Genomic DNA, 62,057 nt, shown 5'->3' on the forward strand with positions numbered 1-62,057 from the left:
CAGTCCGGTCCTAATAACTAGGGTTTAAACTCCCGTCTCGACTGGGGTTCGAAGCCTGGGGGGAGTTTTATTTAGTAACAGTATATGTAGCATGTAGCAACCATCAAATTGAAAGGAGTACAATGATTCAACATGATTTTTGCATTACAAATGTTGTGACCAAGTCAGGTCATAGTTTGTAATCGCAAAATAATGAAAAGAACAACTAGAGGTTTCTGTGTCCTTTCAATGTTTATACTAGGTCATCCAAGTGACTACATCCCCTATTGCTTCACCCAATTTATAAGTTGGATCTCTCAACCAACAGTGAATCATCTTTTGATTTCAATACGGTAATGGTCTTCCATAAACTGTTCTATACCAATTCTAAATCATCAATCGTTTCCAGATTAATCTACTCAAGTTGCAAATGAGCTCAGATACCTTCCACATCCATCAATTTAAATGACAATAACAAGATATTACTAACAGTCCTCCATGCAAATCAAGTGCTAGAGGAAATGTCCAACATGAAACTTATGGATACCATGTGCAAGATGGAATGTAAGTTGTTTGGAAAATACTCCATTCAGACACAAAAAAGTTCACATTTTGGACATGGACAAGGTCTCCAAACACAATATTGACTACTATCTCTGTTTGCTCTGTATGTTCATAACCTAATAAACAGAAATATTTCTACCCAATATTTCACGCGCACACATTTCATATAGCCAATGTAAACACACATGAAGGTGTAGTCGTAGTAAAAATATTTAAACTGGTTTCAGAGTTCTACAAACTGGTTTCTTTTCGATTACTACACTTTTTTGTGACCCTAACTTTTGTTTTATGGATGCAGCAAACAAGTTAGGTGTCTCGGGAAGTATTTAAGCATCAGTTTTATTTGGAACTGCTTTAAATGGTTCTTCAGTGGTGTTGGAGATTCTTGTGGTTTCGATAAATTCCCTTCTTTGGGACTTGAAGCATTTAAGAATACGTAAGTTTGCTGTGACTGTTTTTGATATTCCATTAAAGTTCATGAGTAAAGGCTTGACTGCTAGATCTGATCTAATGACATGAAAGTACACATGGAATATCATTGGTACATCCTCCAGAAAAACTTAAAATTCCACTCTCTGTAGGTTTTATTTTGACTTCAGTCCAACCTACATTGGATGCGGTCTTATTTGTCCACACATTGTTAACTGCTCTACACTTCTTGGTGCCATCATATCGTGGGGTTTCCTTTGGCCATATATATCAACAAAAGCTGGGGACTGGTATCCAGCTAACCTAGGAAGCAATGACTTCAAAGGACTTTATGGATACAAGGTGTGGTGATTGAAAGTTTTATTTGTTACATGCCATTGGTTAATGCTTCTTTCCATACTTCATTTTGACGGTCAACTAGTAATCTTCTTTATTCAATTGTTCTAGAGGCAATGAATCACAAGGCATGAATGATAAAAGGAAATATTTTTTCTTCTCTCCATGCTTATAAACCTTAAAATCTAAAAGAAATTTTGGCTGCTGATGTGATCCTAGAGTAATCAATGTTTCATTGGTGGACATAGTGTTGGTGAGAACCGTGAAATTTGGTTCAAGACTGATAACTCAGTGCTGAAAGCATAGAGTGTCTAGTTGGCCTTACATCTTAATTGTATTTGTTATGCATTTATATAGTGAAATAACTTATGGATAGCATATCTAGCTCATTTAGTTCCTAGAGAATTTTTGGTTTACATGGTGATCACTGATCAGTCTTCACAACTTTAGTTCACCAACATTAAGCTGTATTTCTTCCCTGTGTTCCAGGTTTTTATATCTGTATCTGTGATACTTGGGGATGGTCTCTATAATCTCATCAAGATCATTTATGCTACTATCAAGGAAATAATGAATGCACGGGCGAAGCAAGGAAGACTTCCACTTGGCCGGGTTCAGGATGGTAATGTGATTTTCCTATGTTATGCTTCTTACATATCCATCAATATAGCAGGATCTTATGCTTCATTCTTGAACAGATGATGAAGGTTCTAAATTATCAGCTGAAGAAAAGTTTCTGAATGAGACATTCATAAAGGACAGTATCCCTCCCTGGTTGGCAGGATCTGGTTATGTTGGCCTTGCAGCAATATCAACTGCAACTGTCCCAATGATCTTCCCACAGATCAAGTGGTACCTTGTCCTCTCAGCATACGTTGTTGCTCCCCTACTCGCTTTCTGCAACTCGTATGGCACTGGTCTAACAGACTGGAACCTTGCATCAACATATGGAAAGATTGGCCTCTTTATTTTTGCTTCATGGGTTGGTCAGAATGGTGGGGTGATTGCTGGCTTAGCTGCCTGCGGTGTTATGATGTCCATCGTTTCCACAGCAGCTGATCTCATGCAGGACTTCAAGACTGGGTACCTTACACTCTCTTCACCTAGGTCCATGTTTGTGTCACAGTTGATCGGGACCGCTCTTGGCTGTGTCATTGCTCCACTCACGTTTTGGCTTTACTGGTCGGCTTTTGATATTGGCAACCCTGATGGTCCCTTCAAAGCTCCATATGCTGTGATCTTCCGTGAGATGTCGATTCTTGGCGTCGAAGGGTTCTCTGCGCTGCCCCAACACTGCCTAGCAATCTGCTCATTTTTCTTCATCGCGTCCCTAGTGATCAACCTCCTCCGGGATGTAACACCAAAGAATGTGTCCAGATTCATTCCCATCCCGATGGCCATGGCCATTCCCTTCTACATTGGCGCGTACTTCGCCATCGACATGTTTGTTGGGACGGTCATCCTTTTCGTCTGGGAGAGGATGAACCGCAAGGAGTGTGAAGATTTTGCCGGTGCAGTTGCTTCAGGCTTGATCTGTGGTGATGGGATCTGGACCGTTCCTTCTGCGATTCTGTCAATCCTTCGGATCGACCCACCAATCTGCATGTACTTCAAGCCATCCCTTGCCAGCTAATATTAGAACTATTGTGGTCCTTTATTTGGGTATCGTCATGGGACATCCACCTGTGTATATATGTTCTTTGTAAATTACAGTGCGAAGAAACTGCAGTAGCCATATTCAATGTGTCGATATGTCATTCTGCTTTTGCTTTAGTGCTTTGGCCGTGCTTATGATAATTCAGCGTTCTGTTTTTGGTTGTGTTTGCTGAGGGGGTTGAGAATTCGATCAGATCGGCACAAAATTTACCGTACATAACTCACAAATATTCTTGTGGGGTGGCAGCTTTGACAAGAATTCTCAGTAACTCTTATTTTCAAAATAAAGGTGAGAGTTAAAATAAAAACAGGAGTATTCCTTTTATGCGCTCAACAAGCGTCTACTGCATTCGTTGCCACTAAACAAATTACCAATTATCAAGTATGATGCATTTGTAGAAAATGGTTTCATTTATGGTCGTGTGATAATATGGTGACTGTAGGAACATTTTAAGCATGATGATTTATTTAGTATAAAATGTAAAGTTATTCACAGTATTTGTTTCATAAATTAAACTTAATATATATCTAAATAAAATATCAAATATTCCTGGTATAAGGGAAAATAGTAATAAAACACAGACCAATATGAGAAAAGCAAATTACTGTTACCTAGCCAGAGGGATAATCATTTTGGAACTAGGGTAGATAGTGGTTCCTAGGCATGCGTGCATGTTCATTCCAAGCATCAAAGCAAGCAAAAATATGGATGACAATAATTTTGTCGCCATATCATGAAAATGACTGAACGGAAAACATAATTACAAACAAGAAATTAAAATGGTAAACCGGCCATTTGGTGTCTAAGTTGGATATTTCTGTGACTTGAGATAGCTTATTTTGTACGACATGTTGTGGCCAGCAACAATAAATCCACCAAAGTCCTTGCGAGTATATGTGAGAATAGCTGACAGGGTAACACTCCTGCTCCTATTTGTCTTTCTGTGTCCAATTGATATATGTGCTAGGCATCCCTCCTAATTTGATTGTTGTTATGTACTGAAGCTAATTTTAGTAAAATATTGGTAGCCTAGCATTTAGTATTGCTAAGAGAGTACTTTCAAATGTCATAAGTTTGTGTCTGTTGAGAACTGTCACTCTTCTATCCATGTCACTCTTTTGTTGCCGCATTTGCTGCACTGTGGCTAACGATGACCCCAGGACCACTCTTTTGGTGACCTAGCATGTATACTTTCTTGTTGTTAATAATGTGGATCTTGCATTACATCCATTTTTAAGTAACAAAGGTCTGATGCCCTGGTATTGCAATATTTGATTGGTCTTTCCTCACGATTCCTTTTCTTTGTGATGGAATTGATTTCAGATGTGCATGGCCTAATCGTGTGAAAAATACATCCAAACAATCAAGTTCACCAGCGTGATTACTTTTCTTATTACCACAATTTAGGTAGTTGTATAGTACAGTATCATATATGAATAAATATTTGTGGTAGTTGTACAGAACAATATCATAGATGAATAAACATTTGTGAAGATGCTCTGAGAAAAAAATAGATCTTTGCTTTTCTTTCCTATCTTATGGATTAAATATGCTTTCTCTCCTATCTCAGGTGCTTAGTGAACTCCATCTTTTGTTGCTCTCATGGTAGCTGTTTGTTACCATGTTAATCAGGTGGGAGAGTGGATTTTGTTCTACACAGCCTGAAGCTACACAATTGAAGTTTGGCACCTTCAAGCTGTTGATATTCAGGCTATATTGGTATGTGCACTAATGACTGGCTTCTATTTTGTTAAGCTTGTCATTTTTCATGATCTTTCTATTATTTGAATTATTACATATTATCAGTTGTTGTCTTAGTGTATTAAATGTAGTTTGCTATTTTTTTGAGGTAAATTACAGAGAGGTAAATAAATATCATCTGCTGGTTTATCATCTGTAACTCAACAGCATGTTTTCTAGAGAGAATTTTTTTGTTAGTATTGGCCTGCGAACTGATTTTTATTTTTCTTTTCATGAAAATGGCAGGATTAGATGTGCTTCTTTTTTACTATATTGATATTTCACCTCTTTTGTATATTCTGTTAACATTGTTAGTGCTGCAGCAAAGACATGCCGAATTATGTAAAGCAACAGGCTGTCATCATCAGTCACTTTAGGTGACATTATAATGTATGGAGGCAGCTGATTTCAGTTACATGAGTTTCTTAATTACAGTTCTCTGAACTTGGCACGCGCATCACCTCTATTACTTCTGCGTTTGGAGATGACTACTTAAGCGCGCAGAAGCACTAGCTGCTTTGATATTTGTCAGGTAATCACCAACCATGTTTTCAGTGCCATGATGATCGATTGTTTAACCATTCATTTCACACTGGTCATGTTGACTAAATGTATTTATCATATTGTTCGTTCTACTGTCAGCTCTACAAGAACAATGAGAAATCTAGAGCTGTTCTTGTTGGATATATAAGCACTTTTAGTTTTAACTTGATCCAGAAATAAATCATGAATATGATGAACAAGCAGGAGATTAAACTAGACATGTCTACGCAAGATCTAGACAAGTCTATCATTGCAAATAGAATAAGACATTCTACCATACTATCCAGTGCTATCAGACTGCAACAGATCATAATAGCTAGTATGGAAGACATAATGTGAGTTAAGGGAACGTACGTTTCTTTCTTGATGAAAACCGGCTCCTGGACGACTACCGGATACAGCAGGCGACGACGATCAGCAGCCTGACGTTGTTCGCGACGACGAGTGAGGCCCGAGCGACGAAGAGGTAGACGAGCCGTGGTGAAGGAGTCGACGAAGAACTTGACGAAGTGAAGGAAGCGATCGAGCAGTCGCGCAGAGCGCTTCCCAAAAACCTTATTCGCCCTCTCCCGGTGCAGGATCGCTGAAGACGACGGTTCCGGAGACCTGCTCTCCCAATCGCCGGTGCACGCCGACAATCGGGATGGAGTAGACTACGGTGGCGGCGCAGCAGCGAGAGGAGGCAAAAACCCTAGCTCGAATAGATCTGTCTCTGGTAGAGGCCGATAGGTCGCATATATAGGAGAGCCCACGATTATCACATCGCGATCGTGATCTAAACCGGTTAGGATTCCATATATCTCGCTGACTTAATGACCAAGTAACCAAAAAATAAAACGGCAAAATGAAGCCGCGCCCCCGCAAGGCGAGGGGCCGGATTTCGGCGGACCATTCACGCAGGTGCCGCGCGCCCTTCGCCCTTCGCCCTTCGCCCTTCGCCCTTCGCCCTTCGCCCCGGCGAGGCGAGGCGAGGCGTGGCGTGGCGAGGCGAGCGAGCGCGCGCGTGTGGAGTTTTTCTTCCCTCCCACACACATAGCTTGGAGGAGTGGAGACAACTTCCATATTTAAGTTGGTCATCCCTCCCCTCCACTAGCAATGTGGGACTAAAGATTTGCACTCCACCTCTTGCCCACATGGGCCTTTGAGATTTAATTGAAATTCTGAAATTACTAATGGGCTAGGCCCATTATTTCAACAATCCCCCACCAGATCTCAAATGCCCATCAGAGATTTTGCCTGTTTCTCACTGCTGTTTATATACTAGTGTTTCGGCGAGAACTGTTAAGTTGAACTCTCACCTAGAGCTTCAAGCTACATTCATCCACAACTTGAACAATGGACAAAGCCTTGAATTGCAAGTTTTGTGCGGACAAGTTTCACTCAAAGTCGGGACTAGTACCTGGCTGCCTGTAGCCTACCCCGCGGGTGGGGCATATAGGTCGTACCCCCTTGGTCTCTTCATGAGCTTAATAGAGATCACCCAAGTCTCACAGACTGCGACCTTACAACAGTCGGGCTCATATAGGTATATTTTTCCAAGATGTTCTGCAGGGCAACATCTTTGCTAATTAAAGCCAACAAAATATATTAAGGCAGTAGCCAGCCTGCCATGCAGTGGTTTGAGAGTGTTGCATCATTTCTCGAGTGGGTTAGTAGGATACTCTCTTGCTATCCCATGGCTTGTTCTTCCCAGATCCTACTTCACGGGATCTCCGATCATATAGGTTGGGTTACCACCATGGTGTAGCTCATATGGGTCTCATACCCATCTCCTTTGATGCATTGTCTATCACATTACGTGACAGCCCCTTAGTGAATTGATCTGCCAAGTTCTTATCAGTTGAGATGTAATCCACTGATATTACTCCGGAGTTTCTCATTTTCCTGACAGATTTCACACGTCTCTTAACGTGTCTTGATAACTTCATATTGTCCTTAGAATTGTTCACTTTGACAATCACCGTTTGATTGTCACAATTCATAAGTATTGCCGGCATAGGTTTCTCGACAATAGGCAAGTCCATCAAGAGTTCACGTAGCCAATCAGCCTCAACTGTGGCTGTATCTAATGCTGCAAGTTCTGCTTCCATGGTAGACCTCGTTAAGATAGTCTGTTTGGATGACCTCCATGAAACAGCACCACCACCAAGAGTGAAGACGTATCCACTTGTGGCATACAGTTCATCAGCATCAGATATCCAATTTGAATCACTATAGCCTTCCAGCACCGCAGGATACCCGGAATAGTGAATTCCGTAATCCATAGAACCAACTAAATAGCGCATGACTCGCTCAAGCGCACGCCAATGATCATCTCCCGGATTAGAGGTAAACCGGCTCAGTTTGCAAACAGCATATGAGATGTCAGGCCTAGTAGCACTGGCTAAATACATAAGTGATCCAATAATCTGAGAGTATCTTAATTGGTCTCTACCAATTCTCTTGTTTTTCCGAAGTATCAAGCTCGGATCATAAGGTGTGGGTGAAGGCTTACTGTCCTTAAAGCCAAACCGGCTCAAGACCTTTTCCACATAATGAGATTGCGTGAGAGTAATCCCATTCTCTCCTTTGATCAACTTGATATTCAGAATTACATCAGCCTCTTCCAGATCTTTCATGTCGAAATTTTGGCACAGAAATAACTTGACCTCTTTGATTACGTCAAGATTTGTACCAAAGATCAGTATGTCATCGACATACAAACACAATATAACTCCCTCACCCCCCACCATGGCGGTAGTACACACATCTATCAGCCTCATTGACAGAAAAGCCTGCTGATATGAGTGTAGTATCAAATTTCTCATGCCACTGCTTAGGTGCTTGTTTCAGGCCATACAAAGATTTCAGCAATTTACACACCTTGTTCTCTTGACCCTTTATTACAAATCCATCAGGCTGATTCATATAAATTTCCTCATCCAACTCTCCATTAAGGAAAGCTGTCTTAACATCCATCTGATGGACGAGAAGACCATGTGAGGCAGCAAGGGAAAGTAATACTCGAATACTGGCCAGTCTCGCAACAGGTGAGTAAGTGTCGAAGAAATCTTCGCCTTCTTTCTGGGTATAACCCTTAGCCACAAGTCGAGCCTTGTACTTATCAATAGTACCATCAGGCCTAAGCTTCTTCTTGAACACCCACTTGCAACCCACAGGTTTACAACCATACGGTCGATCAACAACCTCCCAAGTTCCATTAGAAAGAATAGAGTCCATCTCACTATGGATAGCTTCTTTCCAATCATCTGCATCTGGAGATGCAAATGCCTCTGAAATGGTCTTAGGAGTATCATCTACGAGATAGACAGTGAAATCATCACCAAAGGACTTTGCAGTTCTTTGTCTCTTGCTCCTCTTAGGAGCTTCACTGTTAACCTCCTCATGAACTGGTTCAAGTGTTTGTTCAGCATGATCAGGAAGTACAATAGGTTCAGGAGTTGTCTCAGCAATCATATCAGAAGATAGTCTAGACATACTATGCAATTGTTTCATAGGAAATATATTCTCAAAGAAAGTAACATCACGAGACTCCATCAAGGTATTAACATGAACATCAGGCACCTCTGATTTAACCACTAAAAATCTATAGGCTATGCTATGATGAGCATATCCCAAAAAGACACAATCCACAGTTTTAGGTCCCAACTTACGTTTCTTGTTGATTGGCACACTAACTTTGGCCAAGCAACCCCAAGTGCGTAAGTATGAAAGTGATGGTTTTCTTCCAATCCATTCTTCATAGGGAGTTTTCTCCTTATTCTTCATGGGTACTTTATTCAGGACATGACATGAAGTCAATACAGCCTCCCCCCACCATGCCTTAGATAATCCACTGGTGTCTAACATGGCGTTCACCAAGTCAGTCAAAGTACGATTCTTTCTTTCGGCAACCCCGTTTGATTGGGGCGAATAGGGAGGCGTCCTCTCATGTACAATACCATGTTCTTCACAGAACAGGTCGAAATCATTAGAGAAATACTCGCCACCACGATCAGACCTAATTCTCTTGATCTTTTTCTCAAGCTGATTTTCAACTTCAGCCTTATAGATTTTAAAGTAGTTAAGAGCCTCATCTTTCGTTTTCAATAAATATACATAGCAATATCTAGACGCATCATCTATCAAAGTCATGAAATATCTTTTTCCACCTTTGGTCAACACACCATTTATCTCGCATATATCAGAATGAATGAGTTCAAGTGGTGCCAAGTGTCTCTCCTCGGCTACCTTGTGAGGTTTTCGAGGTTGTTTAGATTGCACACAACTATGGCACTTAGAACCTTTGACAATGGAAAAATTCGGAATTAAACACAGGCTGGAAAGTCGAGACATAGAACCAAAATTCAGATGACATAAACGTGAATGCCAAACACTAGCATCACTCTCATTAATACCATCACAAATATAGTTCACTGACTTATTGCAATAATCTGTAAGGGAAAAGAGGAACAAGCCTCCGCACTCATAGCCTTTACCAATAAATTGTCCACTTTTGGACACGACAATTTTATTAGACTCAAGCACTACCTTAAAGCCATCCCTACACAAAAGGGAGCCACTAACTAGATTCTTCCTGATAGAAGGGACATGCTGCACGTTCTTCAGTTGCACGATCTTTCCCGAAGTAAACTTCAGATCTACCATACCAACACCATGAACAGAAGCATGTGACCCATTCCCCATTAGGACGGAGGAATCCCGAGCGACCTGGTAAGATGAAAACAAGGAGGCATCAGCACACACATGAACATTAGCACCAGTATCAAGCCACCAAGTATTGGTAGAATGAAACACTGAAAAAACAGAAGGTAAATTACCATACCCACTATTTCCATCTCCAGCGCTGGTCACCATGCTTACAGACTTCTGCTGTGGAGGTTTTCTTCCTTTGCGGTTTGGGCACTTCTTTGCCCAATGGTCAGTAGAACCGCACACGAAGCATCCCTCGTTCTCCTTGTTCTTCTTCTTCTTGAAGGTAGTGGACTGCATAGGCTTATTGTTCTTGCCCTTGCCCTTACCACCATTGCCATTGTGATGTGATTGGTGCACCATATTGGCACTGGTCTGACCCTCAACAGCTTTAGATCGTCCATCTTTAGCCCAAGCTTTCTCCTCAACATCAAGAGACGCAATCAAGTCTGAAACAGAAATTTCTGTCCTCTTGTGTTTGAGAGAAGTGGCGAAATCCCTCCAGGAAGGAGGTAACTTGGCAATAATGCCCCCAGCCACAAACTTGTCGGACACGACAATCTTTAGCAGATCGAGTTCCTTCACCATGCACTGTAATTCATGAGCCTGAGCGACTACAGATTTTCCGTCAACCATCTTGTAGTCATGGTACTGCTCAATGATATACAGTTCAGTGCCAGTATCTGAGCCGCCGTAGTTGGCAGTCAGATTATCCCACAACGTCTTTGCGACTGTGTGATGAAGGTACACATCCTGCAGATGTTCTGCAAGTGCACCAATCACAGCGCCCAAGAAGATTGTGTTGGCTTCCGAATATTCTTTCTCTTTTTCAGGAGAGAGAACCCCTTCCGGTTTGCCATTGGACACCCAGAACACCTTCATGGCAGTAAGCCACAACGTGGCTTTCACCTACCACCTCTTGAAGTGCACGCCAGCAAACAGTGCTGGCCTCAGTGCATCAAGAAATCCAGCCATAAAACTAAAGTGCCTACAATAAGGTTTTTGGATTGTTGGATATATAAGCACTTTTAGTTTTAACTTAATCCAGAAATAAATCATGAATATGATGAACAAGCAGGAGATTAAACTAGACATGTCTACGCAAGATCTAGACAAGTCTATCATTGCAAATAGAATAAGACATTCTACCATACTATCCAGTGCTATCAGACTGCAACAGATCATAATAGCTAGTATGGAAGACATAATGTGAGTTAAGGGAACGTACGTTTCTTTCTTGATGAAAACCGGCTCCTGGACGACTACCGGATACAGCAGGCGACGACGATCAGCAGCCTGACGTTGTTCGCGACGACGAGTGAGGCCCGAGCGACGAAGAGGTAGACGAGCCGTGGTGAAGGAGTCGACGAAGAACTTGACGAAGCGAAGGAAGCGATCGAGCAGTCGCGCAGAGCGCTTCCCAAAAACCTTATTCGCCCTCTCCCGGTGCAGGATCGCTGAAGACGACGGTTCCGGAGACCTGCTCTCCCAATCGCCGGTGCACGCCGACAATCGGGATGGAGTAGACTACGGTGGCGGCGCAGCAGCGAGAGGAGGCAAAAATCCTAGCTCGAATAGATCTGTCTCTGGTAGAGGCCGATAGGTCGCATATATAGGAGAGCCCACGATTATCACATCGCGATCGTGATCTAAACCGGTTAGGATTCCATATATCTCGCTGACTTAATGACCAAGTAACCAAAAAATAAAACGGCAAAATGAAGCCGCGCCCCCGCAAGGCGAGGGGCCGGATTTTGGCGGACCATTCACGCAGGTGCCGCGCGCCCTTCGCCCTTCGCCCCGCCCCGCCCCGCCCCGGCGAGGCGAGGCGTGGCGAGGCGAGCGAGCGCGCGCGTGTGGAGTTTTTCTTCCCTCCCACACACATAGCTTGGAGGAGTGGAGACAACTTCCATATTTAAGTTGGTCATCCCTCCCCTCCACTAGCAATGTGGGACTAAAGATTTGCACTCCACCTCTTGCCCACATGGGCCTTTGAGATTTAATTGAAATTCTGAAATTACTAATGGGCTAGGCCCATTATTTCAACAATCCCCCACCAGATCTCAAATGCCCATCAGAGATTTTGCCTGTTTCTCACTGCTGTTTATATACTAGTGTTTCGGCGAGGACTATTAAGTTGAACTCTCACCTAGAGCTTCAAGCTACATTCATCCACAACTTGAACAATGGACAAAGCCTTGAATTGCAAGTTTTGTGCGGACAAGTTTCACTCAAAGTCGGGACTAGTACCTGGCTGCCTGTAGCCTACCCCGCGGGTGGGGCATATAGGTCGTACCCCCTTGGTCTCTTCATGAGCTTAATAGAGATCACCCAAGTCTCACAGACTGCGACCTTACAACAGTCGGGCTCATATAGGTATATTTTTCCAAGATGTTCTGCAGGGCAACATCTTTGCTAATTAAAGCCAACAAAATATATTAAGGCAGTAGCCAGCCTGCCATGCAGTGGTTTGAGAGTGTTGCATCATTTCTCGAGTGGGTTAGTAGGATACTCTCTTGCTATCCCATGGCTTGTTCTTCCCAGATCCTACTTCACGGGATCTCCGATCACATAGGTTGGGTTACCACCATGGTGTAGCTCATATGGGTCTCATACCCATCTCCTTTGATGCATTGTCTATCACATTACGTGACAGCCCCTTAGTGAATTGATCTGCCAAGTTCTTATCAGTTGAGATGTAATCCACTGATATTACTCCGGAGTTTCTCATTTTCCTGACAGATTTCACACGTCTCTTAACGTGTCTTGATAACTTCATATTGTCCTTAGAATTGTTCACTTTGACAATCACCGTTTGATTGTCACAATTCATAAGTATTGCCGGCATAGGTTTCTCGACAATAGGCAAGTCCATCAAGAGTTCACGTAGCCAATCAGCCTCAACTGTGGCTGTATCTAATGCTGCAAGTTCTGCTTCCATGGTAGACCTCGTTAAGATAGTCTGTTTGGATGACCTCCATGAAACAGCACCACCACCAAGAGTGAAGACGTATCCACTTGTGGCATACAGTTCATCAGCATCAGATATCCAATTTGAATCACTATAGCCTTCCAGCACCGCAGGATACCCGGAATAGTGAATTCCGTAATCCATAGAACCAACTAAATAGCGCATGACTCGCTCAAGCGCACGCCAATGATCATCTCCCGGATTAGAGGTAAACCGGCTCAGTTTGCAAACAGCATATGAGATGTCAGGCCTAGTAGCACTGGCTAAATACATAAGTGATCCAATAATCTGAGAGTATCTTAATTGGTCTCTACCAATTCTCTTGTTTTTCCGAAGTATCAAGCTCGGATCATAAGGTGTGGGTGAAGGCTTACTGTCCTTAAAGCCAAACCGGCTCAAGACCTTTTCCACATAATGAGATTGCGTGAGAGTAATCCCATTCTCTCCTTTGATCAACTTGATATTCAGAATTACATCAGCCTCTTCCAGATCTTTCATGTCGAAATTTTGGCACAGAAATAACTTGACCTCTTTGATTACGTCAAGATTTGTACCAAAGATCAGTATGTCATCGACATACAAACACAATATAACTCCCTCACCCCCCACCATGGCGGTAGTACACACATCTATCAGCCTCATTGACAGAAAAGCCTGCTGATATGAGTGTAGTATCAAATTTCTCATGCCACTGCTTAGGTGCTTGTTTCAGGCCATACAAAGATTTCAGCAATTTACACACCTTGTTCTCTTGACCCTTTATTACAAATCCATCAGGCTGATTCATATAAATTTCCTCATCCAACTCTCCATTAAGGAAAGCTGTCTTAACATCCATCTGATGGACGAGAAGACCATGTGAGGCAGCAAGGGAAAGTAATACTCGAATACTGGCCAGTCTCGCAACAGGTGAGTAAGTGTCGAAGAAATCTTCGCCTTCTTTCTGGGTATAACCCTTAGCCACAAGTCGAGCCTTGTACTTATCAATAGTACCATCAGGCCTAAGCTTCTTCTTGAACACCCACTTGCAACCCACAGGTTTACAACCATACGGTCGATCAACAACCTCCCAAGTTCCATTAGAAAGAATAGAGTCCATCTCACTATGGATAGCTTCTTTCCAATCATCTGCATCTGGAGATGCAAATGCCTCTGAAATGGTCTTAGGAGTATCATCTACGAGATAGACAGTGAAATCATCACCAAAGGACTTTGCAGTTCTTTATCTCTTGCTCCTCGTAGGAGCTTCACTGTTAACCTCCTCATGAACTGGCTCAAGTGTTTGTTCAGCATGATCAGGAAGTACAATAGGTTCAGGAGTTGTCTCAGCAATCATATCAGAAGATAGTCTAGACATACTATGCAATTGTTTCATAGGAAATATATTCTCAAAGAAAGTAACATCACGAGACTCCATCAAGGTATTAACATGAACATCAGGCACCTCTGATTTAACCACTAAAAATCTATAGGCTATGCTATGATGAGCATATCCCAAAAAGACACAATCCACAGTTTTAGGTCCCAACTTTCGTTTCTTGTTGATTGGCACACTAACTTTGGCCAAGCAACCCCAAGTGCGTAAGTATGAAAGTGATGGTTTTCTTCCAATCCATTCTTCATAGGGAGTTTTCTCCTTATTCTTCATGGGTACTTTATTCAGGACATGACATGAAGTCAATACAGCCTCCCCCCCACCATGCCTTAGATAATCCACTGGTGTCTAACATGGCGTTCACCAAGTCAGTCAAAGTACGATTCTTTCTTTCGGCAACCCCGTTTGATTGGGGCGAATAGGGAGGCGTCCTCTCATGTACAATACCATGTTCTTCACAGAACAGGTCGAAATCATTAGAGAAATACTCGCCACCACGATCAGACCTAATTCTCTTGATCTTTTTCAGTGCTATCAGACTGCAACAGATCATAATAGCTAGTATGGAAGACATAATGTGAGTTAAGGGAACGTACGTTTCTTTCTTGATGAAAACCGGCTCCTGGACGACTACCGGATACAGCAGGCGATGACGATCAGCAGCCTGACGTTGTTCGCGACGACGAGTGAGGCCCGAGCGACGAAGAGGTAGACGAGCCGTGGTGAAAGAGTCGACGAAGAACTTGACGAAGCGAAGGAAGCGATCGAGCAGTCGCGCAGAGCGCTTCCCAAAAACCTTATTCGCCCTCTCCCGGTGCAGGATCGCTGAAGACGACGGTTCCGGAGACCTGCTCTCCCAATCGCCGGTGCACGCCGACAATCGGGATGGAGTAGACTACGGTGGCGGCGCAGCAGCGAGAGGAGGCAAAAACCCTAGCTCGAATAGATCTGTCTCTGGTAGAGGCCGATAGGTCGCATATATAGGAGAGCCCACGATTATCACATCGCGATCGTGATCTAAACCGGTTAGGATTCCATATATCTCGCTGACTTAATGACCAAGTAACCAAAAAATAAAATGGCAAAATGAAGCCGCGCCCCCGCAAGGCGAGGGGCCGGATTTCGGCGGACCATTCACGCAGGTGCCGCGCGCCCTTCGCCCCGCCCCGCCCCGGCGAGGCCCGGCGAGGCGAGGCGAGGCGAGGCGAGGCGTGGCGAGGCGAGTTTTCTTCCCTCCCACACACATAGCTTGGAGGAGTGGAGACAACTTCCATATTTAAGTTGGTCATCCCTCCCCTCCACTAGCAATGTGGGACTAAAGATTTGCACTCCACCTCTTGCCCACATGGGCCTTTGAGATTTAATTGAAATTCTGAAATTACTAATGGGCTAGGCCCATTATTTCAACAGTTCTCTCCACAATGATTTTTATTAAATGTTCTTTCCTGAACCCCTTTAGGTGTATAACTAAGTGATGCTTTTGGAATGATCTGTTAGGATATGCTGAATAGACAAGTTTTGTGCCACTCGTTGGTTTAAAATTGCTCTTACAAATTTGTCATCAACCATTGCTACTGTGGGTCCAGCAAGCAGTGTGTTCTTAAATGTGAGTGTCTTGCCGATATACATTTGTTTGCTTCCTGCAGCTATGAGAAACCAAGTGCTGTCATAGAATTGTGCGGTCGTTTTCTCTTCGCGATGCAATGATCTTTTCCTAGGGAGGCTTACAAGGGTGCTGCTGCTTTGTGCCTTGACATGGCTGCATCTTCCATCCGCTCAAATAAAGATAGGAGGTGTGGCTCATGGAACGGTTGAGGTAATGCCTTCCGCATCCTTTATGTCTGTGTTGATATGTGCAACAGTGGTAGTCGTGGGAGGCGGAGTAGAAGAATGCAAGATTCCTCAAGCATCAGAGGTCCACCAAGATCTCTTTGGTGCGATATGGCCACTGCACGCAACATGTTTGTTGAAATGCCTAGAGGAAGAGAGCCCGACCGACGGTGACTGTTGTATTTCCCTCTTGGAAGATTTAACATTCAAGGTGTGTAATATTAAAGTATATTGAATGTAAATTGTTTTAGTGTTGATGTGACATAGAATATGGCATTTCGCATTGTGTGAACTTTAAGAAATATACACTAGTTTTTGTTTTATTTGCATTATGAAATATTACGTACCGTAGCATTAGCATGGACATTTTACCGTACATATATCTACCTAATATTAAATTGCGGTTGTTTATTCCAACCGTCATGGTTGTTTTGCATTCCAACCGTCATGGAATATGTCTGGATGATTTTGAAAAAGGTCCTCACCGAAGGTCTAGCCGTTGCTCTGTTCTTTTGTCCCGCCCACACAGCGTGCTTGCCGGCAATGGTTCGGGACGCGCGCAACTGCTCCATTGCTCGCGTGGCCAACTCTCCTCACACTCACCACGCACTATTGCTGCTCGTCCGGGACCTCACACTCTCAATCACGTCTATCCCCTGCATATCCAGAACTAAGGTCTCCACATCTAGCAATTGGGGGTTCGATTTTGCACTTGATTGGAACGATTTGGAGTGGATTATAGAAGGGAGGTGAATGGAAACGAGAAGAAGAGGAGAACACACTACTGCTCATGGCGGCCGAAGGCGCTGTGGCCTATCGCTCGAAGCAGGAACGAGGCTAGGCACGGGGAGGATGAATGCTTGCCTGGGCGATGGCGAGGACGGCAAGATGCGCATCGCTTGGGCGACGACGAGGATGGGGTAAAATGCGGGTGGCGCCAATGGACGAAGAGGCAGTGATTGGGTGGATGATGATGAGACGGGGGAAATCGAATGGATGGATAGAGCGGAGGTTAAGCAGTGAATTTTTTTTGTTTCCATATGTTGGTCCCACGTAATAAACACATAGCATCAAACCACCCACAAATTACCGGCAATATTTTGTGAAGCGAAACTAACATATTAGGAACAAGCAAATAATAATGTGAGAGTAAGTAAGGACCCGTAGCAACGCACGGGCATTTCTACTAGTAGTAATAAAACACAGACCAATATGAGAAAAGCAAATTACTGTTACCTAGCCAGAGGGATAATCATTTTGGAACTAGGGTAGATAGTGGTTCCTAGGCATGCGTGCATGTTCATTCCAAGCATCAAAGCAAGCAAAAATATGGATGACAATAATTTTGTCGCCATATCATGAAAATGACTGAACGGAAAACATAATTACAAACAAGAAATTAAAATGGTAAACTGGCCATTTGGTCTCTAAGTTGGATATTTCTGTGACTTGAGATAGCTTATTTTGTAGGAAACAAGGAATGTTAACACACTTTTGTACCAGACATCCATAGTTATCGCACTTCTCACAAACTTGATGCTTATGCTATTATCCTCCTCATCACAGAGGGTCCGCTCGTTGGTAGTGCTCATGGTGTACATGTTTTACTAATTTTAGTAACAACTTTTGTTATATTCATACCAAAAATGCCACTTGGCATTTGACATTGAACCCATTTTTGTAACATTAAACTTTGGTAATATGTTCATGGATGAACATGCTTTGGTCTAGAACTTCACTAAATCGGCCCCTATAATTGGTGAAATTTGAAAGTTTCGTGAACACATGATACTACATGAAGGAAGTTGTGTAAACATTGAATTATTAAACCTTATCATCGAGTTAAAACTATGAACAACCGAATATATGAATTATTGTTACATGATATAAATAAAATAATCAATGAGCACTGAGTTATATGAGACCTAGTGAGATAATCATCCAGACTAGGGTATATAGTGGATCTTTGGCACGCGCTTACTTTTCCTAATAGCAACTTTTTGAAAAACAAGTGAAGAAGTTGGGCAGCAATATTTTTGCACTGATACACCAAAATTACTCAGTTGATTGGCGTGTTGGCAAATAACTCACATTTGACTGTCAGAATTGTATTGAAAATATCATTCTTATATAATTTGTCATGTCTATTAGATGAAAAATTATTTTGAAAAAAACATATCTTGTCAATTGTTGAAAACATGGTAAGTGGCAATTTTATATTAAATACTATTGAAAAGCTAATTGCATATGACGTGATTTTAATCCAAATTAACTGTTGGTTATTGAAGAATCTAATCTTACAAAGATCTTAGTGTCTGTTTAGCTGAGAAAAGTCCACAATGACAAAAACAATCGTCACACAACACATGATTTTGTGAAGCATCAGATTACCTTAACAGTGTTTTGTCAATAGCTTTGTAGGTAACTTTCTGTAGCTTGCAGGCAGAATTATTGTGTCGATATAATGGGTCATCATTACTAAAAGATAACTTGACCTCAAATGCCACATGATTTTAGCAAAGCATTAGAAAAATATATTTCCTTTACTTGTGTTAAGATATAGTACTCTGGCTATAAATATGGCCATAATATTGTTTAATACAATTCATACCTGACTTCCACACCAAAGGAGCGAGAGTGTTCACGAAGGTTAGTTTCTGTGTTAAGTTATTGCATGCATGTACTACTAGAGTAGTAACAATTGTTTTCTTATTAGTTTTTAGTACTTAAAGCCGGTGTGAATCTCTTGTGATCTTACATCATGTTCATGTGCTCATCAGGGTAATCATGATCATCAAATTTGCAAAACCTACACTTGCTGCCGTCATGGTGATCCTTTTAGTAGGTACCGCAGTTGTTGATGCCCAAGGGAATGCTGAAGCCGAATTTACTCTTCGAGGGATCAAAACAAATAATCCTACTACGTTTGGTGACAATATTCCCCACTCTAGTGACAAGGAAAAACGAAAACAGCTAACCTCTGCCCGTGAACTAACAGCCCAATTTGCAAAACAGATAATATCTCGTGAAGACTACTGCAGGTTGGTTAAAGACTACTGCAGCAGGACTTAATCATAAATGTGAAAATATGTACACACTGAACCAAACACGGGGAGTAAAGTTTAGTCCAGTGAATAGGTGTGGCACTGTGCTAGACTGCTAGTGCTAGTAGGTGTGGGTAGCACAGTTCAGACGTAGCTAGGCACGTGTCGATATGTAACTGGGCACAAACACTGCCTCCAGCAATAGTTGAATCTTGAATTGAATGGAACCTTTGCCCCCAAAGTAAAGTCGATCACATGCGCAAAAGCTATGTGATTCTCATCCTCTCGCTCATGTTCAGTCTTCCATATAGGTCCCACGTATGACATAATATATCAATAAAACAAATTATCTGTTTAGGCTTTCTGGTCTTCCCTCTCCCAGACTCCCACGTTATCTCGTGCTAAGAAAAGCTATCGCATGTTTATCTTGAGCGTGAGAACACGTTAATAAAAAGGAATATACATCATAACCTAAAAAGATCATATCGATTGCAATTAATAAAAAGGTAAATTCAGAATAATAAAGCTATAGGCTGCTTCCTCCGGTTATTATACCTTATGGTTGTGATTAGTTCCCTGCACGTACCATACCCCTGGACAAGCTTCGGCAATGCAGCATGCGCATGATTGGATACCTGCGTTTGCCTCTAAGCTTGCCTCAAATAGTGCAAAAGATGGGCTGTTGCCTGTCTTCCCGGCAACGCAGTGAGCGAGCGTTTCCACTGATGATGGCTTGCACAAGGCTCGGTGGTCTGATATGATGGGGTGGTAGCTTCACCTATAACGAATACAATGTCATCTTATCATATTGTGCAGCCAACCGAATATGAACATAGCTTACCAAGCTATCTTTAGCTACCCAACCAAACACGAGCATCTTACATTAATTTAGTCGGACGAAGATTGACATGAGTTAAAGCTAGCTTGACTTAGGAACTAGTGCAACCCATCACTACCTAGAGGATCCCAACTATCCAAACAAGTCCGAAGGAGCGCAGTCTGCGAGTCATGTCGACACCACTGCAAGTATGCAGAACAAGAGCGACGAGTCGACGACAGCATATACAGCAGACCGAGTCCAAAACAGACAGCACTCACAGCAGCACGCCAAGCATAGGAAAAAGATCAAAAAAAAAAAAGAAGCCATCAAGAAGGATTCTCAAGAAAAATGAATGGCATGTCGCAGCCGGTCTTAGTTTGTCAAGATTGAAGTGTCTTAGTTTTGTCTTAAGTCAAATTACTTTAATTACCTCAATAGGATTACTCTTCTATTAGTGCCTTTTCATAGATTTTAGATATGCTGGTTAATTCAGCAACGCCATCTCTCGTCACCACCATTGTTGTCAGATTGTTGTCAGGGAGCACGGCAAACTCTATTAAATTACATGCACTACGGAACCAAAACACTCGGCAAACAGCACACGGCAAATTTCCTGTCGGTAAAGCCTAGTTTGCCGAGTGTCAAAACTCGAGCACTCGGCAAACATTTTGCCGACGGCTAAAAAACACTCGGCGAAAATATGTACTCGGCGAAATACGCGCTGACGGCGTCGGGGGTAACGGCGGGTTTGCCGAGTGCCAGACGGTAGACACTCGGCAAACATAGCGTCTTTGCCGAGTGCCAACACTCGGCAAACAGGGGGTGTTTGCCGAGTGTCAGGGAGTTGGCACTCGGCAAAGCCGGCTTATTTGCCGAGTGTCTTTGCCCCTGGCACTCGGCAAACATGGGGTCTTTGCCGAGTGTCAGGGGGTGGGCACTCGGCAAAAAACCTGTCGTGCTGCTGGGAATTAGGGCCTTTGCCGAGTGCCTTGTCCCTGGCACTCGGCAAACAAGGGGTCTTTGCCGAGTGCCTTGTCCCTGGCACTCGGCAAACAAGGGGTCTTTGCCGAGTGCCTAGTCCCTGGCACTCGGCAAACAACCTGTCCTACACCTGGGAAATGCACCTTTGCCGAGTGTTAAAGTCAAAACACTCGGCAAAGGACCCTCTTTGCCGAGTGTTACACTCGGCAAAGTGACCAGAACCCCCCCTTTTTCCCCGTTTTCCCACGTATAACGGACCCCTCTCAATTCACAATACACATCATCACAGGCATTTGTAATAAACAATCACATGCATAATTCACAACCACCATTATAAACATTATTCATAAACACCACAGGCATAATTCAACATAAGCACGTAACAATCCATAAATCCAAGTTCAAGTCACAATGTAGTTTCAACCAAGTTCACAACCAAGTCTAGTTCCGTGGATAATTCACAAACACCAGCGGTCGAACCGTGACTCGGGAGCCCGGTTTTATACCGGTTTCCCCCCTAAACAAGGTGGTCCGAACGGTTTATCCCGGTTCAATTGCACGGGTGATCTTTTACGTGGACCGGACCGGCGGGGGCTCCAGTTCCCGGTTTTTTCGGTCCGACTGCCGGTCCGGTCCTAATAACTAGGGTTTAAACTCCCGTCTCGACTGGGGTTCGAAGCCTGGGGGGAGTTTTATTTAGCAACAGTATATGTAGCATGTAGCAACCATCAAATTGAAAGGAGTACAATGATTCAACATGATTTTTGCATTACAAATGTTGTGACCAAGTCAGGTCATAGTTTGTAATCGCAAAATAATGAAAAGAACAACTAGAGGTTTCTGTGTCCTTTCAATGTTTATACTAGGTCATCCAAGTGACTACATCCCCTATTGCTTCACCCAATTTATAAGTTGGATCTCTCAACCAACAGTGAATCATCTTTTGATTTCAATACGGTAATGGTCTTCCATAAACTGTTCTATACCAATTCTAAATCATCAATCGTTTCCAGATTAATCTACTCAAGTTGCAAATGAGCTCAGATACCTTCCACATCCATCAATTTAAATGACAATAACAAGATATTACTAACAGTCCTCCATGCAAATCAAGTGCTAGAGGAAATGTCCAACATGAAACTTATGGATACCATGTGCAAGATGGAATGTAAGTTGTTTGGAAAATACTCCATTCAGACACAAAAAAGTTCACATTTTGGACATGGACAAGGTCTCCAAACACAATATTGACTACTATCTCTGTTTGCTCTGTATGTTCATAACCTAATAAACAGAAATATTTCTACCCAATATTTCACGCGCACACATTTCATATAGCCAATGTAAACACACATGAAGGTGTAGTCGTAGTAAAAATATTTAAACTGGTTTCAGAGTTCTACAAACTGGTTTCTTTTCGATTACTACACTTTTTTGTGACCCTAACTTTTGTTTTATGGATGCAGCAAACAAGTTAGGTGTCTCGGGAAGTATTTAAGCATCAGTTTTATTTGGAACTGCTTTAAATGGTTCTTCAGTGGTGTTGGAGATTCTTGTGGTTTCGATAAATTCCCTTCTTTGGGACTTGAAGCATTTAAGAATACGTAAGTTTGCTGTGACTGTTTTTGATATTCCATTAAAGTTCATGAGTAAAGGCTTGACTGCTAGATCTGATCTAATGACATGAAAGTACACATGGAATATCATTGGTACATCCTCCAGAAAAACTTAAAATTCCACTCTCTGTAGGTTTTATTTTGACTTCAGTCCAACCTACATTGGATGCGGTCTTATTTGTCCACACATTGTTAACTGCTCTACACTTCTTGGTGCCATCATATCGTGGGGTTTCCTTTGGCCATATATATCAACAAAAGCTGGGGACTGGTATCCAGCTAACCTAGGAAGCAATGACTTCAAAGGACTTTATGGATACAAGGTGTGGTGATTGAAAGTTTTATTTGTTACATGCCATTGGTTAATGCTTCTTTCCATACTTCATTTTGACGGTCAACTAGTAATCTTCTTTATTCAATTGTTCTAGAGGCAATGAATCACAAGGCATGAATGATAAAAGGAAATATTTTTTCTTCTCTCCATGCTTATAAACCTTAAAATCTAAAAGAAATTTTGGCTGCTGATGTGATCCTAGAGTAATCAATGTTTCATTGGTGGACATAGTGTTGGTGAGAACCGTGAAATTTGGTTCAAGACTGATAACTCAGTGCTGAAAGCATAGAGTGTCTAGTTGGCCTTACATCTTAATTGTATTTGTTATGCATTTATATAGTGAAATAACTTATGGATAGCATATCTAGCTCATTTAGTTCCTAGAGAATTTTTGGTTTACATGGTGATCACTGATCAGTCTTCACAACTTTAGTTCACCAACATTAAGCTGTATTTCTTCCCTGTGTTCCAGGTTTTTATATCTGTATCTGTGATACTTGGGGATGGTCTCTATAATCTCATCAAGATCATTTATGCTACTATCAAGGAAATAATGAATGCACGGGCGAAGCAAGGAAGACTTCCACTTGGCCGGGTTCAGGATGGTAATGTGATTTTCCTATCACTACCGGAAACAGTAAATTCGCCGAGTGTAAAAATTTTACCGAGTGCTTTCCTTCGAGCACTCGGCAAACAACCTTTTTGCCGAGTGTATTAAACGCGACACTCGGCAAACATATTACACTCGGCAATAAGGTCGTTTGCCGAGTGCCGTAAATTCGACACTCGGCAAACCTCTCAGTGACACTCGGCAAAAGTCGGACACTCGGTAAATCAACGGCGCGTGCATCGCACGTGCGCCGTCCGTCACCGTACTGGGGCGGCCGTTAGTCCTTTGCCGAGTGTTGGACTCCGACACTCGGCAAAGAGGCCCTTCGCCGAGTGCCACCCTCCCACACTCGGCAAATCCAGAAGGTCGCCGAGTGCCAACGCAAGACACTCGGCAAATGTGTCACTTCGCCGAGTGCCTCACCTTGGACACTCGGCAAACATATTACTTCGCTGAGTGTAAAAATTTGGCACTCGACGAACAAAAAAAAAATTTCGTCCCCCGGCCTCCACACTTTTTCTACTCCCCACGTAGGAGATTTTGTAATCCATAATAAAAGTTGGTATATTTTGTGGTCTGTTTGCTATTTTTAATGAAATGATTGCATTAATAGGAATTTTTTTATTCATGTCAGATTTTAACTGCAGGTACATGAAAGGATGGTTTATAATCAGTGGAAAAATTATATCCATATTATGGAGTCCGGATTGAGTTCTCAACCAGGAAATGAAAACAAATTTTCAACATTGTTATTAAAAAACACAACCACGAACGTGTGGTTGAATGGTTGTTAAATTCTAAAAAAAGCAAACGAAATCTGAAAATCACAAGATTTGTCAAGATGTCATGATATTATGTGTGGAGGCTGTGGTAAAAAATTGAGAAGGTTTCGCCCAATTTCTAACATAGGATGCTTAGAAGCTGACTCATCTCCTGGAAGGATTCATAGAAGTTAGAGAGGACACAATAAGATTTATAGTCCAAGTGACACTTGAGTTAAGGTTTGGCTTCAAATCTTTTTGTATAGGCAACGTACAACACAGATTGGTTCGTGTCAAAATTTGGAAATTTTTCGGATGCGTTTACTATTTTTTATTGATTAAATGCAATTATAGATTTTTAGTAGATATAAATGCAATTTGCGCTATAACTGCATGAAATAATAGAACATTATCTGTAGAAAAATAATTTAACCATTGTTGAGTGATGTTCACACGATTTTGCCCAAGTATATTAGAAAAAGATCTGTAAAACAGGTTGTCGAAGAAGGTACATGAAATATTAGTCTATTTTGCCGAGTGTATAAAAAAACACTCGGCAAAAGCTACCTTACCGAGTGTTTTCCACATACACTCGGCAAAAAGGGGTACACGGGCCCACCTGGCAGTACTCTCCTCCTCTTTTAAAAAAGAAAAACGTGGCATTGCCGAGTGCCTTGGATCTGGCTCTCGGCAAAGAAAGCAGGTTTGCCGAGTGCCAGATCGAAGGCACTCGGCAATGTACCTGGCAGGTCGAATTTCGTGCGCCAGCAGGTTTAAAAAAATGAATCTTTACTTTGCCGAGTGCCAGATCCAAGGCACTCGGCAAAGCACCGAATTTTTAAAAAAATGAATGTTACTTTGCCGAGTGCCAGATCGCGGGCACTCGGCAAAGCGCCGGACTTACGTTTTCAGCCGACCGCCGCGCGCGGCCCGGCCTCTATCCCAAAAATGAAACGACGCTCCTCTCTCGCCCGCCGCCGCCCCCCGCTGCCCGCCGCCGCCCGGTGCCCTCGCCCTCGGCCCCGGCGCCCCGCCCCGCCGCCCCGACTCCCCGCGCCCCCAGCCGCCCGCCGCCACCGCCCGGGCCCCGGTGCGCCGACGCCCGCCGCCGCCGCCCGGGCCCCCGCGCCCCGACGCCCCGGCCCGGCGACCCCGCCCCCGACCCCGGCGCCCGGCGCCCCCTGCCCGGTGCCCCGGCCCACAGGCCGCGCCCGCCCCAGCCCCGGCGGCCCCGGCCCCGGCGCCCCCTTCCCCGCGGCACGCCCCACCGGCCGGCCCCGCCCCAGCCCCGGCGGCCCTGGCCCCGGTGCCCCCTGTCTGGCGGCCCGCCCCAACGGCCGCCCCCGGCCTGGCCCCGGCCCCGGCACCCCATCCCTGGCCCGTGCCCCCCTGCCACCGGCGTCGTGGACCCTGGTGCCCCGCCCCTGACGCTCCCGCCGCCGCCGGACGTCCATCGACTTTCTAGGCCGGCGTCCCTCACCCTCCCGGTAATGAATATTTCTTTTTCAAGTTACAAATTCAGAATTAGGAAGTAGGTTAAAATTAGAAATTAGAAATTAGAAATTGTAGGGCTGTAGTTGTAGAAATTAGAAAATGATGTTTTGCTTGAAAATCTAAGGTATAAGAATGTTTGTGGAAGTCAGCCATCGTGCCGTTCCTTCTGTTGTACATGTGGTTGTCGGCCATTGTGCCGTTTCATTTGATGCAGGTTATGGAAACCTCCACGTGCAGGGGAGGTGCTGCCGAAAATTTTAGTTGACAGTTGTATGTTCTTTTTTTGCAGGAGAGGCTACATTACCGTCCTCGAGTCGTCACTTTGTACGATAGCAAGGTGAGTCATCCTATACCTCTATTGAGACGTGTGACAGCGATGATGATGAGACTTATGATCCAGCTAATCCTAATCATGACGATTATTTCTGAGACATGTATGGGCCGTACAAATTTATTTATTATTTGTGATACCATGTTATTTATTAAGTATGTTTACTTTATTTTGCACATCTTATACATTATGTTTTTTTTATATGTGCTAATTGGTTAACTCTTGGCAAATGCAGGTGACTTAACAATGGTGGGCGGTACGAGGAAGATTGCAGCGCTTTACGAAAAATTAAAAGCTGCAGCTTCAGGGTCAGGTACAAGGTCAGACGCATCGAGAGGTCGAGGGAGGCGTCGAGGGAGGGGTGGAGGCAGGGGTGATGCACAGGCCGAGGAAACGGAGAGGGCACAGGTCCTTGCTAGAGGCAGGGGTCGGGGCAGGGGTCGAGGAAAGGGTAAAGGGGTGAGGCCCCCCTCGCCTGCGCCTTCGTCGTCGGAGGAGGAGGAGGTACCTTCCGCGCACGCTTCTAGTGACGAGGCAGAGTTACAGCAGGAGCAGGAGCAGGAGCAGGAGAGGGAGGCAGGGGAGGAGGCAGGGGATTCGCAGTCCAAGATCTGGTTGCGAGGTACCTCGTCCCTCCCGAGGCGACCGATCCCTCTTCATTTACGCCCACTGATTCAACCCACTGGGGCAAAGTAAGTTCCTTTACATATTCTCAGTACTTTTGATATGTTGAAATTTACAATAGAAATTAATAATGTATATTACTCACTTGTGCAGGAGTTGGACTAAGCTCAGTGGGGGTGCCCACAACCGCAAGGTCAACAGCATCATCGGTCTTTTGTGTAGGCTACACTTCCCCGGTCTAGTGGTCTTCGCCGGACAGGAGGAGCCGGCCTACACGTGGGACCACTACATCGCCGCCGCCGACGTCGGTGATCGTGACCACAGGCAATTTGCGAACAAGGCGGAGCGGGTGAAGGCCGAGCTGTGGGTAAGTATTCGAAGCACTAGATTGCTTAATACACAAGTTTCGCTAGACATTCTTGAAAAAATACTTGTTTGCAATGTGTCTATACGCAGGACTTTTATAGATGCCAAGAGGGATTCAAGGCTAGGGCGGCCTCCGTCATTGAACAAGCCGCCAAGAAGCTCGTTAAGGACATGCACTACGAGGCACGGGTTCAGGCCATCATCGACTTCTATGCTGAATACAGAAGGATGAGGGTAAAAAAAGAAGAGGCCAGGACAATGAACCTGACCAAGGAAGAATTCATGATGGTACGTACAGAAAGTTAATATTTAGTATTTCTGAGATTAATTATGCTTCACTTCTTTTGTTATATGTCACACACTTGATGATGTAGGTGCCTCCATGGTGGTGCCGATCCTTTACCCGGTGCTGGGAACAAATGGTGGATGTGTGGTTGCAGCCCGGGTGGTTGGAGAACCACATTGCTTGCCGGGAGCGGCGTCTGCAGATGCCATATGCACCACACCATCAAGGCACCCTGAGCCTTGATGAATACAAGGAAAAATGGGTACGTGAATTCATTTCTTTATTCTCACATATAATGCACATAATACTGCATATTTTGTAATCCTTTTGTATTTTTGCCGCAGACGTCATCACATGAAGGCCAGGAGTGCTCCCGGTTCAAGGCATGGGTTATGTCCAAAAAGGGCAAGGCCTCGACAGACATTGACTTCAACCCGGAGGACCCGCCCGAGGCATACAGCCATCCCAGCATCCACAGCCGCGTCACCGAGTACACAGCAATGGCGAGGGAGGTTCATGGGCCAGAGTTCGATCCGAGGTCTCAGGATATTGATCCTGAAATTGTGATGAGGGTAGGAGGAGGGAAGAAGCATGGCAGGTACTGGATTGGAGATAGCGTGATCGACACTACCAGTACTCCCACCCTCTCCCAGATCCGAGCAAGGAGCACGGACTCGAGCCCCGCGATACGGGTACGGCCTACCGCTGCACAGTTACAGATGCAGGCTCTGCAGGTTATTCCTATTTCTTTAATTTTTCATTCATTTTGTACATATCTTTTGCTTGGCAATAAGACATTGGGATGAAATATTGTAGGCCCAGGTGGAGGTAGAACGGAAGCGCCGGGAGGAACTAGAGGCGAGGATCGAGGCGGATCGGCAGCTAGAAAGGTAGAGGACGGAGCAGATGTTCCAATACATGCAGAGTGTCTTTCACAGTTTAGGTCAGACTCCACCACCTATGCCACCGAACCTGTTCCCGTCACCTCGACCACCTCCTGCAGCTACTCCTGTGAGTCACTCTCAACCTTACAATCAATCTAGAGTTAAACTAGAAAGTACAGGCATTACAGACTTACACTAGAAAAGTGACTAATGCAATCTCTATAACTTTGTGCAGAATCAATCGGCGACGTCCAATGCAGAATCTTCTTGGGGGCAGCGGCCACCTGCACATACTCCTTAGCCTCCTCATCCACCTCATCCTCCTCAGTGACTTGTGAACTAGAGGTGTTAGCTGTGGTAAAACTTGTGAATTACCTGTTTCGACGAGAACTTGTGAATGTTATTTGTGTGCTTGTGGTGCAATTTATATGCCTGTGGTGTAATTTATATGCATGTGCTTCTCTCGTTGTTTTTTTGAGAGGGTCTTTTATACGTAACATTTTTGTTTTGTAGGAGGAGCTCGGGCACTTTGCCGAGTGTTAACACTCGGCAAATAGGCCATTTTCTGTTGCATCGATGTCTTTGCCGAGTGCATTGCCAAAACACTCGGCAAAGGCGTCATAAAATTTTTGCAGGTTTGGCCCGTTTGCCGAGTGTCAAGAGGAAGGCACTCGGCAAAATATGCAACTTTGCCGAGTGCCACTAGGAAACACTTGGCAAACGGCTGAAATAAATCCGGCGGGGTGGGGCCTATTTGCCGAGTGCCGCATAAAATACACTCGGCAAAGAGTTCCTGTTTGCCGAGTGTCATCAAAAAATACACTCGGCAAACTGTGTACGTTCACCGAGTGCAATGTATAAATACACTCGGCAAAATTTAAGGGTTCGCCGAGTGTCTGTGTTGGAGGTATGCCCTAGAGGCAATCATAGAGATGATGATATTCCATTTGTATCCATGATTTGTATATTGTGTTCATTGAATATCCATTAAAGGCTACTTGAATTGATTTGCAATTATGTGAATTGTATGTGAAATTCTTTACTTGTATGGTTATTCTAAAGTTGTCCCTAGTCGGAGTTCATGTGAGGACACACATGAATATTAGACTAGCACATGTATTAGTTGATGACTATGTTTCACAAGTCATGGACATGGAGATGTTGAACTAATAATGTGGACACATGTGGAGACATGTGCTAGGACTGACCCAACACGAGAAGTAGTTCTCTCTTTAAACAACATATACGCTTTGTCCTTAGACCTGAGACTGTCGCATGTATTCTAGATGTGGATCGACCTACTTAGGGGCTATCAAACGCTACGCCGTAACAGGGTAGTTATAAAGGTAGCTTTCGGGTTTGTCAAGAAGCATGCTATGAGACATGGTCAGTCAAGATGGGATTTGCCCCTCTCTGATTGAGAGTGATATCTCTGGGCCCCTCGAGTGATCGGATCCGAAAATACATGGCCATGCTACGTACGGTTAAGAGTTAACCTACAAAGGGATTCCGAATCATAGGATCGAGAAAGAGCGGTCGGCTTGAAGCTAGACCAAATATCATGAGGCAAAGGGAATAGCATGTATATTATGTTGTGATGGTTCGTCTGATATGATCTTCGTGTGCGTATAGGAGTTGGCACGTCTTGCTAGAGGCCGCTACCGACTATTGGGCCGAGTAGGAGTACTCGGGCCATGTCTATATGTATCTGAACCCATAGGGTCACACACTTAAGGGGCTGGAAGCCCAATTCGGATCTGATCCGAGTTGGATTAGGTTTAGGAGTACTAATGGGCCTCGGATCCAGAGGCCCATCAGGAACCTCTATAAATAGAGGGGTGGGGGCGCCCTAGGGTTTACACCTTTTGGCGAAACACGCCTGCCGCGCCTCCCACGCCCTCGCCTGTTGCAACTCGCGGATCTAGCAGTCCGGCTTGCGACGCTTCCTCCCTGCACGTGTGGATACCTTGGAGGTGTTGCGCCTGCAGCACTTGGACGAGCCATCGACGAGCCGCCGACGAGCCACGACTAGCCGACGACGAGCCGCGGCACCGGAGGCGATCTTGCTGCACGTGGGAGCTGCTGGACGTGACGTGATCGACTACGTACGACTACATTGATCGACTACATACGACTACGTGATCGTCTTCACTGCATCGACGCATATCTACATCTTCCGCACCAGTAGTGCGTCGAGTGGTAATCCCGTGATCCTTATACGGCAGTTCTTCCTGGTTATACGCGGTAGAAATTTTGTTTTGCGCTAGTGTAGCCTACCTCGTATACCAACAGTCTGCCGTCTGACACTCGGCAAAGTAGCTGTTACCGTCGCTGACCGTTACCGCCTTTGTGCCGAGTGTTATATTTTGCCGAGTGTTTTGTGGCACTCGGCAAAGTCTTTGCCGAGTGCCCGATGGTCGACACTCGGCAAACACACTGTTTGCCGGAGGGAACTTTGTCGAGTAGAGTTCGCCGAGTGTTACACTCGGCAAACCCTTTGCCGAGTGTATTTGGCCCTTCGCCGAGTGCCTGGGGCACTCGGCAAAGTTACTGTTTCCGGTAGTGTATGTTATGCTTCTTACATATCCATCAATATAGCAGGATCTTATGCTTCATTCTTGAACAGATGATGAAGTTTCTAAATTATCAGCTGAAGAAAAGTTTCTGAATGAGACATTCATAAAGGACAGTATCCCTCCCTGGTTGGCAGGATCTGGCACTGGTAGAGAATTGGCCTTTAGTCCCGGTTGGTAGGGTGCATATCTCTCGGATATCCATCCGGGATAAACCAACCGGGACAAAAGGAGGGGGGTCTTTAGTCCCGAGTCTTTTAACCGGGAGTAAAGGTCCCCCTTTAGTCCCGGTTGGTGTCACCAACCGGGACTAAAGGGCCTGCCACGCCAGGCGCGGGACAGGCCCTTTAGTCCCGGTTGGTGACACCAACCAGGACTAAAGGGGGACCTTTACTCCCGGTTGGATTTCCCAACCGGGACTCAACCGGGACTAAATGGCGCCTGCATGGCACTGCCGTGGCGCCTGAATTTTTCATGCATGCATCACGTATACGTAGTACCGCGGCCCTTTTAATTTGTTAACCTTTAGTAGTTGAGATTTTTTTAGAACGAAATCAACTAGTATTTAAACGAATGGGATTTGTAATTATTCAATTACTATATATATATATACACAATCCTTATACACAATCCTTATACACAATTCATATACACAATTCAACTAGCTTAGTACAAATCGATCATAATTAGCGCGTATTATATATACAAATAAATCAAAGTATCTGTCTACAATCTTCCCGTCGTGGTGTTGCTGATCGGAGTGTCTAATTGTCGTCCATCATAATAAAATTCTCCTTTTGGATCTACCACCTCGTCCATTATGAATCCAATGAGACCTTCACATATTGCCGCTACTCTTTCTTCCTTCAAGAGTCCTTGTTGAATATTTAACATCTATAATTTGGAAATTTGTGAATGTTACACGAACAAATACATATAAGGAGCTAGAAAATAATTAACTAGTAATAGTTTTATTTTACATACTTTAAAGTTGTGCGGCGTCATCTTCGGTCCCTTGGGTCCCATAAAACTGTGCTGTGCTCACAGATGTAGTAGCCACATAGATTATTCCCGGGTTCCTGTCTTAAGCACTTCAGTGCGGAAAAAAATAAGTTATGAAATATTCGTGTTATACAATGTAATAAATGTGCAGACTTCATACGTACCGGGAAGTCTGTGTTCCATGTAAGTTTTTCTTTGAATGGACCTTTGTGTGTCCTTATGAATTGTTTCCATGCGCTGCGGATTAGAATAATGAATGATATAGTGTAACAGGGATAAAATTTAGGAAATAAACTTTTGCATAGAGATAAAGGTCCAGAATTATTACAAGCCTAGCATGTCTTGCAATTCTTGGTAGTCCACCGGATCTTTCCTTAACGAATCGAAGACAGTGACGTGGCTTCTTTCAGGCTCAATTATAATAAGGATCCAGTGGAAGCTGCGTGCGTAAAATATTCATGCATATTAGAGCTAACTAACATGTAGAGATAAGGAAAAAGACATCGAAAGTAGACGGTATACACACACTTACTTGAAGTTGTATGGAAGTAGTATGAAATCCTTGAATGTTTGTTTGTCTAGGAAGTTGTATATTTCCGCAAAGGTTTTTTCCGGAGCTAATTGTATCTGTTGTTGGTTAACTACAGATGGATCCATGAAGCCTATATGTAGGTACGCCTCTCGGCGGCATGTCTGAATTAGCATCCTACATGAAATGGAAGATGAAGTTAGTACGGTGACGCACGCCAAAATTTACATGTAGAGATAAACGGACACTTACAGAATCCAAGTGCTGATCAGAGAGACGTCCAGGGCATCATGATGGTACACTTCGTATATATCCTTGAAGTCTAGCCACAGCACTTTCTCCCCTTCACCGTGAAAATCTATCGGTTTTACCTTCATGCCGATCATCTCCCTCGAGTCGGCGGATGCCATCATGTACCATTGATGGAATGCGTACATCTTTGTTGATAGCTTCTGTACCAATGAAGGCTTTACTAGAGGTTTGCCTAGCTCATAAGGCCACTTCGGCTCAGGGGGCGGTGCAGTTGGCGTCTCAACTTGCCCTATGCATTCATCAAGTCACAGACCTGTTTCTTCCATGAACTTCAATACATTTGCTTGTTGATCCAAGGGCATTGCTTTTACCCGTTGAGCATCTTTTTTTGATAAATGGCTGAGGTCGGGGACTGGACTGCTGGAAGATGACTTTCCTTTCCTTTTATCCTTTTCATCAGCCTTTACTAGAGCCCGTTCATAGTTTGACAAGAGTGGTATCCTTTTCTTGGCTCCTTCTTCCATCCTGATAAAAAAGTTTAAATCTCACCGACTTACTGGCGGTCGCTCCATCTCCCTTGCTTTTTTTTTCTTCGGCTTGTTTCTTGAACCACTCACTGGCCTCTCGTTGGATTTCTGCCCACTGTTCCGCATGAGACATTGCCTCAAAGCGTTCCTTACGAGTCACTTCAGGCTCCTTTGTTTTCTTCTTTCTCTATCTTTGCTTGGGAGGCGGTGCTCGTGACTTCTTTAGTGGTGGTGCAGGTTCCTTCAAGGGGGCCGCTCTTGGTGCCAGCGACGGTGATCGGGGAGGGGTGTTGTTATTGTCGTCGTCGCTCCCAGCACCAGGATGTGGTGGAGATGGAGACCTTGATATAGATGGAAGGGACGGTCCTGGAGCAGGAGATGACGGTCTCGAGGTATGAGGAGAAGGTCGCTGCTGGGGATCTACGGGGAGCGGTCTTGAGGTCTGAGGAGATGGCTCCGTGCCGGGAATAATGATGTAGCGTGTTTGCCATAGAATGATCCCATGAAGCGCATCTGCCAATGTCTTTTCCCCGTCGCCTCCCGGGAAGTCGAGCTCTAGACCTTCATACTGGGGATCAACTATTTGCTCTACGCAGACGCTGGCGTAGCCTGTTGGAATTTCCATGCCATGACTGCTCTGCCTCGCCAGGGTTGCTAACGCACTCCCGTACGCTACCTGTACATATAGCAGAAGTAAACAAGTTGAACTCCGATCTCGAGGCCTGGATCAATTGACAAGATTGCATAAATATTATGTATAAGTATACCTTAATAGTGAGGTTGCCGACCGGTGCATGCAGCTCACATGAGGTCCGTTGTGTGATGGCATCCACGGGGAACCGTTGCTCCTCCACGGGTAACCTGGGCGTCTGCGCATCGGGGACCCCTGTAGAAGCACAACTGCTCAAGAGGCGTTGAGAAGGGCTGGCGGTGTTAGGATTCGGCAATGCTCCAGATTGGGCCAACTCCGCAACTGCGTGGGCCACCCGCCGATTGATTTCATCCATCATTCTTTGTTCTAGCATCTGCCGCCAGCTCTCCTCGATCTGTTCCTTTCTTCGCTTCCGGCTTCTGTACAAGGCGCTGTCGCCTCGGAAAGCAAACTTCCACGGAACCACCCCGAACCCTCGGCAACGTCCTGGGTGCTCTGGATTACCGAGGGCCAATGTGAGCTCATCATTTTCTCGGTCCACCTTCAACCTCCTAGCCTTAGAATCTTCAATGTTCTTCATGAGATGTTCGGCCTTCTCACGTATTGTGTCATTAAAAATCAACGTCCCATCCTCTTGGCTTAGGGAGCCTCCATGAGCGTAGTACCAATTTTTTGATCGTTCGGGCCATTCAATAGTTGCAGGTACGATTCTCCGTTCGATCAGATCTTGTTCCATCTTCCTCCACTTGGGAATTGCTGAGCCATACCCACCTCACCCCAAATGATGGTGGTAGCCCTTCTGACTAGCATTTGCTGTGTTGGTCGTGATCTTTTTCACACCTTCTTCACTCCTCTTATATTCAACAAATGCATCCCAGTGGTCCCTCAACTTTGGCCACGCGTTGAAGTCTGGAGTTCGGCCCTTCTTGATGTAGTGGGTATCCAGCATCTTCTTGAATGTCTGGAATTGAGTAGCCATCTTCTTAAGCGTCCACGCTTTGACATCCTTCTCACTATATCCTTCGGGGAATGTGAAATGTCTCTTCACGTCTTCCCACAGCATATTCTTTTCTGTCTCTGGAAGGGCGTACGGATTAGTGCTTCTGCCCTTCCATTCTCTGATGCTGATAGGCACGTTGTCCCAGACGATTGCCCCGATCTGACTCACGTACTTCTTTGCTACTTTCTCGGGAGCAACCGGCCTGCCCTCTTCTGTCACTTCCATGATGACAAGCCTCCCTTCCATCACCTTTGTACGACCTCGGGTCTTCTGCCCTTGTGTCGATCCGGAGGGCTAACAGTTCAAGATTCGTTAATTAGTACGTAGTAGTAACGGTGGCGTGAAACAATACAAGAATGGTTATATATACCTCACCGGAACCTTCCGCCACGGCAAGTTGTTGCTGCGGCTGTTGCTCTTCATTCCCATCGGCGGACATGTTGAGGAACATGTCCGCCTGGGTGCCCTCTTCATCCGTGTATGATAGTGGAACGTTGTCGCCACTACCATCACCAGCGATTATCTGCTCCATGATATACCTTGCGGTCTCATTGTCTGCCATTTCAACTATTGATGGAAACATACATGGAATCATACATGACAGTCATAGAAATCGTCTTACTACAAATTTCTACAAAGTCCTACAAAGTCCGGAATCATACATGTATATAATGAAATCATAAAATAACATGAATCCTACAAAGTCCGGAATATTTATACAAATTTCTACGAATTTCTACGAATTTTGACAAATTTCTACGAATTTATGGTGCATTTGTAGAAAATGGTTTCATTTATGGTCGTGTGATAATATGGTGTGACTGTAGGAACATTTTAAGCATGATGATTTATTTAGTATAAAATGTAAAGTTATTCACAGTATTTGTTTCATAAATTAAACTTAATACATATCTAAATAAAATATCAAATATTCCTGGTATAAGGGAAAATAGTAATAAAACACAGACCAATATGAGAAAAGCAAATTACTGTTACCTAGCCAGAGGGATAATCATTTTGGAACTAGGGTAGATAGTGGTTCCTAGGCATGCGTGCATGTTCATTCCAAGCATCAAAGCAAGCAAAAATATGGATGACAATAATTTTGTCGCCATATCATGAAAATGACTGAACGGAAAACATAATTACAAACAAAAAATTAAAATGGTAAACCGGCCATTTGGTCTCTAAGTTGGATATTTCTGTGACTTGAGATAGCTTATTTTGTACGACATGTTGTGGCCAGCAATAATAAATCCACCAAAGTCCTTGCGAGTATATGTGAGAATAGCTGACAGGGTAACACTCCTGCTCCTATTTGTCTTTCTGTGTCCAATTGATATATGTGCTAGGCATCCCTCCTAATTTGATTGTTGTTATGTACTGAAGCTGATTAGCTAACCATCCCAATTAATTTAAGTACTTATTTCTTTTTTTCCTTTTAGAGGTTGCTGCTCAGTGTGTAGAAAAATATTGGTGTCCTAGCATTTATTATTCCCAAGAAAAGGACTATCAGAGTCTCATCAGTTGAGGTAGGTATGGAAATCTCAGTGCCCATGTGCATCATGTTTCTCTGCAATTTTAGTAAAATATTGGTGGCCTAGCATTTAGTATTGCTAAGAGAGTACTTTCGAATGTCATAAGTTTGTGCCTGTTGAGAACTGTCACTCTTCTATCCATGTCACTCTTTTGTTGCCGCATTTGCTGCACTGTGGCTAACGATGACCTCAGGATCACTCTTTTGGTGGCCTAGCATGTATACTTTCTTGTTGTTAATAATGTGGATCTTGCATTACATCCATTTTTAAGTAACAAAGGTCTGATGCCCTGGTATTGCAATATTTGATTGGTCTTTCCTCACGATTCCTTTTCTTTGTGATGGAATTGATTTCAGATGTGCATGGCCTAATCGTGTGAAAAATACATCGAAACAATCAAGTTCACCAGCGTGATTACTTTTCTTATTACCGCAATTTAGGTAGTTGTATAGTACAGTATCATAGATGAATAAACATTTATGGTAGTTGTATAGTACATTATCATAGATGAATAAACATTTGCAAAGATGCTCTGAGAAAAAATAGATCTTTGCTTTTCTTTCCTATCTTATGGATTAAATATGCTTTCTCTCCTATCTCAGGTGCTCAGTGAACTCCATCTTTTGCTGCTCTCATGGTAGCTGTTTGTTTTGCTGCTCTCATGGTAGCTGTTTGTTACCATGTTAATCAGGTGGGAGAGTGGATTTTGTTCTACACAGCCTGGAGCTACACAATTGAAGTTTGGCACCTTCAAGCTGTTGATATTCAGGCTATATTGGTATGTGCACTAATGACTGGCTTCTATTTTGTTAAGCTTGTCATTTTTCATGATCTTTCTATTATTTGAATGTATTACATATTATCAGTTGTTGTCTTAGTGTATTAAATGTAGTTTGCTATTTTTTTGAGGTAACTTAAAGAGAGGTAAATAAATATCATCTGCTGCTCTGGTTTATCATCTCTAACTCAACAACATGTTTTCTAGAGAGAATTTTTTTGTTAGTATTAGCCTCCGAACTGATTTTTATTTTTATTTTTATGAAAATGGCAGGATTAGATATGCTTCTTTTTTACTATATTGATATTTCACCTCTTTTGTATATTCTGTTAACATTGTTAGTGCTGCAGCGAAGACATGCCGAATTATGTAAAGCAACAGGCTGTCATCATCAGTCACTTTAGGTGATATTATAATGTATGGAGGCAGCTGATTTCAGTTACATGAGTTTCTTAATTACAGTTCTCTGAACTTGGCAGGCGCATCACCTCTATTACTTCTGCGTTCGGAGATGACTACTTAAGCGTGCAGAAGCACTAGCTGCTTTGATATTTGTTAGGTAACCACCAACCATGTTTTCAGTGCCATGATGATCGATTGTTTAACCATTCATTTCACACTGGTCATGTTGACTAAATGTATTTATCATATTATTCGTTCTACTGTCAGCTCTACAAGAACAATGAGAAATCTAGAGCTGTTCTCTCCATAATGATTTTTATTATATGTTCTTTCCTGAACCCCTTTAGGTGTATAACTAAGTGATGCTTTTGGAATGATCTGTTAGGATATGCTGAATAGACAAGTTTTGTGCCACTCATTGGTTTAAAATCGATCTTACAAATTTGTCATCAACCATTGCTACTGTGGGTCCAGCAAGCAGTGTGTTCTTAAATGTGAGTGTCTTGCCGATATACATTAGTTTGCTTCCTGCAGCTATGAGAAACCAAGTGCTGTCATGGAATTGTGCGGTCGTTTTCTCTTCGCGATGCAATGATCTTTTCCTGGGGAGGCTTGCAAGGGTGCTGCTGCTTTGTGCCTTGACATGGCTGCATCTTCCATCCGCACAAGTAAAGATAGGAGGTGTGGCTCATGGAACGGTTGAGGTAATGCCTTCCGCATCCTTTATGTCTGTGTTGATATGTGCAACAGTGGTAGTCGTGGGAAGCGGAGTAGAAGAATGCAAGATTCCTCAAGCATCAGAGGTCCACCAAGATCTCTTTGGTGCGATATGGCCACTGCACGCAACATGTTTGTTGAAATGCCTAGAGGAAGAGAGCCTGACTGACGGTGACTGTTGTATTTCCCTCTTGGAAGATTTAACATTCAAGGTGTGTAATATTAAAGTATATTGAATGTAAATTGTTTTTAGTGTTGATGTGACATAGAATATGGCATATCGCATCGTGTGAACTTTAAGAAATATACACTATTTTTTGTTTTATTTGCATTATGAAATATTACGTACCGTAGCATTAGCATGGGCATTTTACCGTACATATATCTACCTAATATTAAATTACGGTTGTTTATTCCAACCGTCATGGTTGTTTTGCATTCCAACCGTCATGGAATATGTCTGGACGATTTTGAAAAAGATCCTGACCCAAGGTCTAGCCGTTGCTCTGTTCTTTTGTCCCGCCCACATAGCGTGCTTGCCGGCGGCGGCTCGGGACACGCGCAACTGCTCCATTGCTCGCGTGGCCAACTCTCCTCGCACTCACCACGCACTATTGCTGCTCATCCGGGACCTCACACTCTCAATCACGTCTATCCCCTGCATATCCAGAACTAAGGTCTCCACATCTAGCAATTGGGGGTTCGATTTTGCACTTGATTGGAACGATTTGGAGTGGATTATAGAAGGGAGGTGAATGGAAACGAGAAGAAGAGGAGAACACACTACTGCTCATGGCGGCCGGAGGCGATGTGGCCTATCGCTCGAAGCAGGAACGAGGCTAGGCACGGGGAGGATGAGTGCTTGCCTGGGCGATGGCAAGGACGGCAAGATGCGCATCGCCTGGGCAACGACGAGATGGGGTAAAATGCGGGTGGCGCCAATGGACGAAGAGGCAGTGATTGGCTGGATGATGATGAGTACGAGGGAAATCGAATGGATGGATAGAGCGGAGGTTAAGCAGTAAATTTTTTTTTGTTTCCATATGTTGGTCCCATGTAATAAACACATAGCATCAAACCACCCACAAATTACCGGCAATATTTTGTGAAGCGAAACTAACATATTAGGAACAAGCAAATAATAATGAGAGAGTAAGTAAGGACCCGTAGCAACGCACGGGCATTTCTACTAGTAGTAATAAAACACAGACCAATATGAGAAAAGCAAATTACTGTTACCTAGCCAGAGGGATAATCATTTTGGAACTAGGGTAGATAGTGGTTCCTAGGCATGCGTGCATGTTCATTCCAAGCATCAAAGCAAGCAAAAATATGGATGACAATAATTTTGTCGCCATATCATGAAAATGACTGAACGGAAAACATAATTACAAACAAGAAATTAAAATGGTAAACCGGCCATTTGGTCTCTAAGTTGGATATTTCTGTGACTTGAGATAGCTTATTTTGTAGGAAACAAGGAATGTTAACACACTTTTGTACCAGACATCCATAGTTATCGCACTTCTCACAAACTTGATGCTTATGCTATTATCCTCCTCATCACAGAGGGTCCGCTCGTTGTTAGTGCTCATGGTGTACATGTTTTACTAATTTTAGTAACAACTTTTGCTATATTCATACCAAAAATGCCACTTGGCATTTGACATTGAACCCATTTTTGTAACATTAAACTTTGGTAATATGTTCATGGATGAACATGCTTTGGTCTAGAACTTCACTAAATCGGCCCCTATAATTGGTGAAATTTGAAAGTTTCGTGAACACATGATACTACATGAAGGAAGTTGTGTAAACATTGAATTATTAAACCTTATCATCGAGTTAAAACTATGAACAACCTAATATATGAATTATTGTTACATGATATAAATAAAATAATCAATGAGCACTGAGTTATATGAGACCTAGTGAGATAATCATCCAGACTAGGGTATATAGTGGATCTTTGGCACGCGCTTACTTTTCCTAATAGCAACTTTTTGAAAAACAAGTGAAGAAGTTGGGCAGCAATATTTTTGCACTGATACACCAAAATTACTCAGTTGATTGGCGTGTTGGCAAATAACTCACATTTGACTGTCAGAATTGTATTGAAAATATCATTCTTATATAATTTGTCATGTCTATTAGATGAAAAATTATTTTGAAAAAACATATCTTGTCAATTGTTGAAAACATGGTAAGTGGCAATTTTATATTAAATACTATTGAAAAGCTAATTGCATATGACGTGATTTTTAATCCAAATTAACTGTTGTTTATTGAAGAATCTAATCTTACAAAGATCTTAGTGTCTCTTTAGCTGAGAAAAGTCCACAATGACAAAAACAATCGTCACACAACACATGATTTTGTGAAGCATCAGATTACCTTAACAGTGTTTTGTCAATAGCTTTGTAGGTAACTTTCTGTAGCTTGCAGGCAGAATTATTGTGTCGATATAATGGGTCATCATTACTAAAAGATAACTTGACCTCAAATGCCACATGATTTTAGCAAAGCATTAGAAAAATATATTTCCTTTACTTGTGTTAAGATATAGTACTCTGGCTATAAATATGGCCATAATATTGTTTAATACAATTCATACCTGACTTCCACACCAAAGGAGCGAGAGTGTTCACGAAGGTTAGTTTCTGTGTTAAGTTATTGCATGCATGTACTACTAGAGTAGTAACAATTGTTTTCTTATTAGTTTTTAGTACTTAAAGCCGGTGTGAATCTCTTGTGATCTTACATCATGTTCATGTGCTCATCAGGGTAATCATGATCATCAAATTTGCAAAACCTACACTTGCTGCCGTCATGGTGATCCTTTTAGTAGGTACCGCAGTTGTTGATGCCCAAGGGAATGCTGAAGTCGAATTTACTCTTCGAGGGATCAAAACAAATAATCCTACTACGTTTGGTGACAATATTCCCCACTCTAGTGACAAGGAAAAACAAAAACAGCTAACCTCTGCCCGTGTACTAGCCCATGTACTATCTCGTGAAGACTACTGCAAGATGTTTAAATGTCCTTAGTGAAAAATGGGATATACCTATGGATGTCCTGGAGTAACAGCAGCTTTCTTCAGGGCCAATGTTAAGGCCAGTTAATAGAATAAAGCACCAGGACTTAATCATAAATGTGAAAATATGTACACACTGAACCCTTCTATGTCAATGGAAGACTGGTCATATATAATAAAATGAAAGTACGTTAACTCTTGTGTTATGGACTACTTTGTTGTTAGCTTATTTACTCCGCTATTGTTTGAAATGTGTTATCATGTATACACACATTAGACTGTCTTCCTTGAATAATTTTTATCCAATGTTCTTGTAGTGTTGATATATTCGAAATTATTACTGTAAACACAGCTTACAAATGATAATGTTATAATTGAATTCTGGGATCTAACGATTCTTAATGCTGTAATGCCTGCTAGCTCATCACAAGTTTAGGGGGTGTTTGGTTTGGGGCTGCTAAACTCTAGGGATTAAAGTTTATCCCTAAACTACCAAACAGGTGACTAAAAGTTGCTAAAGTCCCTAAAGTTTAGCCCTTTAGTCCCCAAGAGGTTGCTAAAAGGGACTAAAGGAGACCTTGGATAAGATCCACCCCTCATTAATGCCGCCCGGCCCCCGCCGTCACCCCGACCGCCCTCCCGCCCGCCATCACCGCTGTCGTCCTCCTTCCGGCCCGGCCCCCGCCGTCGTCGCTCCTACCGCCCTCCCGCCCGTCACCCGCACCGCCGGCCTCCCTCACACCCGGCCCCCACCGTTGTGGAGGAGGAAGCGCGGCGGGGATGCCGGAGGGGGAGGCGCACATGACGAAGCCGGCGCGCTAAGCGTCCTTGCGGGGATGCCGGAGCGCGGCGGGGATGCCGGAGGCGAGGGCCATTGGGGGACACGGCTGCGAGCGAGACGCTGCCGGCCGCGGCCTTCCTCCAGGTGGGCGTAGGCCACCTCGTACCCGTCCGGCGCGCTGTGGGTGTCGTGGCGGCGGGCATGCACGAACCCGACGACGGTGGCCTCACGCCAGTGGCCGTGGAAGTCATCGTCGACGAGGACCTCCACCTCTGCGCCGGGGGCGAATGGGGCCCTCACAGGGCCCGGCGGCAGCGGCCATTGGGGTGGGGATTCGGGAGTGCGAGTGGGAGGGAGTGGAGTAGGGTTTAGTGGTAGTTTGATCTTTGTTCAACTGCTTTAATGGTCTTTAGTTACTAGAACCAAACAGGGGGAGTAAAGTTTAGTCCAGTGAATAGGTGTGGCACTGTGCTAGACTGCTAGTGCTAGTAGATGTGGGTAGCACAGTTCAGACGTAGCTAGGCACGTGTCGATATGTAATTGGGCACAAACACTGCCTCCAGTAATAGTTGAATCTTGAATTGAATGGAACCTTTGCCCCCAAAGTAAAGTCGATCACATGCGCAAAAGCTATGTGATTCTCATCCTCTCGCTCATGTTCAGTGTTCCATATAGGTCCCACGTATGACATAATATATCAATAAAACAAATTATCTGTTTAGGCTTTCTGGTCTTCCCTCTCCCAGACTCCCACGTTATCTCGTGCTAAGAAAAGCTATCGCATGTTTATCTTGAGCGTGAGAACACGTTAATAAAAAGGAATATACATCATAACCTAAAAAGATCATATCGATTGCAATTAATAAAAAGGTAAATTCAGAATAATAAAGCTATAGGCTGCTTCCTCCGGTTATTATACCTTATGGTTGTGATTAGTTCCCTGCACATACCATACCCCTGGACAAGCTTCGGCAATGCAGCATGCGCATGACTGGATACCTGCGTTTGCCTCTAAGCTTGCCTCAAATAGTGCAAAAGATGGGCTGTTGCCTGTCTTCCCGGCAACGCAGTGAGCGAGCGTTTCCACTAATGATGGCTTGCACAAGGCTCGGTGGTCTGATATGATGGGGTGGTAGCTTCACCTATAACGAATACAATGTCATCTTATCATATTGTGCAGCCAACCGAATATGAACATAGCTTACCAAGCTATCTTTAGCTACCCAACCAAACACGAGCATCTTACATTAATTTAGTCGGACGAAGATTGACATGAGTTAAAGCTAGCTTGACTTAGGAACTAGTGCAACCCATCACTACCTAGAGGATCCCAACTATCCAAACAAGTCCGAAGGAGCGCAGTCTGCGAGTCATGTCGACACCACTGCAAGTATGCAGAACAAGAGCGACGAGTCGACGACAGCATATACAGCAGACCGAGTTCAAAACAGACAGCACTCACAGCAGCACGCCAAGCATAGGAAAAAGGTCAAAAAAAAGAAGCCATCAAGAAGGATTCTCAAGAAAAATGAATGGCATGTCGCAGCCGGTCTTAGTTTGTCAAGATTGAAGTGTCTTAGTTTTGTCTTAAGTCAAATTACTTTAATTACCTCAATAGGATTACTCTTCTATTAGTGCCTTTTCATAGATTTTAGATATGCTGGTTAATTCAGCAACGCCATCTCTCGTCACCACCATTGTTGTCAGATTGTTGTCAGCGAGCACGGCAAACTCTATTAAATTACATGCACTACGGGAACCAAAACACTCGGCAAACAGCACACGGCAAATTTCCTGTCGGTAAAGCCTAGTTTGCCGAGTGTCAAAACTCGAGCACTCGGCAAACATTTTGCCGACGGCTAAAAAACACTCGGCGAAAATATGTACTCGGCGAAATACGCGCTGACGGCGTCGGGGGTAACGGCGGGTTTGCCGAGTGCCAGACGGTAGACACTCGGCAAACATAGCGTCTTTGCCGAGTGCCAACACTCGGCAAACAGGGGGTGTTTGCCGAGTGTCAGGGAGTTGGCACTCGGCAAAGCCGGCTTATTTGCCGAGTGTCTTTGCCCCTGGCACTCGGCAAACATGGGGTCTTTGCCGAGTGTCAGGGGGTGGGCACTCGGCAAAAAACCTGTCGTGCTGCTGGGAATTAGGGCCTTTGTAATAAACAATCACATGCATAATTCACAACCACCATTAGAAACATTATTCATAAACACCATAGGCATAATTCAACATATGCACGTAACAATCCATAAATCCAAGTTCAAGTCACAATGTAGTTTCAACCAAGTTCACAACCAAGTCTAGTTCCGTGGAGACCAAGGAGACCACTGCGACAAATCTTGATCTTCATTATTCGAAGCCGCCGATTGATTCTACACATAGGATAGGACATTCTGAGCTAACATATAAAGTTGTCAAAATTAAAGTATTGAATGTAAAGCACAATGTGTCAAGTGACTCACAGGAGTAGTCGTGGGTGGCTGAGGCGGAGGGAACATCATCGGCGGTGGCGGAGGCAAAGACTGACCCATGCTCGAAGCAAAATTCTGCATGTACTGGAACATCTGCTCCATCCTAATCCGATTTTCTTCCTCCATCCTCCGCCGCATGTCCTCCATCTGCGCCGCCATCTTCTCTTGTTTCTTCCTTGCTTCTTCCACCTGGGCCTACAATATTTCATTGACATGTTATAATGCAAAGCTAAAGTATAACAACAAATGAACGATGAATGGAAGAGAAAGAACCTGGAGAGCCTCCATCTGGAACTGTGCAGTGGTGAGTCGTGGCCGTATCGCCGGGCTCGAGTCCGTGCTCCTAGCTCGGATCTGGGAGAGAGTGGGAGTAGAGGCCGTGTCGATTACGCTGTCGCCAATCCAATATCGGCCATGCTTCTTGCCTCCTCCCACCCTCATCACAATTTCTCCATCAATGTCCTCGGAGCTCGGATCGAAGTCTGGCCCGTGAACCTCCCTAGCCATCTTTGTATACTCGCTAACGCGGCTGTGTATGCTAGGGTGGTTGTACGCCTCGGACGGGTCGTCTGGGTTGAAATCGATATCGGCCGTCGCCTTGCCCTTTTTGGAGAGGACCCATGCCTTGAGCTGGGAGCAAGGTCGGCCATCATGTGACGCCGACTGCGGCAAAAAATACAAAATGATTAGGAATTATGTAGAACTGAACGTTACAATAAAGAATTGAAGTTGCGTACCCATTTTTCTTTATATTCATCAAGGCTTAGGCTGCCTTGATGGTGTGGTGTAGTCGGCATCTGCAAACGCCGCTGCCAGCAAGCAAGGTAGTTCTCCAACCACCCGGGCTCCAACCACACGTCGACCATCCTCTCCCAGCACGGCATATGCGCACGACACCACCACGGAGGCACCTACATCATCAAGCGTGTGACATATGAAAAAGAAAATGAGCCTAATTAATCTTAAATAGTAAGTAGCAACGTTCTTTACTTACCCTCATGAATTGGTCCTTAGTCATGTTCATTGTTCTTGCCTCCTCTTTTCTAACCTTCATCTGTCTGTATTGAGCGTGAAATTCGATGATGGCCTGGATGCGCGCCTCGTAATGCATGTCCTTCACGAGCTTCTTGGCGGCCACATCACAGACGGCCTTTGCCTTGGCCTCGAATCCCTCCTGGCATCTATAGAAATCCTGCATATAGACGCGTATACAGTTATTATTTCAAGAATGTCGAAAGTAGGTGATGTATTGAGCAATTTAGTATGAGGAGTACTTACTCACAGCTCGGCCTTGACCCGCTCCACTATGTTGGGGAATCTCCTCTGTTGACGATCAGGGACGTCGGGGGCGACGACGTAGTGGTCCCACGTGTAGGCTGGCTGCTGCTGTCCGGCATACACCACCAAGCCAGGGAAGTGAACCCTGCACAAAAGGCCAAGGATCCCGTTGGCCTTACGGTTGTGGTCACCCCCACTGAGCTTAATCCAACTCCTGCACAAGTCATTAATATAAATTATTAGTTTTTGTAACTTTCAACAAAAGAAAAATATTAAGAATATTTAAAGTTACTTACTTGGTCCCAACCGGTTTAATGAGCGGGCGTAAATGCTCAGGTATCGGCCGCTTCGGGAGGGATGAGGGACCTCGCAACCATATCTTGGACTGGGAATCCCCTACCTCCCCGCCCCCCTCCTGCTGCTGCTGCTCCTCCTCCTCCGCCTCCTCCTCCTCGTCATCCCCAGAGGCGTGCGCGGAAGGTACCTCCTCCTCCTCCTCCACCTCAGGTTCAGGCGACGGGGGCCTCGCCGCTTTACCCTTCCCTCGAGGCCTCTGGACCACCTTCTCCTCCTCCTCCTCCTCAACCCTACGTCGAGGCCTGCCTCGACGCCTCCCTCGACCGCTCCCTGAACGTGACCCTAACCCTGAACCAATCCCTGACACGGCCAGTCTCTCGCAAATCAACGTGAGCTTCCTCATACCGCCCACCATTGCTCAATGACCTGCAATTAAAAAGAGTAAACCAGTCAGCATAGACACACAAAACATAATTACAAAGATATGGAAATTATAATTAAATTATAACTAAATTAGTACGAATCATACATGTATTAGAAATAATCGTCATGATCGGGATTAGCTGGATCATAAGTCTCATCATCACTATCACGCGTGTCGATATAGTCAAGCCTGTGCTCCGAAGGAGGAATGTCGTCATCACTATCATTAGCTAACTGTAATCGTTGAAGTAATTCTAAGTCCTTCACATTCTGAACCTCGTCTCCACCGTCCTCTGTCTCAACCCTCTCGTTGTCTACTTCCATTCCGATCGCTTCGGTTAAATCTATCACAAACCTCCCTTCGAGCCCATCTTCTTGGAATAACTCTCCTTCGTACGTGTCGGGGTCTATATTGTAATCTTCATTGTTTGGTACAGGTAGTTTACCGTGTGGCGATACCTTGTACACAACATCCCAACCCTTAAGACGGCTGTCGGTTTGGCACGGGTATGACAAATAATAAACTTGCGTGGCCTGTTGAGCCACAATATAGACATCGTCTCCTGGTAACCTGGATGACTGTCGAATTTCGACTAGCCCAAGATTAGGGGCCCGTCTCACGACAGATGGATCAAACCAATGGCATTTGAATATAACTGGATTAAGAGGTTTGCACCCATGAAAAGTGAGTTCGTATATTTCTTCAATTCTTCCGTAGTACTTGACCCCATCAGAGCCTGGCGTGAAAACTCCGGTATTTGTGGTTCTTCGATTGGGCCGACTCTGCTCGTGCCTTGTTGTGTGAAAATGATATCCGTTGACGTCATAACCGGCAAACGACCTGACCCTATAGTCACAGCCATCGGCAACCTGTCTCAACTCGACATTCATAGACGCATCGGTTCGGCCCTGCAAGTTCAAACAGGGCGTTTCGATATAGTAATCGTATGAATGAGAATGTCCGAAGAAATGAAATTGTACCTTTTGTTTGAACCAAGAAATGAAATCGGGCATTCCATTTCCCGCACCCTCTTTGAGAAGAGTCTCAGCTTCGTGCGGGTACGGTTGCCTTGATTTACGCCAGAATTGACGATGAAATTGCCTGTAGCAACGAGAAATATACGTTTAGGTAAGAGAATGATGACTACTTCGAAACAAGTTTGTTGAGAACTTACATCATGTACGGCTCCACCTCAGAAAGGTTGGTCAACACATATAGCATGATAGAGCGCCACTCTTCATGGTTTAGGGTCTTGCGGGTCGCACCACTTGCACTTCCGAGTTGCCCTCGGAAAATGCTAAGGCTCTATTCATCTTCGTTGGCATTGTAACGAGGAGGTGGATTATGCACGCTAGGAAGGTTGTCAGCGTAGTATTTTGATGTGAAGTTTGACACCTCCTCCAGAATGTATGCCTCTGCAATGGATGCTTCAATTTTGCACTTATTCTTACATTTAGTTCGAAGAACCTTTTGACATCTCTCAATTGAGTAGCACCAACGACCCTGCACAGGCCCCCCCATTCGTGCTTCATACGGGAGGTGTAAAATCATATGCTACATTGGATTGAAGAAGCCTGGAGGAAAGATCTTCTCCAACTTACAGAGCAACACAGGCGCCATTGTTTCCATTTCTGCAACCACGGTACGAGATAACTCCTTCGCACAAAGCCGGCGGAAGAAATTGCTCAACTCCGCTAGCACCTCCCACACATGCTCAGGGACATAGCCTCGAACCATCACCGGAAGTAGGCGCTCAAGCCATATATGGTAATCATGACTCTTGATCCCGTTGATTCGCATAGTTGCTAAATTCACTCCCCTCTTCAAGTTCGCTGCATAGCCATCAGGGAACATTAACGTTTGTAACCATTCTAGAACATCCCTCCTTTGGGCCCTCGTCAGAACGAAATCGGCCTTAGGCTTCCTCCACGACTTGCCAGCTCTTGGAGGCGCCATGTTTAGTTGTGGTCTGTTGCACAACGTCACTTGATCCACTCTAGCCTTAACGTTATCCTTTGTCTTGTCAGGAATGTCCAGTATGGTACCAAAAATTGCCTCGGCGATATTATTTTCCGTGTGCATTACATCAATGTTATGTGGAACAAGAAGGTCATCAAAATAGGGAAGCTTCCACAAGCACGACTTCTGCGTCCAAGCATGTTGCTCGCCATATCCCAAAAACCCACCTTCTTCATTATTGACCTCGAGAGCATCTAACTGAGCATGAATTGCGGCCCCTGTCATCATCAGCGGTGCGGGGTCTATAACTACCTTATCTTTGGTAAAGATCTTGATGTCTCGTCTGAATGGATGGTCAGGAGGGAGGAATTGTCGATGTTTGTCGAACGAAGAATATTTGCCACCTTTTGACAACCAAATGAACTTCAAAGATGCTTTACATACTGGGCATGGGAACTTCCCGTGAACACACCATTCGCAGAAAATCCCATATGCCGGCAAGTCATGCAGTGAGTACTGGTACCAAATATGCATCTTGAAGTTTGTCTTTGTGGATCGGTCATATGTCCATACCCCTTCCTCCCAAGCACGGAGCAAATCATCAATCAGAGGCTCCATGTACACACTCATATTATTCCCCGGATGCTCTGGAATTATCAACGACAAGAATATATTATGTCGTTGAAAGAGGACGCCAGGGGGGAGATTCAGGGGGATAACGAAAATGGGCCAACAGGTGTGCGGGGCGGCCGCCATTCCATAAGGATTGAACCCATCAGTTGCCAACGCAACGCGTACGTTACGGGCCTCTAGAGCTCTTGCAGGATAAATCGCATCAAAGCTTTTCCAGGCTTCAGCATCAGATGGGTGTACCAGCTTATCAGGATTATAGCGACGGCCATTTTTGTGCCATGTCATCTGTTTTGCGGATTCTTCAGTCATGAAAAGCCGTTGGATCCTCGGTATGAAAGGAAGATACCGTAGAACCCTCACAGGAATTGCGAGCTGCTTTTTCTGACCGTCACCACAGTCTATCTCCAGAAACCTAGACGATTCGCACTTCACACAGTATTTTGCTTCCGCATACTCTTTCCTAAATAAGATGCATCCCTTCAGGCAAGCATGTATATGCTCGTATGGCATCTTAAGTGCACGAAGGAGTTTCTGTGCCTCATACATGCTCTTTGGCAAGATGTGGCCAACCGGGAGTAGGCTTCCAAAATTTGTCAACATAATATCAAACGCATCTCGACTCAAACTAAACTGAGACTTCACAGCCATTAGGTGTGCAATGGCATCTAGTTGAGAAACCTTGGTATGGCCGTGAAGGGGTTGCTGTGCCACAGACAACATTTCGTAATAAGCCTTAGCGGTAGCCTCTGGCTCCTCCTCCCTACGTGCTTCTTCGAAGTGTGCTTCATGATAGTCATTTAATATGTCTCCCACCCCGGCATCATCATCAAATTCCTCGATGCGTTGTCTCAAGACCTCCTCTCTCCCACGGTCAGATTCACCATGGTAGATCCACCTGGTGTAGTCTGACGTAAATCCGTTCTTCACCAGATGTTTGCCCATGTCTAGCTTTGTTTGCCGACGCATGTTTCCACATTTGCTACACGGACACCAAGTCGATCGAGCTCCATTGACACTTGCAAACACCCGTTCCAAGAAAGCATCCGTCTTGTCAAGCCATTCATTGGTCAACGTATTCTGACTAGTGCGACCAGTGTACATCCACTGACGATCCTCCATCCTCTACCATTTAAGTGAGTAATACAAAATTCACATTGCATATACACGTTCCTATATTGTCTACTAGGTAAAGATAGGTCCTAATCCCACCCGAGGATGTGTAGGTGGGTTTAGTATCCATGGTCTACTCCGACCCGAGATAAAATTTCGGCAGCACCTCCCCGCTGTTCTCCAAATACACGTCCTTGATAGGAGATTGTGTATCTGGAGAACAACAGGGAGGTGCTGCCGAAACTCTATCTCGGACCGAAATAGATCATGGATACTAAACCCACCTACACATCCTCGGGCTGTCCAAAAAACGTGGACAATTCGAAACAAATACGGTTATAGATATGCAAAAATCTGCATATTTCCAACCGTATCTATTTCGAACGGGAGACGCCTAACTAGGTTACGTGATATACGAACATTATACGGAAAGAAAGGGGTAGGATGCCTCACCTTGCTATCCTGCAAAGTGACGACTGGAGGACGGTAACGTACGCTCTCCTGAAAAAAAAATACTCCTGTCAAGTTAAAATTTCGATAGCACCTCCCCTGCACGGGGAGGTTTCCTACACCTGCATCAAATAAAACGGCTCAATGGCCGACAATCACATCTACAACATCACAACGGCACGATGGCCAACTCTACAACAAGCATGATAATATTGCATCAATTCACCTAGTGCTGGGACCGGGGGCGGTGCGTCGGGACCGGTCGGGGGTCGGGATCGATCCGGGACGGCCGGGGGCTAGCCGGGGGCCGGTCGGGGGTCGGGGGCTGACCGTGGGCGGTCGGGGGTCGTGGCCAGGGGCGGGGCCGGGCCGGCGGCGGGATGCCCAGGGCCGGCGTCGGGCGGCCGGGGGCCGGCGCGGCGCGGGCTGGCGGTGGGGCGCCCAAGGCCGGCGCGGCACGGGCCGGCGGTGGCGTCGGGTGGCCGGGGGCCGGCGAGCGGCGCAGGCCGGGGCGGCGTCGGGTGGCGCGGGCGGCGAGCGGGGCGGGGCGGCGCGGGCGACGAGCGGAGCGGGGCGGGGCGGGCGGCGAGCGGAGCGGGGCGGGCGGCGAGCGGAGCGGGGCGGGACGGGCGGCGCGGGCGGCGAGCGGGGCGGGGCGGTGTCGGGCGGGGCGAGGCGGGCGGCGAGCGGGACGGACGGCGTGAACGGCGGGTGGCGCGTGTGAGTGTGAGCGTGCCTGTGACTCTGACTGTGAGTGTGCCTGTGACTCGGACTTAGAAAAAATGAGGTCCACACCTTTGCCGAGTGCCCCTGATCTAGCACTCGGCAAAGGGTCCTTCCCCCGCGAATTCCTGACTCCAACTGACACGTGGATCCTTGGTGGGCTTTGCCGAGTGCCCTACTGCGACACTCGGCAAAAAGGTACCCATATTGCATGTGCAAAAGCACTTTTACTAATTAAAAGTATGTAAACTTTGTGTAAACCTAGTCAAATTCACTAAACATTGGGTATTCCATTTTTTAAGTAATATTGTTCCATTATTTCATGGATTTATAGCTCATATTGAATTTATATCTATTAAATTCATATACTTGCAATTAATAAATAAAAATTATCAAACGGATCCGAAAAATCCCCAAAATTTGACATGAACCAATCTATGTTCTCTATAGCCTATAAAAATAAATTGGGACTCAATGACAAATTCAAGTATCGATTCGACTCAAAATCTTACCGGATCCTTCCAACTTCTACGAATCCTCTCCGGAGATGCTTCGAATTCTAAGCATCATATGTCAAAACTTGTGAGAAACCTTGTCAATTTTTTACCACAGCCTCTGCATATGAAATCATAGCATCTTGCAAAATCTCGTGATTTTCAAACTTTGTTTGTATTTTTGAGAATTAAATAATCATTTGGCCACACCGTTCGTAGTCGTGTTTCCTTAACAAAATGTTTGAAATTTCTTTTCATTTTCTGGGTAAGACCTCAATTTGGACTCACTAACATGAATATGATTTTTCCACTCATATTATTCCATTATTCCAAACACCTGCAGTTCAAATTTGACTTAAATCAACAAATTACTCTAAATGAAATTAATTGACTAAATATAGCAAACAGGTCAATAAGAAGTCCACCTTGTACCATGCAGTGCCAAATCTCATACATGTGGAGTATAAAAAGTTTGGAGGGGGGAGGAGGGAATTTTTTTTTTTGCCGAGTGTGCCAAAAAACACTCGGCAACACCTCAGGTTTGCCGAGTGCCCCACCGAGACACTCGGCAAACTGGCATCTTTGTCGAGTGCCCCATAGAGACACTCGGCAAACTGGCATCTTTGCCGAGTGCCCCATCGAGACACTCAGCAAACTAGCATCTTTGCCGAATGCCCCATCGAGACACTCGGCAAACATGGAGTTTGCCGAGTGCCCCCCGTCGACACTCGGCAAACCCTAACGTCCGTCACGGCGACGGCCCAGCGCGGCATGTGGAAGTCACGTGCTCAAGTATTTGCCGAGTGGATTTTATTTGCCGAGTGCCCCGTGGGAGTTTGCCGAGTGTTTTTTTGGTGGCACTCGACAAATCGTGTTTTCGCCGAGTGTATTATTTTTGCTGAGTGTTTCTAGGAATGCACTCGGCAAACCGGTCCTTCGCCGAGTGCCCGCAATAATACACTCGGCGAAGAAATTACACTCGGCGACTTTGAGGTTTCCCGTAGTGATGCCATTTGATAATATGGTTAAAAAAATAAAGAAGAGAGAGAACAAGTTTTATTTAGATCAAACTCTTGATAAGTTTTATTTCTATTTTATTAATGTGAAACTTTTGTAAACAAGAAAAAAAGTTTCATTGGGATTTGGCCTAAACCGGGCACCACCCACCAAAATGGAAATAAAAAGAAGGGGATGAGAAAAAATAGCAACAATCCATCGAGCGACCAGCCCACGAAACGAACAGGCCAACAAATATAGGCCATTAATTAAAAATATAGTTTACCCATTTCTACAACAGCGTTGCATGAATAAGGAAGGATCGCAACCACACAAGAAATTAAAGTGAAATAAAATTCCTTGATATTGTTGCTCGCGGTGAGAACGAACTCCATCCCCCCCCCCTGCCTCGTCCTCTCTTCAACTCATGTTCCCTGAGCCCAGCTTCTCACCTCCACCGATTAAACCCTAAGGTGATCGCTATTGGCCTAGTGCTACTATTAGTCTCGTGTTTTCACATATGTGATTCACAAAATTGCAATTTAGTCCAAACTATTTTTATAGACACAAAGTGCACGATTTTATCTGTGAAAAATCTTGTTTCCATTCGTTTGCTCTTTTTTGGTTATCATCAAGATGATATTAAAAATGCAGCTGATGTTCTATTTTACTTCATTTTTGTTTTAGTTTAGGTCTAATCCAATACAACTCTTGGGTCGCTATGTTTCAGCCCTAGGGGTGTATGCATCTGACGAGAGTAGAGCAAAGTGAGGCAACGAGAATAGCGATCAGAGCCTCAACCAGTCAACCGAGGGGTAAGTAGTGATCCGCTTCAACGCAAGCTCCGTGGCTTGCTTTCAATCGTGAACTGGTGTTTTGCTTCATCTTCCATGTGAAAATTCTCATTTGCGTGTGATTTTTTTTTGTTTGCTAAACTTGCAGCCTTGCAGTAAGTTTTGTCTTTGAGAAGAGAACAATGTTAGCAAAGGTAAATCTAGCGACTTTGCTCCCAGTACTTGGATTATTTGGCATTCTCCACCTTTCTTATGACTTGTTTTGCCTCAAGTTTTGGTTTGAGAGATGGTGGCAGAGTTAACTCTTATAACATACTCCGAGATGTCAAAATTTTGTATCTACTGGAACCGTCAGTTATTGTTTCATTTGCGTGTAATGTTTGTATTCTTGAGTTCCCTTTTCAATCTCTTATGGAATTTTGTCAAATTATTGTATTTGCAATGAATTCAAGGGGATATGTTATAGTTAGATAATAACACTTTTAGCCTTTTGCTATGTTGCATGCAACAATGAAGTATGCTTGTGTCAGTTTCTTGTTACTTCATATCAGCGAAATTGTAGAACATAAGGCCTCCTGGAATTGGAATTCTGTCTTATTCACTAATTTCTATGTATGTAATACCACTGTATGCTGTATTTGATTGGCAATTTGACATATCTAACTCTTAAAGCCTTTTCTTTGTTAAAAAAACAATTATCATATTAATATTTGTGTGCGATATTACATTGTTCTTTAGTTACACTATATCCTCTAATTTTCTTAGCTACTATCTGTATAGGTATCCTGTTTGGACCTGACATACGTACAGTGGATACAAGTATGGGGGATCGTACCGTGTGCTTAAATCAGGTACATGCTTCCCATATGGGTTGTGCTTTTGTTCTTGAGTATATCTTTCTGCTTATCTGCTTCAAGAAATCCCACCATCTGACTTCTTAAGAATGAAAAAAGCGAACCTTGCATGTTGTTTGCTTAGTGATGCTTCTTTTGCTGTGTAGGATGAAAGTAAGATTGCTGCGCCTTTTAAAACTGCATTAGAGAAGATAGGTGATCCACATTCAGGGATTGTGTTCAACTTCTACCGATTTGAGTACAAAGGAAGAGATGACACTTGGTACAGGGGTGAAATTTTCCCTATGACAGACCCCAAGTCATCATTTGACAAAGGAAGTGGAAATAAAGTATCCATCTGGATATGTGCTGCTGCAGATGAAAGGCGAATGCGAGAATTGGTTCATCATCTCTTGCCTCTTGAGGATAATGCTTTGCTGAAGCCTTGTTTTGCAGCCTATAATTCTATGCTTGGGAAGACTGTTGTTTCCTGCATGCCATGTACCGAAGATTTCAGCAGTTGGATTTCAAGACAGACCCAAGTACAGTCTGATGGCTACCTTCATGATGAGGTGAAAAGAATGATATGGTATGATTCCTTTATATGCACATAATTTTTGCATAGTTATGTAAGTGATGCAGATAACTTGCCTGAGTGCTGGAAAGTTTTGATTGTTATTCTTTTATTGCAGATAATGTGCAGGTCTGTAAATGGTGCAGATAACTTGATTGAATGTTGGTTGTTTTTTATTTGTGTTTTTTATAATCGCAAATTTTTTGCTTAGGTGCTTAAATGGTACAGATACCCTGATTGAATGCTGGAACTATATGATGATTCTTATATCTGTAGCTGTTTAGATATTATCGAATGAAATAGCAAAACCGATATCTGATATTTATGTGCTTCCTTTTTTAGTAGTTATATATTAATTGGTATTACTTTGGTTTTGTTGGTTTAGGTCTGTGGTATCTTTTAGTAAGGGGGTGTTTGGAAGGGGGTGCTAAACTTTAGCACCTCACTTTTAGCACACTTTTAGCACTTAAACTCCTAAACAGGGTGCTAAAAGGTGAGTGCTAAAGTTTAGCACCCTTGTTTTCTTTAGCACACCCAAGGAGTGCTAAAAGGTGCTAAAAGTGGTCCCCAAGCCTACTTTTTCCCTAGTTGTCCCCTCTCTCCCCTCTCCATTTTCCCCAAGCCAGTCATAAATGAGGGTAATGTAGTCATTTCTCACCCAACACTACGGGAAACAGAACCTTTGCCGAGTGCCTGGGGCACTCGGCAAAGGCCTAAAAACACTCGGCAAAGCCTTTGCCGAGTGTAACACTCGGCAAAGAGCACACGGCAAATGTTGTGTCGGCAAAGCCAAGTTCGCCGAGTGTCAAAACTCGGACACTCGGCAAACATGTTGCCGACGGCCAAAAAACACTCGGCGAAAAGATGTACTCGGCGAATTGCGGACTGACGGCGTCGGGTAACAGCGGGTTTGCCAAGTGCCAAACGGGAGGCACTCGGCAAACACCGGGTCTTTGCCGAGTGCCAACACTCGGCAAAGATCTGGAGTTTGCCGAGTGTCACGCGCCTGGCACTCGGCAAACACGGTCCCTTTGCCGATTGCCGGCTCCCGGGCACTCGGCAAAGCCGGCTCCTTTTGCCGAGTGCCGGCTCCCGGGCACTCGGCAAACCGGCACTCTTTGCCGAGTGCCCTGACATTAGCACTCGGCAAACCCGCCCCCTTTGCCGAGTGCCTTGACCATAGCACTCGGCAAAGGACCTTTCCTACACCTGGGAAATGCCCCTTTGCCGAGTGCTATGGTCAATGCACTCGGCAAAGGACCCTCTTTGCCGAGTGTTACACTCGGCAAAGTGACCAGAACCGCCCCTTTTTCGATATTTTGCCACGTATAACGGACCCCTCTCAATTCACAATACACATATCACAAGCATTTGTAATAAACAACCAAATGGATAATTCACAACCACAGGCATAATTCATAAACACCACAGGCATAGTTCAACATAAGCACGAAATAATCCATAAAACTAAGTTCTTCTCACAATTTAGTTTTCACATTGTTCACAATCAAGTCTACTTCCGTGGAGGCCAAGGAGACCACTGCGACAAATCTTGATCTTCATTATTCGAAGCCGCCGATTGATTCTGCACATAGGATAGGACATTCTGAGGTAACATCTAAAGTTGTCAAATTTAAACTATTGAAACTTAAGCACAATGTGTCAAGTGACTCACAGGAGTAGTCGTGGGTGGCTGAGGCGGAGGGAACATCATCGGCGGTGGCGGAGGCAAAGACTGTCCCATGCTCGTAGCAAAGTTCTGCATGTACTGGAACATCTGCTCCATCCTAATCCGGTTTTCCTCCTCCATCCTCCGCCGCATTTCCTCCATCTGCGCCTCCATCTGCGCCTTAATCTCCTCTTGTGCCTTCCTTGATTCTTCCACCTGGGCCTACAATATTTCATTGCAATGTTATAATGCAAAGCTAAAGTATAACAACAAACGAACGATGAATGGAAGAGAAAGAACCTGTAGAGCCTCCATCTGGAACTGTGCAGCGGTGGGTCGTGGGCGTACCGCCGGGCTCGAGTCCGTGCTCCTAGCTCGGATCTGGGAGAGAGTGGGAGTAGAGGCCGTGTCGATGACGCCGTCGCCAATCCAATATCGGCCATGCTTCTTGCCTCCTCCCACCCTCATCACGATTTCTCCATCAATGTCCTCGGAGCTCGAATCGAAGTCTGGCCCGTGAACCTCCCTAGCCACCTTTGTATACTCGCTGACGCGGCTGTATATGCTAGGGTGGCTGTACGCCTCGGACGGGTCGTCTGGGTTGAAATCTATATCGGCCGTCGCCTTGCCCTTTTTGGAGAGGACCCATGCCTTGAGCTGGGAGCAAGGTCGGCCATCATGTGACGCCGACTGCGGCAAAATACAAAATCATTAAAAATTACGTAGAACTGAACGTTACAATAAAGAATTGAAGTTGCGTACCCATTTTTCTCTATATTCATCAAGGCTTAGGCTACCTTGATGGTGTGATGCAGTCGGCATCTGCAAACGCCGCTGCCGGCAAGAAAGGTGGGTCTCCAACCACCCGGGCTCCAACCACACGTCGACCATCCTCTCCCAGCACGGCATATGCGCACGACACCACCATGGAGGCACCTACATCATCAAGCGTGTGACGTATGAAAAAGAAAATGAGCCTAATTAATCATAAATAGTAAGCATCAACGTTCTTTACTTACCCTCATGAATTGATCCTTAGTCATGTTCATTGTTCTTGCCTCCTCTTTTCTAACCTTCGTACGATTGTATTGAGCGTTGAATTCTATGATGGCCTGGATGCGCGCCTCGTAATGCATGTCCCTCACGAGCTTCTTGGCGGCTACATCACAGACGGCCTTCGCCTTGGCCTCCAACCCCTCCTGGCATCTATAAAAGTCCTGCATATACACGCGTAAACAGTTATTATTTCAAGAATGTCGAAAGTAGCTGATGTATTGAGCAATTTAGTACGAGGAGTACTTACCCACAGCTCGGCCTTGACCCGCTCCGCTATGTTGGGGAATCTTCTCTGTTGACGATCAGGGACGTCGGGGGCGGCGACGTAGTGGTCCCACGTGTAGGCCGGCTGCAGCTGTCCGGCGTACACCACCAAGCCAGGGAAGTGAACCCTGCACAAAAGGCCAAGGATCCCGTTGGCCTTACGGTTGTGGTCACCCCCGCTGAGCTTAACCCAACTCCTGCACAAGTAATTAATATGAATTATTAGTTTTTGTAACTTACAACATAAGAACAATTTTAAGAATATTTAAAGTTACTTACTTGGTCCCAACCGGTTTAATGAGCGGGCGTAAATGCTCAGGTATCGGCCGCTTCGGGAGGGATGAGGGACCTCGCAACCATATCTTGGCCTAGGTATCCCCTGCCTCCCCGTCCCCCTCCTGCTCCTGCTGCTCCTCCTCCTCCGCCTCCTCGTCCCCAGAGGAGTGTGCGGAAGGTACCTCCTCCTCCTCCTCCTCCTCCTCCTCCTCCACCTCAGGTTCAGGCGACGGGGGCCTCGCCGCTTTACCCTTCCCTCGAGGCCTCTGGACCACCTCCTGCTCCTCCTCCTCCTCCTCCTCCTCAACCCTACGTCGAGGCCTGCCTCGACGCCTCCCTCGACCGCTCCCTGAACGTGACCCTGACCCTGAACCAGTCCCTGCCGCGGCCAGTCTCTCGCAAATCGACGTGAGCTTCCTGATACCGCCCACCATTGCTTAATGACCTGCAATTAAAAAGAGTACACGAGTCAGCATAGGCAAACAAAACATAATTACAAATATATGCAAATTATAATTAAATTATAGCTAAATTATTACGAATCATACATGTATTAGAAATAATCATCATGATCGGGATTAGCTGGATCATAAGTCTCATCATCACTATCACGCGTGTCGATATAGTCAAGCTCGTGCTCCGAAGGAGGAATGTCGTCATCACTGTCATTATCTAACTGTAATCGTTGAAGTAATTCTAAGTCCTTCACATTCTGAACCTCGTCTCCACCGTCCTCTGCAGCAACCCTCTCGTTGTCTACTTCCATTCCGATCGCTTCGGTTAAATCTATCACAAAACTCCCTTCGAGCCCATCTTCTTGGAATAACTCTCCTTCGTACGTGTCGGGGTCTATATTGTAATCTTCATTGTTTGGTACAGGTAGTTTACCGTGTGGCGATACCTTGTACACAACATCCCAACCCTTAAGACGGCTGTCGGTTTGGCACGGGTATGACAAATAATAAACTTGCGTGGCCTGTTGAGCCACAATATAGACATCGTCTCCTGGTAACCTGGATGACTGTCGAATTTCGACTAGCCCAAGGTTAGGGGCCCGTCTCACGACAGATGGATCAAACCAATGGCATTTGAATATAACTGGATTAAGATAACTCCTTCGCACAAAGCCGGCGGAAGAAATTGCTCAACTCCGCTAGCACCTGCCACACATGCTGAGGGACATAGCCTCGAACCATCACCGGAAGGAGGCGCTCAAGCCATATATGGTAATCATGACTCTTGAGCCCGTTGATTCGCATAGTTGCTAAATTCACTCCCCTCTTCAAGTTCGCTGCATAGCCATCAGGGAACATTAATGTTTGGAACCATTCTAGAACCTCCCTCCTTTGGGCCCTCGTCAGAACGAAATCGGCCTTAGGCTTCCTCCACGACTTGCCAGCTCTTGGAGGCGCCATGTTTAGCTGTGGTCTGTTGCACAATATCGCTTGATCCACTCTAGCCTTAACGTTATCCTTTGTCTTGTCAGGAATGTCCATTATTGTACCAAAAATTGCCTCGGCAATATTTTTTTCCGTGTGCATTACATCAATGTGATGTGGAACAAGGAGATCATCAAAATATGGAAGCTTCCACAAGCACGACTTCTGCGTCCAAGCATGTTGCTCGCCATATCCCAAAAAACCACCTTCTTCATTATTGAACTCAAGAGAGTCTAACTGAGCACGAACTGCGGCCCCTGTCATCATCGGCGGTGCGGGGGCTGTAACTACAACATCTTTGGTAAAGTTCTTCATGTCTCGTCTAAATGGATGGTCAGGAGGGAGGAATTGTCGATGTTTGTCGAACGAGGAATATTTGCCCCCTTTCGACAACCAAATGAACTTCAAAGATGCTTTACATACTGGGCATGGGAACTTCCCGTGAACACACCATCCGGAGAAAATCCCATATGTCGGCAAGTCATGCAGTGAGTACTGGTACCAAACATGCATCTTGAAGTTTGTCTTTGTGGATCGGTCATAGGTCCATACCCCTTCCTCCCAAGCACGGAGCAAATCATCAATCAGAGGGTCCATATACACACTCATATTATTCCCCGGATGCTCTGGAATTATCAACGACAAGAATATATTATGTCGTTGAAATAGGACGCCGGGTGGGAGATTCAGTGGGATAACGAAAATGGGCCAACAGGTGTATGGGGCGGCCGCCATTCCATAGGGATTGAACCCATCAGTTGCCAACGCAACGCGTACGTTCGAAATGTTCGAAATTTCTTTTCATTTTCTAGGTGAGACCTCAATTTAGACTCACTAACATGAATATGATTTTTCCACTCATATTATTCCATTATTCCAACCACCTGCAGTTCAAATTTGACTTAAATCAAAAAATTACTCTAAATGAAATTAATTGATTAAATATAGCAAACAAAACAAAAAATAGTCCATCTTCTACCATGCAGTGCCAAATGCCATACATGTGGAGTGTAAAAAGTTTGGGGGGTGGAGGAGGGGAAAAAAAAAATTTGCCGAGTGTGTCAAAAGACACTCGGCAAACCCTATAGTTTGCCGAGTGTCCCATCATGACACTCGGCAAACTAGTGCCTTTGCCGAGTGTGTCAAAAGACACTCGGCAAAGACTATAGTTTGCTGAGTGTCCAATCATGACACTCGGCAAACTAGTGCCTTTGCCGAGTGCCACACTTTGACACTCGGCAAAGACTAACGTCCGTCACGGAGTGGCGCCGCCGGCAGCACGGGGAAGTCACGTGGGCGTCAGTTTGCCGAGTGTCAAAGTTTGCCGAGTGCCTGTTGGGTGTTTGCCGAGTGTTTTTTGGGTGGCACTCGGCAAACCGGTCGTTCGCCGAGTGTTTTATTTTTGCCGTGTGTTTTTGATGTTACACTCGGCAAAACGGTACTTCGCCGAGTGCCCGAAAAAAAGCACTCGGCGAAGTAATTACACTCGGCGACGTTAAGCTTTCCCGCCATTCCATAGGGATTGAACCCATCAGTTGCCAACGCAACACGTACGTTACGGGCCTCTAGAGCTTTTGCAGGATAAAACGCATCAAAGCTTCTCCAGGCTTCAGCATCGGATGGGTGTACCAGCTTCTCTGGATTATAGCGACGGCCATTTTTGTGCCATGTCATCTGTTTCGCGGATTCTTCAGTCATGAAAAGCCGTTGGATCCTCGGTATGAAAGGAAGATACCGTAGAACCTTCACAGGAATTGCGAGCTGCTTTTTCTGACCGTCACCATAGTCAACCTCCAGAAATCTAGACGATTCACACTTCACACAGTATTTTGCTTCCGCATACTCTTTCCTAAATAAGATGCATCCCTTCGGGCAAGCATGTATATGCTCGTATGGCATCTTAAGTGCACGAAGGAGTTTCTGTGCCTCATACATGCTCTTTGGCAAGATGTGACCAACCGGGAGCAGGCTTCCAAAAACTGTCAACATAATATCAAACGCGTCTCGACTCAAACTAAACTGAGACTTCACAGCCATTAGGCGTGCAATGGCATCTAGCTGAGAAACCTTGGTATGGCCGTGAAGGGGTTGCTGTGCCGCAGACAACATTTCGTAATAAGCCTTAGCGGTAGCCTCTGGCTCCTCCTCCCTACGTGCCTCTTCGAAGTGTGCTTCATGAAAGTCATTTAACATGTCTCCCACCCCGGCATCATCATCAAATTCCTCGATTCGTTGTCTCAAGACCTCCTCTCTCCCAC

At 44.8% G+C, this 62,057-nt stretch overlaps 2 protein-coding genes and 2 long non-coding RNA genes across 4 annotated transcripts in view; all 4 read left to right on the forward strand.

Moving 5' to 3' along the window:
• Positions 1–3,081, forward strand: part of LOC117864233 (probable metal-nicotianamine transporter YSL6) — a 5,239-nt gene extending 2,158 nt beyond the window's left edge. Inside the window, exons 4-7 of the mRNA XM_034748265.2 lie at positions 842–979; positions 1,125–1,314; positions 1,798–1,930; positions 2,007–3,081. Of these exons, the coding sequence (XP_034604156.1) occupies positions 842–979; positions 1,125–1,314; positions 1,798–1,930; positions 2,007–2,941 (1,396 nt within the window). The 3' untranslated portion in view covers positions 2,942–3,081. The remainder of the gene's footprint in view (positions 1–841; positions 980–1,124; positions 1,315–1,797; positions 1,931–2,006) is intronic.
• Positions 3,082–22,408: 19,327 nt separating this feature from the next.
• Positions 22,409–30,918, forward strand: LOC117864234 (uncharacterized). Its single transcript, XR_004642361.2, has 4 exons — positions 22,409–22,565; positions 22,711–22,900; positions 23,384–23,516; positions 30,894–30,918. It is a non-coding gene; the product is annotated as an uncharacterized lncRNA (long non-coding RNA).
• LOC140223300 (uncharacterized) lies at positions 27,496–28,189 on the forward strand. Its single transcript, XM_072294947.1, has 3 exons — positions 27,496–27,645; positions 27,728–28,075; positions 28,178–28,189. The coding sequence occupies exons 1-3, from the start codon at positions 27,517–27,519 to the stop codon at positions 28,187–28,189; spliced, it is 489 nt and encodes a 162-aa protein (XP_072151048.1). The 5' UTR covers positions 27,496–27,516.
• Positions 30,919–40,823: 9,905 nt separating the features above from the next.
• Positions 40,824–41,478, forward strand: LOC117865437 (uncharacterized). Its single transcript, XR_004642532.2, has 2 exons — positions 40,824–40,889; positions 41,021–41,478. It is a non-coding gene; the product is annotated as an uncharacterized lncRNA (long non-coding RNA).
• The last annotated feature ends 20,579 nt before the right edge of the window (positions 41,479–62,057 follow it).

This window comes from Setaria viridis, chromosome 7 (genome assembly GCF_005286985.2).
Source record: "Setaria viridis chromosome 7, Setaria_viridis_v4.0, whole genome shotgun sequence".
Classification (NCBI taxonomy): domain Eukaryota; kingdom Viridiplantae; phylum Streptophyta; class Magnoliopsida; order Poales; family Poaceae; genus Setaria; species Setaria viridis.

Bases quoted from the DNA above. Each gene is read 5' to 3' on its own strand.
- LOC140223300 (XM_072294947.1), top strand. From the start codon at position 27,517: ATGGTGGATGTGTGGTTGCAGCCCGGGTGGTTGGAGAACCACATTGCT. The intron at 27,646-27,727 runs GTACGTGAATTC...TTTTTGCCGCAG, and splicing joins ATGAATACAAGGAAAAATGG to ACGTCATCACATGAAGGCCA.